The following is a 72,089-nucleotide window of genomic DNA, read 5'->3' as shown; positions in this document are numbered from 1 at the left end:
GTTCCAGTTTTCTCGTTGTTGACAGTTCATTATTTATTTCTGATTATTTTGGAGAACTATATTTTTTGCAACTGAGACAAAGACGTTCAAGTAGTGTACTGTGATAGTAAACTCAAAATGTATGAAAATCCCCTGAAGTTGCATTTTGTTGTGCCCTGTACATTACTCTTTTTGTGGCAAATGAGAACCATTCTAAATTTCCAGGCTTCCACAAGCACGGCTCCTGCTCCTCTGCAGAACCATCCGGGTGTTGTTCTTGGGGTCAGTGGCCAGGTACGGTGGCTTCTCATGTTTAGAACTATATTTGTGAGCTTGAAATCTTTTTTGCTCTCATTCTTGCTCACTGCAGGCAAACATCTTCTCCCAGTAAGGCCACTATAAGAGGTTATGTTACATAATCTTTGAAATGGTATTTTGTTCTATTTGGTCAAATTTCAGTTTTGGTTTCTTGTTCTAGTTGATGACATTTTACTATTTCATTTCTCATTTTTTGAAGAACTACATATCTGGGAACTGAGACAAACACTTTCGAAAAGTGTAATGTGATACTAATAAACTCAAAATCTTCGAAAATTTCCTGAAGCTCCTCTTTAATGTACAGTAAAAGGCAGTTAATTCTAATTTCATGGGACTCGAAGAAATGTCCGAATTGACCGAATGTCAAATTATTGAGAGAGGCAGGAAAAAACACAGCAAAGTGCCCCCATCAACAGGCCTTTATTTTTTTTTAATCGGTTATTGTTCACTGCCTTCTACGAGAACTTGCATCGCTACTACTACTTAGTGCACTTCTGCCAAATGATGCAGTGTGCGCACGCTGTCTGTAGAACCTGTACATACGTCTTCCAGACACTCAGGGCCTCAACAGCCTCCACAGCGTGACGCAGCATTTCATTACACGCGTTGTCATCTTTGGAACTCGGCTGCTCACCCGCGAAGGTTCTTCAACGATTTCATTGTTGGCTGGCAACGGCAATGTTAATGTCGATTGCGACCATTGCACAGCTGAATACTCGGTGGCAGAATCCTTTTATAGTCGTTTTTCATCGTAGTTGGCGTCTGGTTCATTTACATTGGTGGAATCAGCAAAACAGACTTAGGACAAGAACAAGGAGGCACAAACACAGCACATCGTCTGTTTTGCTGGTTCAACCATTATGCATTATGAACCAACTAGCCCCGCATTTTACTCGACTGGTTCATTTACATCAGTGGATGTCAGTTCTCTTAGTAAAGGCACTGTGTTTGAAGCAGTTTGGAGTTACTGCAGGTGGATTTTGCGCCACACATGCACTAATATATGCATTGTGCTAAGCAGAGTGGTGTTATACTTTCGACCTCCTTCCAAACAAAACAACATGTGTTCAAGCACTGCTTGCGGTACCGGATTTTTGATACTGAATTGTTCCCTGATCCACAAATTGGAGGGAAGCAGTAGTGTTAGGAAGCAGAAAGGGCAGCTCGATATTCTCCAGTCCTTATGCGCTGTGTGCAATGCATTGATCGAGGACAATTAGTACTTGTGTTTTTAGCACAAACGCTGCGACTATTTGCCGTAGCCAGACTTTACATATAATGTTCTGCTATTAAACACGTGCTGTAGAATACTCCTCACAGCTAAACCAGTGAATCGCTCGAGCTCAAATTTTGTACAGAAATAGCATTTGGTCGGCAAAATTGTTTTATTTGACATTTCTTTGGGGTACTTGCCTGAATCAATACAACGAAGTCGGATATTCGCATCGTCTGCGCCGACGACGAAACAAACCAGGCCGCTCTCAGTGATTGCATTGGTGGCACCATCTGGTTGGTCAACCGTGGAGATTAGGTAGGCGTGGTCTTGTGTGGGAGTGCAGCATGAACTGGTGGTCGAGTTGGTCAGACATGGTTCCTGTAAACCAGCGCAACGGCTCGAAGCCAAAAAAAGAAGGCACAAAACACAGCGCTGAACTAACAACAGAATAGTTTAATTCAGGGCACCAGGGCTTAAATAAGCGCTGATATCACAGAAAAACAGAAAAATACAGAGAAAACATCAAGGTCCACAGGCTGATCATTGTGAGCAAGCGAAAGCTTCTCCGATGCACGTAATCTAGGACCTTCAGAGTAACGGCGTGGGGGCGAGTTGGTGCATAATGCGAACGTGGTGTCTCTGTTTTTTGTTAGTGTTCTTGTTTGCGCCACCGTTCATTTCATTAGTGCGCATGTGGTGTCTTTCTTTCCTGTTAGTGTCCTTGTTTGCGCCGCCGTTCATTTCGTAATATAGGACACAAAGAATTCGTGCTATTTCTTCGATATAGCAACAGAAGGGGTGCTTATGCATTCGGTACCTATCCTTATTCTCTCCGATGCCTCAATTATCTCCCTGGTGAGCTTGTCTTTGCTTTTTGCAACAATTTTACTTTTCTCGAACATTGGTCGGCTTGAACAATCACGGCAATGAATACCGATATGGCGGACGGCATTTTTTACATTATTGTTATGCTCCTTAAGTCTTCCATTTACACAACGACCAGTTTGGCTAATGTACGAACGTACGATCCAGCACTTGACAAAGAAATAGAATAAACCAAGTTGTCTTGCCACTGAACATATTTCCTCTCATGCTTCTTCGTGCACAAAAGAACATCGCGACATGTTTTTTAGGCCGATTTACGCCCGCGCATAAAGGCCTCAATTTTAAAGGGGCTGAAAAAACAACATATACTCCAGCTCGTTTTCCTATTCTTTTCAGATTGTGGGATATAACATGAATGTAAAGGATTACGGATACATTTTTTCTTTGACACTGACTTGGTTGAAAGTAGCGCCAAGTTTCAATTTCTTCATCATACCCTCCGCCACCGAAGCTAACATGTGAAGAGTGTATTCTGCAGCAACAAGCCTTTCAACCTGGCATGAAAAACTACGATATTTTCATGGCATTTTCTTGCATTGCACTGACACAAACCTACCTCGAGTCTAGTTATGCAGAATGGGATGGGCGTGTTTTCATTCAGAAGAAAAGGATATGCATAGGAGCATGTATTGCGCCATCGCTCACCGATTTGTATTTAGCTATGAATGACAGGGCACTCACAGTTTGCCTTAAGGAATCAAAAATTACAAAAGTGTCCGCTTTGTATATGATTACCTTATTGTACTTGAATGTGAACCTCCAAACCTTCCTGCAGAAGTGACAAAATTTTGTTCACTTCTTGCAGACGTTCTTTCGCCGATGAAAATAACTCATGAAGTGCCTGTTAATGACCCCATTAAGTTCCTAGACTTAACCATGCTTTTAATTGTATTCATGTATGCTGGGCATTTGAACCGAGAAGCAGGAAGCCTATACTTCCATACAGCTCTGCACACCCTAAGCTAGTAAAACGAGGCATTGCCGCGTCTTGTTTCCGCAATGCCATGAGAAAATCTTGTAGGCATAAGACTACGCACAGATTTTCATGCCAGGTTGAAAGGCATGATGCTGCAGGATACCTCCTTCACATGTTAGTTTTGGTGGCGGAGTGTATGATGAAGAAATTGAAACTTGGCGCTACTTTCAACCAAGTCAGTGTCAAAGAAAAAATGTATCCGTAATCCTATGCATTCATGTTATATCCCACAATCTAAAAAGAATAGGAAAATGAGCTGGAGTATATGTTGTTTTTTCTGCTGCTTTAAAATTGAGGCCTTTATGCGCTCGTGTAAATCGGCCTAAAAGACATGTCGCGATGTTCTTTTGTGCACGAAGAAGCATGAGAGGAAATATGTTCAGTGGCAAGACAACTTGGTTTATTCCATTGTTTTGTCATGTTCTGGATCGTACGTTGGCCAAACTGGTCGTTCTTTAATTTAAAGACTTAAGGAGCATAACAATAATGTGAAAAATGCCGTCCGCTATATCGAAATTATTTGCCGTGATTATTCATGCCGTCCAATGTTCTACAAAAGTAAAATTGTAGCAAAAACCAAAGACCAGCTCACGAGGGAGATAACTGAGTCATCAGAGATTATCAGGATAGGTATGGAATGCATAAGCAACCCTTCTGTTGCAATCTCGAAAAATGAGCACGAATTTTTGATGTCCTAGATTACGTGCATCGGAAAGCTTTCGCTTGCTCACAATGATTACCCTGTGGAACTGGGTGTTTTTTCTGTATTTTCCTATTTTTCTGTGATACTAGCGCGTATTTAAGCCCTGGTGGCCTGAATAAAACTATTCTGTTGTTATTTCAGCGCTGTGTTTTGTCCCTTTATTTTTTGGCTTCGAGCCGTTGCGCTGGTTTACAGGAACCTTGTGTTGGAGGTTTGAAGACTCTTCAGCAACTGCTTTATCGATGATCACAAGAACTTTGTATGGGCATAGCTGCACTAAGTATGAAGACTTCGTATTACAGCATCCTTAAACCTCCCACAAAACACTTCCCCACTTACTTTGTTGAATCACCACAGCTGACAAACGAGATGATGCCACTGGTGCAGTCGTTGAAAAAGCGGTCTAATTTGTTTCGTCGTCGCTGCAGACGATGCAGATATCTGACGTTTTCTTGTTGATGCTGGCAAGTGCCCCAAACAAGTGTGGTATAAAACGATTCTGCCGGCCAAATTCCATTTCTGTGCGGAATTTGAGCTCTAACAATTGACCAGTTTAGTTCTGAGGTGCAGTCTAAGCGCGCGTTTAATTGCGGAACACGCTTATTTCGGATGTCATCCAAGCCTTTTGTTGGACCAGTAGTGTACGGGTGGCTGTTTTATATTTTTGAAGCACGGCGGTTTCTGCGATTTTCCAATAACCAGCAGCGGCAGCCGCTTCATGCCGGCCATATTCGCAGCAAGCAAAACTGTCACCCGGTCCTTACCTCGCTTGCCGCCGAACCGAGGGTCTCATTTAAAAGCGAGGGTCTTATCTGGCAGGGCATTGTAGAAAAGTGCCGTCTCATTGGCATTAAATACATTGCAGGGCTCATAACAGAAGGACGCCTCGGAAGCACAGTCCTCCGATCTTTCTCCACGCTTGCATCCACAGCGCTTTTTTTGCCGCAGGCACTCAAAAAGACCAAATTATGCCTCTTCTTGAAGCGGCCAGACTGCATTTCTGATGCACTCAAACCTCCGATGTTCATTACTAGGGAGTACTTTTCTGCTTGCGCATAGATAAGAGGTCCGCTTAAGGGCAGCTGTGAATTTTGCGCATTCGCAATCCATCTAAGCAGTGCTTTTTCCTGCTTTCAATATGCTGCCGTTCGGAGTCTCTTCCGCTTGTCAGAGAACTGTTGCCCATCGTAAGATTGCAGAATTCGAGCTTCATTTTTAATGTACGAGCTCAGCGTGTTCCTCTTCACGTTAAATCTTTTTCATGATGGCCTGTCTCGGAATTCCTTCCTTGGCAGCTTTCATTATTTTGACTTTCTGAGCTAATAAGCCCTTCGCCACATACTTCGGCTGCTTCGTTATGGCCTTGGTCGCCATTTCAGGAGCCGAGGAACGCAGCGTTATCGGGATTGTTGCTGAGAAGAACGCTATCCACACACCACCCCAGCACGCGCACACCTTGCTCCACGGTGCGTTCACAAAGTAAAAATAAATGTCGTGGCGCAGCGGCGCAGCCCGGCAACAAACAAAACAAAAAAACCCACCCTCTGCCTTCTTGGCTGATGTTTACACCGATGCGGTGGCGCCTTTATACTTTGATTTAACACCAGCGCCGCTTCCTCTATCCTCTTCAGCTGAGCTCCGGTGCACTCATAGCCTCCTTGTACACGTGCAAGCTCTGCCGCCTGTCTGAATTAACCGAAGGGTAGCCAAATTTGTCCAAATTAACGAGGGTTTACGCCATAGAATAGTATTTGTGGTTGACGGAACCGGATGATCTGTCCAAATGATCAGATTTCATATTTAAAACTATTTTTCTGAGCTTGAAGTGCTTTTAGTCCTCATTCTTGGTTAACTACCGGCAAACAAATTCTGCCACTCAAACCGCTATAAGAGGTTCTGTGACATTATGTTTAAAAATATATTTTCATATATTGGTTTAAATCCAGTTTGGTTTCAGTGTTATATATGTTGTCATTTCATTACTTATTTCTCATTATTTAGAAGAACTAGTGTTATGAGATAGCAAACTGAAAGTATTCGAAAATCCCCTGAAGTTGCCCTTGAATATGCCGTGTACATTACTCTTTTTAAATGAGAAGTTTTCACGCTTTGCAGGCTTCCAGTAGCATGGCTTTGGCTCCATCGCAGAATCTGGGCATTCTTCCTGGAATCAGTAGACAGTACGATGGCTCCTCTTATTTATAACTATTCTTGTGATTTGAAATTTTTTTAATTCTCATTCTTGGTAACTGCAGGCAAACCTTTGCCAATCAAACCACTTTACGAGGTTCTGTGACATAACCTTTAAAAATAACTTAGTTTGATCTTTTGGTAAAATTATAGTTTTGGTTTTCAATTTTTCACTTGTTGAACTTTCATTAATCAATTTCTCTTTATTCTGAAGAAGTCGTGGAATGCAATAGTAAACTCAAAGTTAAAAATCTTCTGAGGTTGCCCTTTTATATGCTATGTAGATTAATGTTTTGTGGAAAATGAAGTTTTCCTACTTTGCAGGCTTCCACTAGCATGGATCCTGCTCCACCGCTGGATCATACGGGTGCTCTTGTGGAAGTCAGTGGCCAGGTACTGTGGCTTCTCATGTTTAGAACTATTTTTGAAAGCTTAAGATGCATTTAGCTTCCATTATTACCAATTGGTAGTTGGAGACAAACATTCTAGAAACTGGCAAGTGTGGGCGTGAAAAGCAGTGCACACCTCTTGAAAGCGTGACATTTTCCTTCTGAATGCATGGTATATGGAGCAGAACAAAAAATTTGCGTGGACAGCAGTGACAGCTCTGAGTAGCTTTGATGCCGCCGCGGTGGCTCAGTGGTTATGGCGCTCGGCTCCTGACACAAAAGACGCGGGTTCGCTCCCAGCCGCGGCGTAGAATTTCGATGGAGGCGAAATTCAAGAGGCCTGTCTACTGTGCGATGTCAGTGCCCTTTAAAAAACCCGAGGTGGTCGAAATTTTCTGAGCCCTTCACTACGGCGTCCCTCATAGCCTGAGTTGAATTGGGATGTTAAACCACCATAAACCAAACCAAACCGTAGTAGCTTTGTTTAACAATGGCTTAGAGCAACCATGAACACAACCTCCAAGTTTCATGCTCTAATAGTGCAGCTTCTGATGCTACGTTTTAGTTGCTACATTTTAAATATACCTCAAATTTCATCTGTTCTGTGACTCCGAAATCCTGGCAACAGTAGTGTTGCCAACATGCAGTGGAGCCAGTAGGAATCCTGAAAGAAGGTGACCTCTGTTGTCAACCTAGCTTTATATAGTTGCGCACAGAGGTGACTAGGAGGCCCAATGTGCTGCTAACTCCAAAGGAGAGGGCCGAGTGTTATGTTTTGTCATTACTAGCATATGCAAGGAAAATTGATATTTTCGTAATATTGCATATAGGAACCCTTAAGAATGAGATTGTAGCAGTTTTAATGTGGCAAATATCCTTCCACAGTTTGTTACCATACAATATAAAAAAATGTCCTGTTTTACTTCATTTACTTCAGGTACATATCGGGAATGAGGTGTATTCGAGTGCGGAGCGGTGGCACTGGCTGCTTTCCCGAGATCGGGACTCCCTCTTTTGCAAGGACACTGCAAAACTTTTGTGGGGAGTCTCAAATCTTCAGGAAAGGAGTGTCACCGGGCCTGCATGCCGGCGATTTCTGAAAGCTGTTGCCATATGGAATCCTGGGCTGACCCCATAAAAGCTGGCCGCAGTGGGCAGTAAGTCTCATATGTTTAAATTTCCTGACAGAGTGTTCATCATTTTTAAATGTACATGATTTGAATTCCATTATTCTTGAGCACCTGTGTGTCTTCCAATTATATCATGAATACTACTCTTTCTTTCAATCGCATATGATGCTTATATTAATGCAAATCCAAGCGCCAAGGAATAAAAAGCTCGGCGAGGGAAGATGAATCGTTGCCTTGCAGATACGTTCAGAGACAATAAGCAGTTGTCTTTACCTGCCCCTGCAATGTAAAAATAAAGGCACTGAAAGAAAAGAGTCGTATTTCATTCACTGCAACCAGGCGTAAGCAAGCACGTTGACTGCAACCAGGCCTATGCAAGCATGCATTTATTTCTGGGATGCCGCATTTGCTCTGCTAAGGGTGTCAAGTTAATTGACGTAGCCTTCATGTCCAGAGTTGTTAGGTGGACATTTCTCTTTAATTGCTTTCCAGTGCATGAGTTCCAAAGCCGTTGTAACCCCACGACGAGGCCCTTGTATGTTATACCTGGATTACAAGGCCCTCGTATATAAGAGGGACATATATGGGATACGTGACACATATGACACATATCCAATAATGCGTATATATGAGACACGTATATATATGTGTTGAGACATACGAGGGACACATATGACATACGAGCACACATGACATACGGGCACGCATGGCTTATATGTGGACATATATCCAATAATGTCGTATATTTGAGACACATATAAAACATATATACGAGATTTTTCAATAGGGGTGCCATGCAAAGCAACCAGCCCACTACGTCCAACGAAACAGATCAGAAAAAAATGACGGTCATTCCGTACATTCCCTAGATTTTTTACAATTTAAAAAAGAATTCGAAAAAAGCAGGAGTGCAGGTTATTTTTTCAGCTCCTCATCGCATTTTCAGGCTGTGTAGAGGCGTAAAAGAGCCAGTCGAACGAAGGAAAGAATTACAAATAGGCACAAAGAACCTTATGTATCATGCGCCACGGGAGTCGTCTATTCTATTCCTCTTTCCTGCGCCAAATGAATACGTTGGAGAGACAGGTCGTTGCTTGAACACAATACTGCAGGAGCACAACCTGAACGTTAGAGATAAAAGTCAAGCAACTTGGCCATCCACTGTCGAGACTTCTGACCTTGCAAAAAGCCGCCCTCCTATTTTTTCTAGCACTAGAATCTTGGCAAAAAAAACAAAAAACAGTTGACCTGGAAAATAATTGAAGCAGCCATTATTGACAACTTTAAAGCAGGCTGCGTTAGCGTGCCTTCAGTAGCCCACTTAGAAAAGGAGATCGCATACCTCTATTGGTCAGTATAATTCTACCGAATTCGAATCCACCATAAACGTTTTCCTCCCTCATCCAAGCGCTTATCATATATCTTTTTTGGTCGGGTATTTGTTGCCTTACGCCATTATTTGTATCTGATTTTAGCGCCTCATTGAATTTCTTGGCTCTTCTCATTTCCTCATTATAGTTTTTTACCTGTGTTTTGTTAGCCTCATTTATTTTGGGTTGTGTTCATTTTTTGACCTGCATTCTTTTTATACGTTTTTAATTTTTCAACATTTTTTGCCATGTTAATTGATGGCCATGTATGCCATTTTTTCGCTTGATTTTATGCCTTCTCATTTATGTTTATGCCTCGCTTGTCCCTGGTTACCGTGTTTGCTGCGTTGGCGCTTCTCATTTCTTGACCCAGCCTTGACTAATTTGCTCATTTTCGCTCTCAGCGCAACACGAACGGGACACAAAACGAAGGACTAGCACGAACGGGCGCTGACTATCAACTCGTTTTTTATTGAACAACGAAAAGCGTATAAATACAAACAATGAACTACTTATCAATCAACAAAAGTTATCTGGAAGGCACGTGGGAGGTCAGATAGCTCAATTCCCTCTCGGATAACGTTATGGAAGCGCTGCTGATACATTATGTGCCGTTGTGGTGAATATAAAAAGCCTCCATTACATCGCGTGTTAATATATTGTTATGTGAGAACAGGATGCACGTGTTCTTCTAATTGGGAACACATTGGCACTTTTTGCACTGGAAAGACGCCTGGGCAAGGGGGTCCCCTTTAGTTCTCCTTTCTGCATGATCCTTTTCATGCCTGCATTGGCATTGCCTGCTGTGGGAGCCTGTGTGAGACAGGGGGTCATTTTTCCTGGTGTTTTCATGCTCCATCAAGCGTTTGTTAACGCACTTGCCTGTCTGGCCAATGTACATGGCACCGCAGGAGAAGGGGACCTGGTATACCACCCCTACCTCGCAAGGTATAGATGACGACACATGACGCACCTGACAAGCATCCCTCTTGCTCTTGCCGTAGTGCCTCTGATTGACCTGTTTGCACATTGCGCTAAGTTTTCTAGGTGCAGAAAAGACGACATCAACGTCGTATCTGCCCGCAACTTTTTTCAGCCCATGTGACAAGCCATGTGCATACAGGACCACAGCCGGCTTTTTCTTCTTTTTGGTTTCTTTCGGCTGAGCCCCAATTTTGAGCTGCCTAAGAAGTGTCTCACTGCAATACGAGGGACACATGCCCCACCGCTGCCCCTACAAAGGCAGCGGAGAAACTTCTTAGGCAGCTCAAAAATGGGGCTCAGCCGAAAGAAGCCAAAAAGAAGAAAAAGCCGGCTGTGGTCCCGTATGCACACTGCTTGTCACATGGGCTGAAAAAGTTGCGGGCAGATACGACATTGATGTCGTCTTTTCTGCACCTAGAAAACTTAGCGCAATGTGCAAACAGGTAAATCAGAGGCACTACGGCAAGAGCAAGAGGGATACATGTCAGGTGCGTCATGTGTCGCCATCTATGCCTTGCGAAGTAGGGGTGGTATACCAGGTCCCCTTCTCCTGCGGTGCCATGTACATTGGCCAGACTGGCAGATGCGTTAACAAACGCTTGATGGAGCATGAAAACACCAGGAAAAATGACCCGCTGTCTCACACAGGCTCCCACAGCAGGCAATGCCAATGCAGGCATGAAAAGGATCATGCAGAAAGGAGAACTAAAGGGGACCCCCTTGCCCAGGCGTCTTTCCAGTGTAAAAAGTGCCAATGTGTTCCCGATTGCAAGAACACGTGCATCCTGTTCCGACATAACAATAAATTAACACGCGAGGTAACGGAGGCTTTTTATATTCACCACAACGGCACAAAATGTATCAGCTGCCCTTCCATAACGTTATCCGAGAAGGATTTGAGCTATCTGACCTCCCACGTGCCTTCCAGATAACTTTTGTTGATTGATAAGTAGTTCACTGTTTGTATTTATACGGTTTTTGTTCTTCAATAAAAAAAACAGTTGATAGCGACTGTTTGTGCTAGTCCTTCGTCTTGTGTCCCGTTCGTGTTGCGCTGGGAGCGAAAATGAACACTTATTAACTCGCCCAAATTTCCGCCTTGCTGACTAATTTGCGATTCTCGTTTTTGTTTTTAGTCTTGTCAGGATCTAGCACTGTGTAGTAGACGCGCTAGCGTGTTAGTGCCCTCCTGTTAAATATAAGGCACGAATCAAACATGTTCAAAATAAAGTTGACAGTTCAGCGCAATAGTGCATGTGTTTTCTCTGTGTCCTTGTCTGCCAGCGCTGATTCCAAGATGCTGACTAACAGTTTTGGAATTTCTTGGTTTGCTCGCAATAAAGAGAGGAAGCATCATCCAAAATACCGAGCACGAAGGTCATGGAATCAACATTTTGAGACAGCTCTCGCGATTAATTACGCAGATATAATAACAGATTATATCCGTGACTAGATTATACATCCAGTAAATTTCTTTTCTGATTAACATAAGGGATGATGTGCTTATATACGCAGGCTGAGGAATTCGTATATATGATTTACACCTCATATATTTCGCGCGCGAGCTATCGATTATATTTCCTAAAACATTTACAGCAATGAAAGCGCAGAATGCATTCCAAGTACAACACGTGTCTTGCTTGCTGCCGTATTCTGCCTGTGTTGCCGAAATGCTGTATTAGGAGAATGTTGACACGCCGGCATTTTTTCTCAACATATGATGCTCTCAATGGCAGAGAGATTCTGTAAACCAAGTCACGGTCGCATGCTGTGAATTTTTCTGTTTGCTTCGCCTTACACCAGGCGGTCTTTAAAGCACATCTGCTTGGTGCGTTGCATACTAAGTTCACAGCCGCCCGTGCGACCACTTTGTTTAGCGCGTGGCTGATACCGTGCGCGCACATTTGGCATGACAGCTAACTTCCGTCTTCTTTCTGATGGCTCGTTGGGGTAGATTGGCAAATTTTTTTTCATTACCTTGAAGCCAAGGCTGCAGATGAGGTCATCTCGGAAACTGGTTTCAGGTAACAGTGTCAATTGGGCCTCCATGCTATCCTGCAGACGGTCAATACACAATCTGTTTAGGGAATTTTTCAGTGCGTCCGTATCCACAGAATTTTTCTAGAATGCGCAATATAACACAAGCACATATGGGCCTCTCCAATGTACAGTCATAGATCAAGAAACTGAACCTGTACCTCCAATGGCGTTACTTTGGTCACCTCAAAGTTGGCAAGAACTTCGGAGGTTTTAAAGATGTCAACAATGTCCTTGTGTTGCCCCTGGTTAGCTTGAGGATTCCTAGGAAGTTGTACATAAATCAGAATGTCGTTTTCGTATTCGTGCCAAGAAAAGCTTCTATTAGTTACGATCTTGACAAGCAGGTAAGAAGAAGGTCACTGAGAATTGGTGCAACGCAGTAACTGGTGCATACGCCTTGTCTTTAAATGTACAGACCATCAATAAATTTTATATAGGTAGAACAAAAATAGGTGGTTAAAAACTCCAGGAATCCATCCGCATTGGTTCTGGAATCGTACTGCTCATGATGGAATCAATGCCTTCTCTTACAATTTCAGACAAGGCGGTGTGTGGCAGCGTGTAATGTCCCTAAGCCCTTTATTACAATTGAGTAGGCACTTCTTCTGGACAGCTGTTCGAGGGGAATGCAGACATTTCTGACTTCTTTGACAAGAGAATGTCTTCCGCGGTCAGCAATTCTTGCAGATACCACCCTATGGGTTGCTGCCACGATCCTTGTTCAGCGATAATTACAACAAAAGGCCAGTTATCTTTTTGTGTTCCTGCCGTAAAGAATGCATAGGCCCTCACCCTTCTTCACAGTAGGCCCTAGTATGGTCAAGTTGTCGGCTTCAAAAAAGTTTTTCGCTTCGGTCTTCAAAGTTTGGCACCTGACCTTCTTTTACAGCTTGTAGAATTTCTTTGCAATGGCTTCCTTGTTTTCGCAGAAAGTAGGTGAAATTAGTATGCAACACGCCCAGCAAAGTTGCTTCAAAGACAGCCGTGTGTAAGACGAAGCACAGAGATAAATTCACACCATGCGACTGTGGATTAGTGTACAAGACCCCTCTGTCACGAGGAGCGTCATATGTTGGGGAATAAAGTCAGTGTCAACATACATCTAATGAAACATGCCGCAACACAGACAGGAAATGGCAGCAAGACACTTGTCGGACTATGGGTGCATTCCACAATTTCGGTAATGTAAAATTGTGAGGAAATATAATCGATAGCTAATGCGCGAGATATACCAGACGTATATCATACATACATAAGAATTGTTGAATTTGCGTAAGCATATTGTCAGTAATATTAACGAAAAAGAAATTGATTATCTGGAAAATAATCACAATAGAAGTGACAAAATGACGATTCCATGACTTTCCTCATCTGCATTTTGGATGATGCTTCCAGTGTTTATTTTGAGCAAAGCAATAAATTGCTCAGTTGTTAGTCAGCTTTGTATCTGTGTCTTGCCTGTGTTATCCAGCGTGTTGCCTGTGTCCTGTTACCCAGCGTGGTGTTTTGCCACAACTAAAATGCTGTCACACATTCTTAAGACATGAATTCTAGGTCTCAAAAACGACCACCAGGAGTTCCAAGCAGATGTTTGCTTTATGCACCCACTCTTTAAGCAATACATACACATCCACGTGTGCATTTCGAGATAACACAATGCTAGCTGTGACATACAGTGTTCACAACAAATAAGTCAGGTAAACTTTTACTCCACGAGTTCAAGTTCACTTCCTTTAAAGCATACATGCACCATGTAGTGAACGAAAGTACAAACTAGATAAACAGAATAAATCAATCTGCAAACATCGCTACTGTAAATTGGTGCTAATAAACGGCCCCATTCACACTTAGAACAGACCTGCATTTCATCTGCCGTTACGTATGAAACATGAAAATACCAAGAAGCTAGATGAATAAATAAAATTTTCTAGAAAATTTTTCAAAGGTATATATAGTCATACCGCTCCACTGGTCCAGTTGAGTATACTGCTCAGGAGCTGCAGTATCCATTTAGGGCGAATGCCTGCACCAAAAATTAGTTACAAAGCGATACAAGTTGCCACACAACAGCCAAAGTAAACGGCATAGTATGGAACCATCACAAGTATGCAAGGAGAAAAAATTGCATTCTAAGTACACTCCAATACAAATCGAGCTACAAAAACATCATAAAGGCTCCTTCAAACCAGCACACAATTGGAATTTAAATGTCTTTGGGTCATTCCACGCCAACTGCTCCAGGCTTAGTACTCAACCATCTAAGATTTCTGTAGAAAATAAAGCCTTATTGTATTACTATGACAAACGATAGCCCAGCTTCTTTTTGGCACAATAATTTTTTTTTTGTGTCGTGGCCGCCATATTAAGTTTCGAAGTGGTAGCCACACCTAGCCTTCAAAAAACTTTGAAAGAAAAACATTCCTACGCATGACTATGAAACTTTACTTATGTAAATAAGAAGTATTGTGCTTCCATAAGCAGTAAACTGAACTTTTTTTGTTGTAAAGAAAACATGGAAGTAGGTACAAAATATGAAAATTTGAAATCGTATATGAAATTTTGTGTTCTCACAGCAGTTATTCCGACTATTTTTTTAAGCTGTCCAGAAGGCAAAAAGGCGATAAAAAATGTTTACGAGAGCAAAAAGCATAAGGCATGTCAGGAAAAGAATTCTAAAGTTATAAAAATTAGCTTTTTGAGACATTCAGCAGTCTATTCCATAATGAGGTGATCTTAATTAAATTCTGAGACAGGAAGCTGCACATTGTAGTTTATTTGCATTTATTTCTAGTAGTTTAATGACAGCATTTTTGTTTTAAGCGAGAAAACAATTTTGCAATTTCAGTCCCGGCGTTCAACACCTGACATTTTAACGTGCCTTCTCCTCACTGCAACACATTTTGCCGCCGGCTGCAAGTATACACAAAACCAGCACTCCACTGCTCGAATACAATGGTGTGTGGGGATTCAGTGCCGCCAGAGTCGGCAATACAGAAACCCGCTGAAGGGTGAATTTACAAAAAGTGAAAATGAAGTGGCCGCATGGCAGAACGGCTATTGTTCCTCAACACAAACAGTACGGAGCCGGGAAGCGCATTTTGCGGTCTGACCAATCAGAGTTAAAAACCTCTACTACAATGAAAATTATTTCAATTTTTCAGTGGAATAGACTTTTTCACGCCGTCCTATGCGAAGAGTGCTTGTGACTGCACTGGAGGAACTGTGAGGCCATTGGCAGCAACAGAAAGTATTTACAGGCCGTACAAAGGTCCAATACTGACCCTCTATGAGCTGTTTACAAGGGTGAAGAAAACTATAAAGTGTGTTGTAGCGCTTTTTGTGCTCCAACATATGATTGAGGAAAACGAACGTGAACTCAATAGGCGGTTTACAAGTGCACTACCATTAAGAGTAATATCAAAGTTTCACCATATCGAGCCTTTATTCCTCTCTAAATGGTGCATGCTGGACTTAGATCATGCTCGAGTTGAAAATTGCAAAATGTGAATGAACATGCCAGCGGACTTTTCAAAACCAAAATATCAGGAGCATCCACCTGGAGCATCGTGCAGCGAGCAATGCTGGGAATTAACGCAGGGACAAAAACTGCTAATTAATTTCTCGCTTAAAACAAAAATTTTTCCAATTAAACTTTTAGAAATAAATCCTACTGCCATTAGAAAACAAATGAGGGACACGTCACCTCGCAACAGATGGTTGAATACGCCTCAAAAATTTTTTGCTGACATACCTCACATTTTTTGTCATCTCTGAAACATTTTTATCAGCTTCTTTGCATTTATTGTTGTGTTGGGTTTTTTGGCACATAGGCTACTGAGGCCATCATGTGCCAAGCACAAGGTATTGGATAAGTTTTTTGTTGAATATTATAGAAATGTAAAAAACTCGTCCACACATTTGGCACTTATTCAATTAATGCAGGGCTTCTGAGGAATACGTTCGATAACACAGAAATTGTTTTGCAATAATCCTGTGCTGACAACGAACTAGCAAGGATGTACAAATAAATGAGGGCATGGTTAGGCTATGTACCCTGTTTCATGAAGCTGCTTGACGAAGAAAAGAAGAGAAAGTTGCCCAAAAGAGAATCAAACATACAACATTAAAAAAGCTTGCTGAAAAACTTAAACGCACCTTTGCTTCCATAGTGCTCATGAATATTTCCTAGCGGTAACAAGCTGAAAGCTGTGGGCTCCCATGTGGATGGGAATGTTTCCCCTGCAGACATTCATTTATTAACATCATGATTACAGACCGCCAAAATTTATTAATTAGGTCACTCAGGCCAAACAATGAACTTTTAACAACTTGAAAAAGCAAGCTAAATATACCTAGCTTTAACAGCACAGGATTCCTTAATCTGGGTGCCGTTCTAAAAACAAATAAAAACCAAATTAGATGGCAGCGTCAACAAATTGTAAAGCGGCCAGTTGCACAAAACGACCGGCAGTAAGCACCTGTGCAGCAGACAAAATTATAAGTTTATCTCAGACGTCATGATTATGCAATGCATTTTACTCAGAAATACGGTGCAGTTCCAACGCACAGCTGCATAAATTACCACGGCCGAATAAACCGTAGGGAAAGAATTTTGACGAAATAGAATAAACGGCTTTAAATTTGACAGAACATACATACTTGAGCTCTTAGGTACTTAGAAACGACCAGTCCTCAGACCGCTCTTCCATAACATATTGTTTCTAAAAAGGGGAACCAGCATGCATGAAGAAGTAGGACTGCTTACCAATTGAGGCACGTGCGCGTTAGTGCTGAGCTGCTCTACGTCTCCACATCACGGCAACGCTCGTCTTTTTCACTAATGCCGACTTCAGGATAACGATTGCTACACGGCAAATACATTCTGGTGCATGAACACGCGCTCATTATAACCTCGCCCGTACTTTCTGACTTCAAATCTTGGCATTGTGAGTGAGCGCCGCCCTTTCTGCCAATCTATAAGAAAGAAACGCATTCGGCAAAGCGGCTGCTTCTGTCCTGATACGTCATATGCGGTACTTGGACAGCAGTGAACGAACCTACGCACTTTTCCAGTAAATATGCACACTAAGGGAAGATGACGAAGTTGTTTCGTATCAGAACGCTGCCTTCACGTCTCTGCAGTTTTTTGGAGATTTGTGCTATAATCAGGAAGGCGTCGCTCTCTTTTTGCCACGGCGATGAAAGTGGAGGCTGATGGGCCTCTATTGGAAGCCGGTGGGTCGGCAGCAGCCGCCCAGAGGAAGCGCCTGCACCGCCAGAGTGACTCAGCAGTCAGGGTACTGTTGTGTACTCGGTGCGGTTGTGTACTCATACCGGTTGTTGGCAAGAAGGTGAAGCGCAGACTGCGTAGACAAGGCGAATAGTCTTCATCGAGCACGTCAACGGCGTCCTCATCAAGCACGCCAACGATCATCACGGCGCGAAGTTCCTCGGCGCATACAGCCTTGTTTGTGCCGTTGAACCCAACTGACAACTTGAACCTCCTGAACAGGCAAGATATCTCTATTTATCTGGAGGGCCTCGTACCGGAAGGCATTAAAGATGTCAGAATAAACCCGTTCAAAAACGTCCTTGCCATTGATGTGGTGGAGCGAAGTGCACTAGAAAGTTTAACTCGGCAACATCAGTGTACGCCCCCTTATTCTCCAGGACAGCGGCACTACGGCTGGCGTAATCTACAACGTCAACATCCCCATCAGTAACGCAGATTTACCCATGTTGATCAAGCCGGCAACCAACGGCATTTCCATCATTCAAGTTCAGCGGTTAGGAAGACCTACATGCATCAAGCTGACCTTCAAGGGTGACTGCATACCATCGTACATGAAGGTTGGACACTTTCGTCATCCAGTTCGACATTTTGTGCCTAAGACACTTCAATGCAGGAAGTGCATGAGAATCGGTCACGTGAGCGGTGTCTGCATCAACTCCATCGTGTGCCCGCGATGCTCCGAGTCACACAGCGCTGACGTTTGCCGCGCGACTACCTTGAATTGCGCCAACTGCCACGGCCCTCATGACTCTTCCTCGAAAGACTGCCTCCGTCTAAAGACCGAGCGGGCGGTACTGAAGCAAATGGTGCGAGACCATTCTACACACAAAGAAGCCGCCGAAAAGGTGTGTCGACTTCATTCGCGCCGCCGAAGGTCGTCAATTAAGGCAGTCACATTTGAGAAGAATGCCCCAAACACAGCTGCAGCTTGTCCACCTCCACCAAAAACCGTACCAAATCAAGGGAGCCCGGCGCTTGGTGAGGCTGGACCTGCTGCCTCAGATACAACTTGGCCACCACTGCCAAAGCATTATAAGCCTACTGTGTCAGGGATGTTGGCGCACTCAGGGCAGTGTGCAGCGCCTACGACTGATCCAGCCAACAGGCACGATCAAGGCCATGGCCCCGATATGCAAGTTATTGCAATGCTAACGTCACTAATGAATGCCATGCGTGGTCTTCTTTCCAGCCTACGCACGCCAGCAGCAAATAGCGCACTTCAAGTGCTGCACGCGCTACATTCATTTCTTGCGGCTCTACAGTTGAAGACTTCATGGCTCCTTCGGACCTGTGTTTTCAAAAGTAATTCAAGCCAGCTTTCATTGTCCAAAGGAATGCTCGTGGACTCCAGTCCCGGATCTCCGATTTACGGCACTGCGTCTAAAGAATCACTTCCCCATTCTTGCGATTTGTGAACCGAAGATCTCGGCAATTTTGTGAATAACCGGTTACGAGGCATTTGCATCACCCATGCGCAACAGATCCAGCAAATTCATCGTCTACAATTGACGTGAACTTACATATGTGCAACATTCAGTTTCTCCGAACGAAGACAATCAGTATGTTTGCCTGACAGTGAAGAGCCGAGACCTGACGTTTACGCTACTGGTGGTGTACTTGGCGCCATCAAGTCGTTTCGACGCCAGAAGGTTGAATGGTTTGATGGCAGCTACACATGCTCCGTGGATCATTATGGGAGACTTCAATGCTCAACACACCATGTGGGGAGGCGTTAGGATGGACGTTAGGGGAAGACAGCTTGTGTCCTTCGCCTCTGACCATGACCTCCAGTGCCTTAATGACGGAAGCCCGACCTATATTTGAGGGGTGACTTATAGCAGTTGCTTTTACTTGACTTTCGTTTCACAGTGCCTTACCAACAGTGTCCGGGGGTTTTCGGATGTAGAAACCCATGACAACGACCATATCCCAACATTTCTGATTATTACCGGCCATCCCACATTTTCCCCAGCCACGTGTAGACAGCGCATTGATTGGACAGTTTTTAGATTACTTATGAAGGCTGTGTGCACAGAGCGCTTCTCTACCGGTCTTGAACAAACAATTAAGAAGGCTATGGAACACGCCACCTGCCCCTTTAACCCTGTCGCTATCTACATCGATTTTGACTTCTAACTGCAGCGACTGCGATCACAACGGCGCAGGGCAGAGCGCAGATACCGAAGCACAAAGTCGCGCCTAGACCTAAGAGATGCTAGACGCATACAGAAGAACATTCAGCGCAGAATTCAGGCACTGCAAACACAACGCTGGAGGACATTTTGCCAAACACTTGATCCATGAAAGCCTTTGTCACGCGTTTGGAGTGTAATTCGAGGTCTTAGCACGTCCTCTCAACAGCGCTACCCGTTCCAATCCGTCGCGCTCCACCAAAGGCGCAGTGTGGTTGAGGTAGCTGAAGATTTCTGCGCAAGAATAACAGGCCCTCCAAATCCAGGTGCAAAGCTGCACTGCAACAATGTTCCACCCTCACGGGATTTTCGGATGGATGTACTATTCTCCATGGAAGAACTTGATGCTGCGCTGGCTTGTTGAAGAAGGTCATCAACACCAAGGCCCGACGGTGTGACGTACTCCGCACTTGCCAACCTTGGCCAAAAGCTCGACGAGCTCTTTTGGACACATAAAACAAGTCATGGACTGCTAGCATAGTTCCTCGTGATTTGAAGACCAGTCGTCTGGTTCCACTTCTTAAACCGGGAAAATCACCGCTCCACCTTTTATTATACAGTTCAACAGCACTCGCCAGCTGCGTCGGCAGTCATGTAAAGGATGCTGCTCACACGCGTGGAATGGTACTTGGAGCGATATCTGATACCAGATTTATCCATTCCTTCATGTCTGGGTTCCGACAGGGCCGGTCTTCTATCGACAACGTAGTTGACCTTGTAAAGTCGGGGCAATACAGCAGAAGTTTTAAAAGATTGACCGTGGCATTGTTTTTGGATATCAAGGGCGCGTACGACAACGTAACGCATCAGGCCATTTTGGACGCAATGGAAGCAGCTGATATCGGAGACCGCACGTTCAGCTGGATACGCAGCTATTTGTCAGAGAGGTCGTTTTTTGTCCTGACTGCGGACGGACCAACGTCCTTACACCGAAATTCGCAAGGAGTCCATCAGGGTGGAGTGCTGAGCCCAGTTCTCTTCAACCTTGCTCTCATCAGCCTGGTCGACGTATTGCCACAATCTGCTCAGATCTCTATATATGCATATGATATCTGTATTTCGGCATCAGGGGTGACCCGTCCTCAATTTCGTGCAAAACTTCAAACGGCGGCATCGACATTGACATTTTATCTTCGCTTGCAGGGCCTGAACATTTCGACCGAAAAGTATTCACTTGTGGCGTTCACAAGCAAAATAATGTCACGTTGCACCATTCGCATTAATGGCGAAGCCATTCCCTATGAGAGAAGCCACAGCTTCCTTGGTATTGTCATCGACAGGACCCTCTCGTGGAGTCCACGTATCTACGACACGAGAAAGAGACTAATTTCGATTGCCCCCGTCCTCTCCTTCCTCGAGGGAAAGTCCTGGGGCGCATCAGTGCGCTCGATGCTGCAACGGTACCGTTCCCTGTTTCTGGGCTGCTTGCGGTATAGTCTTCCGATATTCAGTGCCATTAGAAACACAAATATTCAAACTCTTCAAGGTGTGCAAGCGGAAGCTCTCCGTATCTGTTTTGGACTGCCTAAATGTGCATCAACCGCAGCAACTGTTCTTGTTGCCTGGGAACATCCTGTTTCTACATACATTGCTGTTGACACCATGAGAACACATATTCGGCACCTCAAACTGGTTCCCTGTCATCACCTCGCCACACTCGCGATAATTAGGACGCGTACTGCATTCGCCAAAGTCATTGAAGCCCATCGCGCATATCTTCCATCGGAGCTCACCCCTGCATCAAGACCGTGCTCACCCTTATGGAGTCTTCATGAACCTCGGGTTCACCTCTATATTCCTGGCATTACGAAGAAAGCTAGTGTATCACTGCCCGCTCTCAAACAACTGACATTGAATCACCTGCATTCTTACCACAATCTCCGCATACATGTTTACACAGATGAATCAGTTCACTGGACTAGTTCTGCGTGGTCGGTGGTGATACCGGCCAGATCCGTCTTCATGAAAGTGAAGAGGACCTATCCAACATCTTCAACTGGTGCGGAACTCGCAGCCTTACGGGCTGCGGTTGAGTTCATCAGTCAAGAACCTCCACATGACTGGATTGTTTTCACCGACTCTAAAGCAGCCCTTCAAGCCCTGCAAGCTTCGCTACGCCGCGGGTAGCAAAAACAACTTGTTGCTGAGATCCGTCTACTGTACAACGGCACCGTATCCAAAGGTCAAGACATCATTTTTCAATGGCTTCCAGGACATTGTGGTATTAACGGTAATCACCAGGCCGGTGCGGCTGCGCGTTCTGCTCACAACGATGGATTTCCAGTGAGGATCCCAATATCACGACCTGACATTGCGTGTGGGCTTCGCCCTTTGGCGCTGGAGCTCACACTTTCAGCGTGGAACATGGGAGAGTCTTGCAACCTCCGCCTCAAGGCACTGGACCCTGGACTCCGCCTTCGCCTTCCACGTAACTTAGCACGTTGCGAAGCAATATTGCTATGCCGTTTATGGATCGGTGTTGCTTTTACCAACCACTATGATTTCCGAATGGGAATGGCCAATAGCCCTGCCTGTGAAAGCTGCGCTTGTGAGGAGACCATCGCTCATCTTCTCTGTTAGTGCCCTGCATTTGCGAGTGCAAGACATACACTGTGTTGTGCCCTGAACCGCCTTGATCCTGACCTATTAACAGAGCAAAAGGCCCTCTGACCGTGGCCACAGCAGTCGACTGCCCTCAAGGCATACAAGGCACTCTTTGCCTACTTGAGAGCGACTAGATTGAGTGACAAATTGTGACAACGTTGTGCGTGTGGGCTTTATGCCTTTTTCCCCTTCTCTCTTCCTCATTTATTCCCCTAATTCCTCTTCCCCAGTGCAGGCTAGCCAACCGGAACCCCTTTCTGGTTAACATCCCCGCCTTTCCCTCCTCCTTTTTATCTATCTATCTGTGCACACTAAAAACCCTTCGGTTGACTACGGTACATCGAAAAACGCGTTCGAAAACGAGTTCTCGACACCACGACGCCACGACAGCCATGACGAGCAGGCTGGAAAAAAAAAGTCAACAAAGGCCCGACGGTACCGGTGGCCTCCTGGCGGCAGAAATTCAGTTTCGCTTTTAGTTTTCACTTACAATGTGTACGGGAGCTGGAATACATTTCCAGCATTGGAGCAGCATACACAGCGATTGCTCACAAATGCCATTTATGGAAAATAAGAAGCGATTAAACATGCCATATTTCTTCAGATTGGACGGTTACCATGAATTGGCCCCCTTTCCAATTTTTTTTTTACTTTCACTCCAGCAGCTGCATTTCGATAGTGCCAAAATATATAACAAAAAATTGTAACCTATGTCGTCGTCGAAAGAAGAGGAGAGCATAAAATGTATGGAAGGCAAAGCTTAGCATATTCTCGGACGGCTCCCTCCAGAACAGACATCCCGAAATGCTTCCGAAGAAGTTGGGACGTTGCCTCCGGGAGGGCTTGCTTCACTAGTTTGACATATTCGGCGGCACTATTGCTGACACGAGACAGGTGTAGTGCGGTCGTACGGCAGCGTTCGTGCAAACACGCGTAACATGGATCTGTGGCATGAAATCAATGGCGGTGTTAGGTGCTCTTTCATGGATGCGTCTTGTCTGTTTGCTGTTTACCGCAAGCCGGGGCGCACATGCCTTCTCAGCCTCCCGTCTGCACGCGCGTCCTCCTGGCGCCGCAGCTTTCGAGCGGAAAGACCGCTCGGCATACCCGCTGCGCTTGTAACCCGAGCCATCTTCGAAGGTCTGCGCAGGGACGGTGGCAGGGCATTCGTGGTGAGATGGTTCAGAGGGGCGGGAGAGGGGCTGGAAGGTGCCGTGTTATATGTTGGATAGGCCTAATGACCCTAGGTCTGCATCATTGCTCTTCATAAAATTAAACGAATCAACAAAACGCAGCGGTGATAGAGAGCAGGGCATACCGAATAGAGGGCAGAATGTGGACTGCAGGGTCGGATCTAAATCATCGAAATGCTCGACTGATATTTTTGTGGTCCAGTAGACCTTCGGCTCCCCTTGGCGCCCTCACGGCCCGCACATCGTGCTTCCACTCGCAGCGCTCAAGTTCCGAATTCAGCGGGCGGACGGAAAAGTTTGCTTCAGGTTCTAGCAGTTCTATCTCATGTTCTCTGCCCGGTGCGCTGCTCACGATGTACGTGAGTTTGCCCAGAACGGGAGCTAAAAGCACTAAATGCCTAAAGCGGCAGCGTGTTATGCAATTAAAGTGAGCGTTAAATGACCCCGGATTGCCGAAAATAGTATGGACCTTTCAATAACAGCGTATCCGACAGCCCACGTTTAGCTTTTGGACATGAAACGCCGCATACCACAGCATTTAGTTTTTACGGGTTGCAAAGGCACCTCCTGGTACTCGTTCAGTCTTGGGGAGCTACATACGTCGAGGCAAAATAAAATTGTTGTTTTGTCTACTTTGCACTTTGAGTTTCTGAAGCTCTTCTGGGGATTTAATTAACTTAGTGTTTCAACAGCTGCCTTTCTTTCAGTTGAATCAGTGGTTGCTTCAAAAAATGACTCAGTTTGGTCCTGTTTCTTGTGCGTGATTTGGTGAGTAAAGCAGAATGATTTGGCGCAGACAGCACTCTGATTGAGCGTATTGTCGCAAGATGTCAACGTAATGATTTCTCTATTCACTTCGACACAGTCGTAACTGCTTTGCATTGATATGGATTCAGCACAGGAGCACGGTATTATCAAAACAACCAATGAGCCCCAACATTCACGGCATAGGTATCATTGCAACAATTTTATTTTAGCGGGCACTTCGTTGAATTGGCATTTGTGATTGATTCAATCACTCATATTTTTCTTTGGGCTGCAAGTGAACCTTTTTTTTTTTTACGCTGCATGTATGTTCTCGGCTGCGAAAGATTTAAACCATACCTCAAAGTGAAATTCTAACGAGCGCATACTATCGGCACCATCTACGCTTTTGTACCGCTTTCATAATTAGTTAAGTTTTATCGCCATGTGGAATGTTGCAGTCACGTCGATGCATTAGTAAAACGTGGATAAAATGCCCAACATGCGTGTGACGGCTTCACGTGCGCATGTGATGTTGTCCCAGGAACTACACTAGCATATTTTGATCCGTAAAGCACATGACATAGGGCTATATTTTTTTTTTCATTTATTCGTCCTCATTTAGACGGACATGCTGCCCTGAGGGGAAGCCAGCTTTACAATTTTGAAAGGAACACCCTTGCACCTCGACGGCACTACCAGGAGTATTAGGGCCACATGCACTCGCTTATGCAGACTTCTAAAATTCATGGGTGCAGGATGGGAGCATGTGTAATAGAAACTCCTAATTTGTCAAGTGTAAGGGTGTGCTCGGAATTATGCTTCCTTTAAAGGTGTGAAATTTTTTACAGCGCACAATTGGATGTGCATGCTCCATCAGCTGGTAATAACATCAAACCGCCACGACGAACTGCCACAGAAACTTGTTTCCTCAAATCACGCATCCTGCAAACTTTTACTGGCCATAGTACATGGGCGCGGCGACCACGCTGATTGCGGGCGCTCGTGAGGATGACGTGGACACGACACAGGCCTGTGTAACTCTAAGAGTTACATCTGTCAGTTTACCTTGAGTTTCAATAAAGTTAGTCGTGGCGCCCTGGCATAACAACTTAAGTGCTGACACCGACATTTAGGCTGTGCACTTGCTAACGACATTATTCTCCAACCGAAATTTTCTGCCCTAGTTTTAGTATCGCATTCGACAGATCGACTCCATTTTTCTCTTTTCGGAAGTAAGAAGCGGCACCAGATGGCATCGGATAGATTGCCTAATGAAATTACGTCAGCAAAGTGTTGTGCACTTTAATCATCTCAGCACGGTACTTATTTAAGGAAAGGCGTTTTGTCATAACAGTGCGGTAGACTTCCTTTAAGGCGAACTGTAAGGAACCAGAATTTTTTTTTTATCGCATGACGTTTGTTTAACATACATGCCCCTAAAGAAACGCATAAGTATATTAGGCGTGCCCAAATATATCTAACGTGAAATAAATGAATGAATCAGCCGCCGCGGTGGCAGAGTAGTTACGGCGCTCGGCTGCTGGCCAAAAAAGACGCGGGTTCGATCCCGGCCGCGGCGGTCGAATTTCGATGGAGGTGAAATTCTAGAGGCCCGTGTACTGTGCGATGTCAGTGCACGTTAAAGAACCCCAGGTGGTCAAAAATTCCGGAGCCCTTCACTACGGCGTCTCTCATAGCCTGAGTCGCTTTGAGACGTTAAACCTCCATAAACTAAACTAAAACTAAATATATGAATGAAATAGCCTTTCTAAGAAAGGTGATGAAGAATGATCGCTATGGTTCAATGGCATCTGTGACCAAAGAGCACCATGACAGAAGTTATTTTTTTCTACTCAAGGTGGGGTCAAAGACTCATTTCCTAAGCATTTCTTCGTAAATAAGCCGAGCACCGGACCGGGGGCAACTTGCACCCAATGTACCAAAGGGAAGGAATATTTCCGACGCGCGGTGCCGACAACTACAGCTACTGCTAGTAAGACACAGTGAGTTTGCCGGTGATGTTGGTCCGGTGGTTTCCATAAGCTGCATGCACCGCCTGAAGCGCGTCTCGATACAATGATTAGCAGGCGAAGAGATTTAGTGAGAAACGAAGAAATCTAATACAGGCTATTTGCAGATACAAGACTAAGTATACGGCCGCAACTATCCGCGGCCGGACTAGCCCACAGCCTGCACAGAGGCGAGGAACACCGCGTCCCAACAGTCGAACTGACGCGCCTGCACCAGCTCTCAACGGCAGCTACCTCCGCGCTCGTCCGGACCGAGCGCCTGCCAGCTAGGAGTAGCCAGAGACAAAGGCCGTCGGGTATGGATTCCTTCGCGGGTCCACCCCGTGATGCCCGCGCCCCTTTCAACACGTAAAATAAACTGGGCTACCTGCAGCCCATCAGTTTTAACTAATAGGAAAGCTCATAACTGATGTCATGGTTTTTCCCTCAGACAAAAACTCCTCCCTACGCGGTTTCGCAATCCTTGGCCAAGTGTACCGTTGTACCAAGTGTACCGGATGCACGCTACACGTTGGGGTTATCGGAAACTTTCAGTTTTTTACCGCGCTGGCCTAGTACACGGAACGTCGCGTAACGCGACGAGACCCAGACCTGTCTCACTTAATTGTTAATGGCCGGCACCGGCTTCCCCCGGGAGACGGAATTCTGGGAAGCTGAGGGACAGGCGCCCAAGGTCGAGGCCGGTAGAGTGCCCCGCGGTCTGGAGTGGCAAGGGAAAACGCAAAAACGAACGGGGAGACCAACTAAAGGGCCTGAGTGTTCAAACTGCTCCCCGCCTTCTAACAGCGTGCGCCAAAACAAAACAAAACGGGACACGCAGCTTAGGCCATTGCCCTCTCGCGGAATGTTAGCAACATATGTACAAAAAGATGCGACGGCGTGCCGAGCCCTACAGACGACGACTGCTTTTAGATCAAACGAGCTTTATACGCTGTCGTGCAAAAAATAAATGAAGGAAGAAAGAGGACATGGAAAGACTCGCATCTGCGCTGTTAAGCAGACTTAAGTGCAATCCTGAATTTTTTTATATAAGCTTCATTTCTTATTGTGTAAATAGTTTTTACATATTACTTCTCCCCCTATCCTCTTTTCCTGTCCCCTCACCTCTTTCATTTCATTTCTCCATTCTGCCTGCTATCCTCTATTTCCGCTGCCCCAGCTCAGGTGCTTCAGAATCGATGGCAGATGCCGGGGCTATCAAAAATCTTTTCCTTCCGTTTTACTATAATTTTTAATAAAACCACTACCACCACCACCAACACCATGTGGTTGGTTTTCATATCCAATGTAAAAGAAATGCGCTGGAGATGAACTGCTTTCCGCGCCATTCTTGTACGACAAACTTCAGCAGCGGCCACAGACCGCGGTGACCGTGCGCAACGGCACTTGCTGGGCGTCCGAGCGGGACGAAGGAAGGAGAAAGCTATAAAATATGCTTTACGCAAGGAAGCGAACTCTAAGAAGATGGCTTCGGCGGACCTTCGTGCAAAAGTGCGATGAAGCCGTTTTATAAGAGCGCACGTTCTTGGGGACAGCTCACTTGCAGGTGTGGATTTGTAAACGTTTATTGTAAGCATTGAGCCCTAGTGGGCACGATGCCTACATGGCTTGGAGCCCATAGCTCTCGGTGACCATGTGAGCCAACTCAGTGGCCCGGATGTGTCAACGGGTCTGAGCTGGCCATTATAGCCTCCAACCGCTCTGGAGAACGGACCGGTTGTAGGTCCTCCGGTGGCAGGGCCTTTTTGCAGCTGCATAGAATGTGACCGTATCCGGACATCTCACCGCATTCTTTGGAAGTCGGATTGTATTGCGTTGGATACGTAATCACTAGTCTCGACGGGCTAAAGAAGGCTCGCGTCTGGAGCCGACGCCGCGTTGCCTCCTGCCTTTTGTCGAGCTTCTTTGCAGGTGGCGGACAGATCCTCCTTTCCAGTTTAAACTGATTGGTGTAGTCGTCTCCAGTACTTACTGTTGTGCCAGCAAGGCTACGCGACAAAATTTTTGCATGCCTGTCACGAAGAGCCCTCTTCTGGCCACATCGGAGTCACTGAATCCTCGACAGAATTCAGGGACGGTGATACTGGCCTGGTCTATCGACCGCCGTGACTACTTATGTACGATTTTGCCGTGACTACCAGCGACACAAGGTTCCGTTCCACCTTTCAAGCCTACTGCTGTTCTCAAGCCCATTCCACCACCGTCCAGATCAAACCGGTACGCACTTGCTTGGACCGTTCTCTGCATCAAGCTCTGGGAACAGAGTAATCATAGTAGCTATGGACTACGTGACGCTCAACGCGGAAACGGTAGCTCTCCTCAGTGGCACGGCCATTTCGATCGCAAAATTCTTCGTTTATGCTATATTTATTCTCTGTCCGAATATAGCATAATATGACCTTCTAGAGACTTTCTTAGACTGAGGGCTAAATATGGTTTGGTGTTAGGACTGGTGAAACAGGTGAAAGGTAATACCGTGCCAAAGACTGCACAGGCGCTGATTGCGCATGATTTCGTTGACTAAACTTCCAATTTCTCTGGCAAAAGAGACTCTATATTATGTGGTATGTCTGGAAGCACAAACCGCATTTTTTTGTGTGGAAATGCATTCGTAGTCGCGTCCACGAAAGCTGTACTAAGCCAAGATAAGGCGAAGTGCCTGCCAGTAATGCAGAATGTTGCTAGCTTGTAGCTAAACATTTCAGCGCCCTTAAAAATGGTGCTAAGATTTGCTCCGGTCCTAATGTTCCTTATTAAGAATTATTGGCATTGAATCCTTGCTTAGAAAAACGGCGTCCATGCAACATTTCTATTCTGCGTGGTCATCTTATTTTTTCACTATTTTGCTACCCGCCGTGGTGGCTCAGTGGTCAGGGCGCTCGACTACTGATCCGGAGTTCCCGGGTTCGAACCCGACCGCGGCGGCTGCGTTTTTACGGAGAAAAAACGCTAAGGCGCCCATGTGATGTGCAATGTCAGTGCACGTTAAAGATCCCCAGGTGGTCGAAATTATTCCAGAGCCCTCCACTACGGCACCTCTTCTTCCTTTCTTCTTTCACTCTCTCCTTTATCCCTTCCCTTACGGCGCGGTTCAGGTGTCCAACGATATATGAGACAGATACTGCGCAATTTCCTTTCCCCCCAAAAAACCAATTATTATTATTCACTACTTTGCTAGTCCTAAAAGAATATAGACGCAAACTTTTGCGTGTATTATATTGCAGTTCTTTGTTTTGCTTCACATGACCCAAAGGTCAACTATACGTCAGTGTCATTACTCAAATGATGAAACCAAAACCGCATAAAAAGGCAGTTGTGTTAAATTATTCAGCGATCACAGGCGAATACGACGTGCTGATCCATGTACTCTAACGTCTAACGCATTATTTCAAAGAAGAAAAACGTAATTAAAATTGGGTTACTGAAGACATTTAGGCACATTCTTTAAGTTCCTTCTACTGAATTATTTTCGCGTGACCCATTTGAACGTAAGTGCTATATTTTTGGAGTATAGACCTTGCCACATGTCTATTTGTAGAGCTTCAGCTGCGACACAGAGCCTCGGCTAACGGAAATAAAAAAAAAGGAATCGTCGAGGTAGAGGCTGACCCGTAGTGTGGAAAGCAATGAATGTAAGACTGCAAGCAATGAAGCGCTTCAGATCCTTGGTAAGTGATCACTTTTTTTTTTAAATGACTGAAATGCTCCTTCCTGTTGCCATAGGAACAGCACTTTATTTCTGGTGTCACCAAATGCGGCAGAGAACATAATGCAGGGAAGTTTAAAATTTTATAAATTAGCAGTTTGTTCTTTAGCTTGTGCTTTTAAAAGAGCTGGAAAAAGCATGCTACAGCGAAAAACAGAGTTCCACCTAAACTGTGCTTTATGATTGATCCTCTTTCTGTGTGCCGCTTTGCAACACATCCATATCCTCATTTACATTAGTGAGACAACGGCGCATGACATATACCGGCATATCTCGTGCTGCTAAAGCGCCGAACGTACCACATCGAATGTGGAAGGACGGTGGGGCCATGCTTAGTGCACATGAAGAAAGGGGCCAGCCGCTAATATCTTCAGAGCAATATTTTGGTTATTTGGCGGAGAGGGTATTGTAAGGCAGGCCGCGATGGCTCCCTAAAATTCAATTGGCTATGCTAAGCATATTCCATTCACGGCAGCCCTTGTCTTCTCTCTGGCAGATTTTCGCGACAAGCTCTCCTGGCGAATTTTCCTTGTTGATGTAACCTATGATCGACCAGAAAGTTTGTCATGTGATCATACCTGTGCGGTGAATACTGATACCGTTCATGTAACAAAAGGAAAACAAGAGGAAGCTTTGCAAGTAATGAAGAGAAAGCAGCAGGCAACACTCGCTACAGTGACTATCGGCTCAAGGATGCGGTACGCGCTACAGGGTGCGCTAGAGGATGCGCTACAAGCTCAAGGATGTGGTATTAAATGTTTCCTCTGCGGTGTCATTTAGAGGACGGAAAGGGGCTATGGGGCGGAAAGGGGCTAAGGAAAGGATTATGGCACATGGTTGGTGATTTGAACGCTCACAACAGATTAATGGGACTGAAGTAGTGTTTGATTGTTTGAGAAGGAAGTCAGAGTTCATGCTAAGTGGTAACATGTCAAAAGTAGTCAAAGAATACATCCATATAGGGCAACTAGTAACCAAATATCTCCACTTTAAAACCCCTGTCACACGGAGACTTTCAAAAGCTATGGAGTAGAGAGTATTCGAGATTCTCTATCTTGATGCAATTTGAAAGATTTCGTGCTGCTGCTAGGCGACAAGATCGATCGCAGTAGAGAGATCTCATCATTTGGTTTCAACGTTTTGTGGTGTCACTGTCGCTGCCCATAATTTTGCATGCATGCAAAAAATCGGCCTATAAGTTTAATCGAAACACTAACAAATAAAGTGTTAATTCATGAGAGTAATAGTACTCACTCTTGAAATGAACTCGGCCGTCCCGAACAAGCTTTAGCAGCATTCAAGCACTCTTGAGAAAGCAGGTGTTGGTTGTTCTTTTATTGCTGTTAACAATGGTTTTACGCTTGCTACCGCGTTTGTCACCCAGACTCTCTTTATTTCAACAGAATAAGTCCTATATTTCAAAGTTACAAGTTTTTCGACTATGATACTACGCTCCTTTTATTATTCAGCACGATCCTGTGCGCGCTCCGCATCCGAGAGCGCATGCAGCTGTCGTTCGCAGGCCCGCTAATTCTCAATAGAGTTGCGTGCTGCTTCATTCACTCGGTGCTCATCGGAGCAGTATTCATCTCTGTCAGTGGTATTTAACGAATTTCCAAAGCTCTTTTCGACTTTCTTTGACTGCATGCCATAGCTAGGCGCAAAATTTAAGCTTTTTGTCTTTTATTTTATCCTAATTTCCTGCCATTAAACGCCGCTAAGTGGCGGTGGAGCTTGAGTGTCCTCTCTAATAGTTTGTGTCTGCCATGCGCATGCAAGCTGCTGTCGGATGGTCCTCATGTAACTTTCCACGTTAATTTGGCCCGCAGTCCCCTCTGCCATGCAGCTCAACATCTAGGCTATCAGCGTGGATTCCAAAATAAAACAAACATAAAGGTGTGGCTAAGAGTCAGGTATGTAGTTGAGATCAGGAAGTATATTTGTTTACCTTCAGGGCCAGAGGCACTGCGGAGGAGAGTGGATAAAATATACAAAAGCGAACAAATACAGCTAATACTTATAAAGAAAACAAGTTTCCCTAGGTATACAAGGTTAGCTAAATATTACCTAATCATACATTACAGCGAGACGTTATAAAAAAACAAGGTTCTCCTAATCGTACAGTGTTAGATAAACAGCTGGTTATTATTGATAGACACAATTTCAGCAGGAAGGTGGTTCCATCCGCGAGATGTAAGCGGAACGCATGACTGACAAAAAATTTGTGTCACAACCACCCAGACCAGTCGTGTGAATGTGATCAGTGCGATCGGAGCGATAGAGAGGATCAAGAATCAGCTCACTGTGCAATAAAGGATGGTGGAAAATTTATGAAATATCAATAAGCGAGAAATTTTACGGTGAGACCCTAAAGACATATTTGAGGGTTCGACGGAAACCCGTCTGGCGAGGGAACTTCAGCGTATCCTTTTAAACGAACACTCGCCAAAGTCATAAAGGAAAAAAAAAACACCGTAAGAGAATTGAACTACGGGTGCCTTGTTCACATTGGGATGAAAAACGAGACGGGCTGCTGCTTATCTAAGGAAAACGTTGCGTATCGTGCGGATGTATATCTCGGGTAGATTGCCCTGTGTCCAGTTAATCGCTTGGCTTGTCATTTGTATGTGAAGGGATTCCTTGAGCAGACGAGTAGATAATGATTTTTCTTTTTCAAGTATGCGCGCGGAATCCCAGTCAATCAAGTGGCCCGTGTTTTGCTGGTGTTCGGCGAGTCACTTTTTTTGTTTTTGACGTCACGCTGGTGTTTTTTGAATCGTCTCCTGAAGTCACCTGTTTCGCCTATATAGGCTGCACCGCATTCTTTGCAAGGAATTTTGTAAACTACCCCAGGGTAGCTGGTCTTTTCAAGCGGGTCCTTTACTCGTACCAAATGGTTTCTGTGCTTGCTGGATGGGACATGGGCAACTTGGATATCGTAGTCAGCCAGTATCCGGCATAACGTCTCGCTGACAACAGAGGCATATGGGATGGCTGCACGTGTTTTCTTTTTGGCTGCTCTTGCTTCGGCTTGAGGGGCCGCAGCGTGCCGTTCTTGTGATTGCAGCACTTGACGCGGGTATCCGTTCTTTGAAAGCTCCTTTCTTCAAGCCCATGCAAAAGAAGTCGTGAAGTCCACCTCATAAGAAAGGAGCTTTCAAAGAACGGATACCCGCGTCAAGTGCTGCAATCACAAGAACGACACGCTGCGGCCCCTCAAGCCGAAGCAAGAGCAGCCAAAAAGAAAACACGTGCAGCCATCCCATATGCCCCTGGTGTCAGCGAGACGTTATGCAGGATACTGGCTGACTACGATATCCAAATTGCCCATGTCCCATCCAGCAAGCTCAGAAACCATTTGGTACGAGTAAAGGACCCGCTTGAAAAGACCAGCTACCCTGGGGTAGTTTACAAAATACCTTGCAAAGAATGCGGTGCAGCCTATATAGGCGAAACAGGGGACTTCAGGAGACGATTCAAAGAACACCATCGTGACGTCAAAAACAAAAAAAGTGACTTCTTACGCTCTCGCCGAACACCAGCAAAACACGGGCCACTTGATTGACTGGGATTCCGCGCGCATACTTGAAAAAGAAAAATCATTATCTACTCGTCTGCTCAAGGAATCCCTTGGCATACAAATGACAAGCCAAGCGATTAACAGGACACAGGGCAATCTACCCGAGATATACATACGCACGATACGCAACGTTTTCCCTACATAAGCAGCAGCCCGTCTCGTTTTTCATCCCATTGTGAACAAGGCACCCGTAGTGGTGCCGAAACATCAATTCTCTTACGGTGTTTTTTTTCCTTTATGACTTTGGCGAGTGTTCGTTTAGAAGGATATGCTGAATTTCCCTCGCCAGACGGGTTTCCGTCGAACCCTCAACTATGTTGCTCTTCGCGTGAAACATGGGCCGCCTGCTGTTACCAAGATTCGACAATTCGTCAACCTCAAGACAAGGCTGACTGCGTTCCAAAGCTACCTCCAGTGCAATTACGTTGCAAATCACATGGATTTATCCCCAGTCTCTGCGGCTACCGATCCTCGTGCGTACGCCAACTGGAAGACAAACCATTGCTCAAGCTGAAAAGCGACTACTGCAGGCAAGGATTCTCGAGACAAAATGTACAATCAAACGCCTGGAGAACGACATTTATTGTGCCCAACAGTTCCTGGAAAAGCTCATTCCCGCGGACTTTTTTGATGTTCTTCTGCATGCCAACAGCGAGGGCGCCAAGAATCAAGAATTGAAACATCTGGTACAAAATGCCAAGTTCAAGCAGCTATTGGCCAGTCCGCCTGAGGGCGGGGTGACAGCGAGTATATGCAAGCTGTCTTCGCACACGCTTGATCCGCATGAACGCAGCCTACTTCTCCGAGGTCTCAACTTCAATACTGGCGCTCCTCCAAATGCTGTTAACATGACCTGCGCTGTTGAAGAGGCTATACGCAAGGTCGCCCCCAGCTTACAAAGCGAAGCACGCTCAAGGGCCATTGGAGCTCTTTCTAAGCTTGCTAAAAGCAAGACTCGGACTATCACACCCGCAGAGCAAACAGCATTGACCAGGCTGCAGAAGAACAAAGATATCGTCATCTTGCCTGCTGACAAGGGTAACGCCACTGTCGTTTTAGACCGCACCGACTATGTGCGAAAAATGGACGCCCTTCTGGAGGACACAACGACGTACGCCAAGCTGTCGCGAGGCCCTACAAAGAAAATCGAGTCCTAGCTGCAAAAACTTCTTACTGATGTTTTCAAGTTCGTCCCCCCCGACAAAGGCTATCTTTACAATCGCCTACTTTGTCACAATGGCTCGGCGCCAGCTATATACGGGGTGCCCAAGATACCCAAGAAGGAGGTACCACTTCGCCCGATTGTTGACTTCACACGGTCACCACTGAACAAGTTGTCGGGATACCTCCACCGGGTACTGGCGCCTTTGGCAGGAAACACGCCTACGCAAGTCAAAGACTCGGCACATTTCATTGACAAACTGAAGACTGCGACTTTTGGCGATGATCACATTATGGTGTCATTCGACGTGAGGTCCATGTTTTCTTGCGTGCCGGTGGACTTCGCAGTCGAGTGTTGCAGGAATGCCCTGAAGAACGACTTGTCTCTGCAAGAACGTACGCCCATGGAGACAGACGACTTGTGCCGGCTCCTAAATTTCTGCTTGTCAAACACATACGTTGTGTTCAACAAGACGATGTACAAGCAGATCTTCGGGACAGCAATGGGAGCCTCCATTTCCGTAGTCTGCTCCAACCTGGCCATAGAAACGATAGAGAGTCGTGCGCTTGCGTCATTCGACCCGCCACCTAGGTTTTTCCTGCGGTACGTCGACGACTGTTTCTGCATCATTTGACGACAGGATGCGGAAAAATTTCTACGGCACCTGAACTCATTTCAAGAGAGCGTTCAGTTCACGATGGAAGAAGAGAGCAATGGGCGCCTCCCTTTCCTCGACGTCCTCATCGAACGAACAGCAAACGGCATCACGACGAGCGTGTACAGGAAGCCTACCCACACAGGGAAGTACCTGAATTTCCATTCTGCGCACCCAATAGGGCAGAAACGCTCCGTTGCCGCGGCGCTTTACAATCGTGCCTTCAAGCTTTGTTCAAGCCCATGCAAAAGAACTCGTGAAGTACGCCGCATAAGAAAGGAGCTTTCAAAGAACGGATACCCGCGTCAAGTGCTACAATCACAAGAACGACACGCTGCGGCCCCTCAAGCCGAAGCAAAAGCAGCCAATAAGAAAAAACGTGCAGCCATCCCATATGCCCCTGGTGTCAGCGAGACGTTATGCCGGATACTGGCTGACTACGACATCCAAGTTGCCCATGTCCCATCCAGCAAGCTCAGAAACCATTTGGTACGAGCAAAGGACCCGCTTGAAAAGACCAGCTACCCTGGGGTAGTTTACAAAATACCTTGCAAAGAATGCGGTGCAGCCTATATAGGCGAAACAGGGGACTTCAGGAGACGATTCAAAGAACACCATCGTGACGTCAAAAACAAAAAAAGTGACTTCTTACGCTCTCGCCGAACACCAGCAAAACACGGGCCACTTGATTGACTGGGATTCCGCGCGCATACATTTAATGATATATGCTGGTTGTTCGGTTGTAATTAGAAAAAATGAAGCGAGTGGAATAATTTAGAACAAGTTCAAGAGAATGGTTTCGGGTCACACGAGCTGCGATAACGATGGCATAGAAGTAGAGCAACCGCCTCGTGTGCAAGAGGACCGGGGTTCGATTCGTGGTGCCGCGCAATTCTCCTCAGTGTTTTTATGAAAATTGATGTGGCTTAAGTCAGCTGTGCCTGGTTACACGAAACGGAAGATCGGTTAAATGTAGTTACACACAGTTAGGCCTGTGTTCATCCTTTTTGGAACGCACAGTGATTCTTTACTGTCGACATTGCAAAGTAAGGTACAGACAGTCCTACGTTCCGTGAACTAGTTTGCCACAGTTTCAATATGAGGAAATTCCAGGTGACATGTAGGCAGAAACTTGCAGAACGCCAAGTCTAAGCCAGTGTTCCCCGCGGTGGTTGACACGGCATGGTTAGAGGCGAGAGACAAATCTTCCATCGTAAATGGGAAACTAGGGTCGACCTTTCTTAGCCTCCGAAGAGTAGCACCCTGCAGTATCTGTGCTGGTAGTAGGGCATGAACGTAGCCACAATATCTAAGGTGTCCGCGACGGTGGTGTTAGGCGATAGTATACACCCCGTTTTTGTTGCAGGCGGCTTCCGACTGGCTGTATGTTGAGTCACCTCCGCGGTGTCTTTAGGACAAAAAAAAATAGAGGATAGGAAAGCGAGAAGAAAGAAGGACAGAGAAAGGAGACCCGCCTCGCAACAGTGATCGTCTAGCCGGCGAAGTGGCAAGCGCGACGACGATGTGCACAATAGATAAACCCGGTGGCAAGAAGACCCCCGCCGCCCTTTCAGTTCCCAGCCCTGTAGGACCAGGAGCAGCAGCCCTCTGTCCCTCTCGCGTTATCTAGGCGCCGAACGCTGCAATTTTATCTAGCTAGTCACTGGATGAACCACGTGACATAACAGGCGAGAGCGAACGGTTGGAGCGACAGCCGGCGTAGCAGTGGACGTGACTGCGAAGCGCACAGCTGTAGCAGCGTCGCGCTTCCTGTTCGAGGTCATTTTCGGAACATATTTGACCTTCAGCTCTGCATGCATTAAGTGGAGCTTCGCTCCAAGATCTCCGCGTGTCCATGGAATTGCATCACCAGGACTGGGGTGAGGCCTGATTGTGGTTAGCAGAACCGAAAACGCACTCCCTCACCAGAGCATGACTGGGCTAACCTGCCGTAGTACTTGGCCACAACTTTCTATGAAAAAACAAATTAACCCTCTTCCCACTGTCTCCAGCGGCTGCGGGGCAACTGACCAAGGCGGCGGTCAAACCTGCCACGAGAAAGCATTTCACTCAGTAGAAAACTCAGAAGTTCTGCAGGCTTTGCGGAATCAGGGTGTAGAAGTGTCTTATGCGAAAATAGTGTAAGATATCTATAACCACTGCACAGCAACCATAGTGCTTCATAAAGTCGGCAATAAAATTCCAATAAGGAAGGATGTTCGGCATGAAGATGCTCTTCCCTTTACTATTCAACGCCTCTTTACAGTACGTGTTCCGAGGCCTGGATTAGAACAGTTGGAGATAAAAGTGAATGGAGAATGTCTAAATAATTTGTGATTCGATGAAGAAGTTGCCTTGCTAAGTCGCTCCTGTGATGAGCTTGAAAGCATGATAAAGGAGTTAGATATGCAGAGGAGAAGGATGAGCCTAAAAATTAATCTGCAGATAACCAAACAGCAGTTCAACAGTCTCGGAAGAGAACAGATGTTCACAATTGGTAGCAAGGTGTTGGAAGGTCAAGGAATACGTCTGCTAACTTCAGGGAGTGGCCGCTAATCCTGATCATGACAGGGAAATACCTACAAGAATAAGAATAGGGTCGAGCGCACATAGCGTCTCCTCTCAACTCTTGACTAGCACTTTACCAATAACAATCAAGAGGAGAGTATACAACAGCTGTACTTTGCCGCTATTCACCTAAGGGGGAGGAATGTGTAGAATAACGAAAAGCTTTCAGCTTAAGTTATGTACAAAGCAGCGAGGTATAGAAAGAAAAATGTTCTTCGTTACGTTAAGAGACCGGAAGCGGGGAGAGTGCGTGAGGGAATGATCCCGATTACTGACATCCTAGTCTAAACTCAGAGGAGAAAATGGGCTCGAGCAGGGCATGTAATGCGAAGGCGAGATGAGAGCTGGTTCTCAAGAGTAACTGAGTGGATTCCATGAAAAGGCAAGCGTAGCCGGGGGCGGCAGAAAGATAGGTGGGTAGATGAGATTAAGAAGTTTGCGGGTATAGGTTGGCCACAGCTCGCAAAAGACAGGGTTAGTTGGAGAGACTTGGATGGTGCATTTGCCTTGCAGTGGGTGTACTCAGGATGATGGTGATGATGGTGCTGACGATGCGCGAGATCTCATACTCATGGCGCGTATTTAGGTTTCGGGCGTATTATCTCTTAAAAGGTATACATTTAAGGGAAGATGGGGAAGTGGAAAAATTAGGCGGACGTAACCTAGGATGCGGTTAGCAATATTGGTGATATAACTAATGTTTCTAGTCTACGACGATTTATTTGCAGTATATACTCCGAGGTACCTGCAAGCGCACACGGAATCCAAAGCAGTGTTATTTATGTAGTACTTGGTGAGACCGGAATATGTATGAGATATGTTCATGAGCTTGCATATGTTAGTATTAAGTTACATGAACCTATATTAAACCAGTATATATAGCGCTTAAGTGATTCTGTAGAATAGTTGCGCCGTTGGCGTTCTTTAGTTTATGGAAAATATCACAGTCGTCAGCAAAAAAAAAAAGACGAATATTAGAAGACACTTTGAAGGGAAGTTCATTTGTGTAGATAAAGAAAAAAATTGGCCCAAAAATATATCTATGATGTAAATCCGCATTTCATTAACGCCATCATTTTTAATTACTTTACCTTGAGGCCGCTGCGCACCTCCGCTCTACGGGGATAGTCCCAAGGCAAGCCTCGAGGTCCCCTCCCGCGCGTCTCCGCAAGCATCCAAAAAGGCTCAGAAATCACTGTCAACTTAACAGCATCGCTGCGAAGGACGAAGGCCCCTAGCTTTGTTAAGGGCACCAAGAAAGCACGCGTGGCGTGTACACAGGATAATCGTAGGCATCCGGCGCCGCTCAACCCGGCCTGGGGTTCCCACGCAAGCAGGTCTCCATGCCATATCCGCGGAAATATGCGAACCTGCCTCGAATTTTGCTAAGGGCGCTTTCGTTTCCTGGCATTCTTGACAGCAACCAGGCAAAACGGGGCTCGTTTTCGGCCTCTTTCATCCGACACTTCCGAGACGAGCCAGCAAATTAGTCGTCCTGCCAGTTAGTTACAACACAACTCATGCATCGACAAGTGAGATTCAGGTGCGGCGGCAAAAGAAGAAAGGAAAAGAACATCATGCGATAAGGGCAAGAACTTCCGTGGGAGGAGGGTGTTCGTTCTGTTTTCGTTTGTGTCCCTTTTTTTAGCCCAACGCTGGGCTCTAGGCTGCGCCCAAAATTGAGTGGCTGTAGCTGCGTTCATTGGTTATCGATGTTTAGGGCGGGCCCCGAAACAAGACCGCCCAAACTTCGTTGTGAAACATATAAACAGACAAGCAAGAGCATTCTTATTTGAACAGAGCTATAAATCAACGGGTCACAACGAAGAATGTACCTCACAAGCGCTGACCCGTAGCTAGATTTTTATTCACGTCAAATGTCTCTTAAATAGCAGGAACAGCAGCACAAACGAAAGGGTGATTTCCAGTGAATGCGGTAAACTTCTAAGATGGATCAAAAGAGGGGATAAACCAAATCAAGAAAAAAGTTCGTGGTGGTGCCTTACACACATGGTGTAGGGCATGGTTTAAAGATTGTGGCGGCGAGATGCGATGTTGACGTGTTTTTTTCAGCGCCAAGGAAACTTAGAGGTGTGCGCAGGCACGGGGAAGCGAAGGCAAAAGCAACAATCGCTAATAAAAAGAGTGGAGGTTGTCAGACTAACCATAAGAGCCCTTTCGTGCCCTGTAATGTCGGTGTTGTGCACAGGATACTATGGACTTGCGGGGTGACTTATACTGGACGTTGTGTTAACGCTCTTCTAAGTTAGCACCACAGGTCCCGAGATAATGGGTCATCTTGTAACCTTGCCCGTCACTGGAGAAAAGGTACATGCACCCCTTTGTTTTCTAACACCGTCATCTTAGGTAAACATAATGACAGCCTAACCCTTGAAATATTAGAGGCTTTTCACATCCGCTTGAGAACAGATAGTTGTATTAGTGACCCTTCTGTCACTCTAACTGATAAAGAGCTGATGTACTTATACGGACAAGATCTGTAGCTTTGCGCTCTTGCCGATTGTCACCGTTGTGGGCATGATGTGTAGCTGTTGTGTTTTATTTTGTTTCCTTTTCTTTTCCCGCTCGTTTGTGTTGTTGTTCCTGGTATTTAAGAGACCTTTGCCGAGAACATAATTGTAGTTGCGAGTCAGCGCTTGTGATGTCCATTCTTTGTTGTGTCCCGTTGTTTTATGGCGCTGTTAAAATATGAATCAGTACCAAGTCGCCCTGTTCGCAGCCTTAATGAAAGAAACAGCATTAGACACCAGTCTTGTCTAGTCAGGCTAGGGGCTCCGTGCTTGGCACCTATTTCTACAAGTACCACGGCTTTAACCACCGGTTGATAAGGAAGGTCATGTACAGTGTTTTCTTTGTGTGAGGGTATTCCTTAAACTTACCGTTCGTTTGACTTTCTGTGTTAACTCATTTACATGCATTTCCTCCTTTTCATCTCCAGCATTTATCGATCGTCTGCTCTTTCATCTCCGCCGAACAACCACGTTTGGAGAGGCCTCTCAGCTGCGAAGAAAGAAGGCAGCAACCCATGAAGAAATTACTCACGATATGCAGCACGAACACCACGAATGACAAGAAAGAAGCACAATTGCCGCCGCGGTGCATCAGTGGTTATGGTGCTCGGCTGCTGACCCGAAAGACGAGTGTTCGGGCCCGGCCGCGGCGGTCAAATTTCAGTGGAGGCGAAATTCTAGAGGGCAGCGTACTGTGCTATGTTAATCCAGTAATATAAGTTGTGGGGCTAGTTGGTTCATACTCAGACTTCTTTTATGCGCACAGAAAGACGACACAAAAAGGCAAGGTAGACAAGACGGAGCGCCTGTCTACCTTGCCTTTTTGTGTTGTCTTTCTGTGCGCATAAAAGAAGTCTGTGCTATGTTAGTGCACGTTAAACAAACATAGGTGGTCGAAATTTGCACAGCCCTTCAGTAAGGCGTCCTTCATAGCTCGAGTCGCTTTGGGACATTAAATGCGTTTAAACCAAACCAAACCAACAAAGAAGAACACAGCACAGGCACCTGTGTTGTGTGAATCTTTGTCCTTCATCCTGTTCGCGCGGCATATCATGGGCCATCGTTACAGACTCGGCACGCTTTCTACCCTTGACTAAAACATGTTCTTGTGGAGCAACAGCATGACCGCAGCGGTGGCTTAGTGATCTTAGAACCCGCCTCGCATGCGGGAGGTGTGGAGTTCAAACCCCAGTGCCACCAGGTGCCCACTGGTGATACAATAGGTTCAGGCTTTCCCCTGGCCTGTTGTTCGACTTATTTAGTGTGAAATGCTGGGGAAATGAGTATTTGACTGAACTTTGAGTAATTAAGAAAAACCTTGTGTCATGGCGCTCTTTTGCCGCAGATGCCCTTGCGCCATAAAAAATCGCAATCATCATGGTGCACCAGAGTGCAACTAGTTAGCTGAGAGTTATGGCTGCTAGCTGCAACATATTGTCAGCTATTGGTAAGGAGAAATTCAATCCGTTTCAGTCGACTAGACAATACTTAACGGTTTTAATTTGCAAAGAAAGTGCTCGTAAGAAACGTTGTCGAAAGCTTTAGAAAAATCTTAAAAACACAATCGGTACAGGTTAAATGGTCTAAAACGACGTGGAGTTTGTGCGTGATAGATATAAGGTGCGTTACACAAAAATATCATTTACGGAGGTCACGTTGAGACTAGGTGAAAATGAATCTGATTCAAGGAAGTTAAGAAAAATTGCAAGTTTTAGCAACGCGCAACAAGTGCTGGTGATGGAAATGGGTCTGTAGTTCCCAGGTTAAGTTTTATCGCCGAATTTATGTATTGGGACCATCTTCCCTATTTTCCAAGTAGTAGGAACTGAGGATCTATCCAGTGACTGCTGAAAAACTTTGGTTAAGACTACTTAACTATAAGAAAATGTGTTTTTTAGAAACTTGGCTGTTATTCTATCATAATTGAGAAAAGAGTAATTTTAATTTGGCAGGTTATCAATTAACTTAACTATGTCTTGCCCATTTAAAATGGTTTATGGTTTATGGGGGCTTGACGTTCCAAAGCGACTTAGGCTATGAGGGACGCCGGAGTGAAGGGCTTCGGAAATTTCGACCACCTGCACACTAAACACAAATCAACCCAGATGGGTGTTTTTGGCCTGTCCTCTAGCGTCCTCCCAAATCGAGGTTCGATATACACCGTTAGACTTGTGGTAGATTTCAGCACCAAAAATACGGAGGACTTACGGTTGGCGAAGGGAGCAGATTGGGTGTACATTTTTACACCAAAAAATACGAAGTACTTGCGGTTGGCAATGGGAGTATATTTGGTGCAGGTTTTTACACCAAAAAATACGATGCACTTCCGGTTTGCAAATGGGAGGTTTCAACCGCGGCGATACGCTGAGCAGTGACTGCGGTGTCGTGTTTATATAGGCGCCGATTTTGCAACGCCGGCATCTAGGAGGAGGTGATCACAGCGGTCCGTTTTTCTATATTGCATTTTTACTCTTTCTTACAGGGCTACTGGAACTGCTAACTATATAGGCGGAACGCTGCTAGTTAGTTCATCACAATAATCCGGTTCGAATGCGCTTTGTAATCATAAACAAAGCCCAATCGGACTTCAATTTTGAGATATAACAACCAGCCCCGTTCCGTCCATGCCGTTACGAAGTAGTACTGTAAGGAGCAGGGCAAGAACGCTGGATACAAAGTGCATCGGACCGCTGTCTTCACCTCCTCCTGGATGCCTGCGTTGCACGATCGTGGCGCCATGCATACACACGACTTCCCAGTCACGTAGCAGCGTACTGCCATACATCGCGGAAACAAAACGAGACCAGCGGTGGCGGCAAGCAAACGTCTTCAATCTGACTCCGCTGAGTATACGGCACTTCTGAAAAAAATACACAAACCATGGCTCCGGCGCTAGCCGAAAATATCTTCACAGGGCGGTTCGCAATGGGCAAGAAAAGCAGAGTTGGGGAGACGACAGGCAATGAAACTGAAATCAAGACCGTGATAACGGATCTACGTGCCAAATTCCTGCCACATTTTTCTCGTCAAAGTATACCATCTCTTCACTGTGGTCCAAAAACCGAATCCCTGAAGTTAAAGAACCTGAATGGTGCACTAGCCATTTGCGGGCAGCTCCACATTGGACAAATAATGTTTGCCATCTCTCTGCTTTTAAAGGTTTTTTTAAAAAAATGAATTTGTATATTGTATCCTCAAAATCCGTTCATTACTGTTACTTATATTTGCAGTCCATAATGGACCTTTTTAAAGAAAATTTTGAATTCCGTGCTCCACTCGCGCATGAAAATATTTTTCGAGCACTATTTTCATCCAGTCTATAAGTCCTCAAAGTCGATAAAAGCAGGATTCGCAGTAAGGATTAAACAAAAACATTGCATATAGCTTGTGCTCCGTGGTTTTATTTTCGAACAAAAATATAGTTCTTGGATTTTACATTCATAGTGCAAGGTAGCTGTGTAAGTTTGTTACACATTTTTTTTCGAGACAGCAGTTTTAAGCACTTTACAGAACAATATTACTAGCACGTCCTCAGAACACTGTTCGCAACTTAACTTGTGCATGCAAATTACATTCATTCCATTGGATGTTCGAAAATACCGAATTGCACAGACCACCGCTACAAATAGCACTCGATTATCACAAATGTCAGTTACTAACGTACACACATATCTGAAATATTAACTACAGCAGCATTAAAAGGCTGGTTAACATGTCAAGCTTATTCAATTGAAAAGAAATTGAAGAGCCTGCGTAAAGTAAAGGTCACAAAGACCTGTAGATTACCATATTATTTTTTTAAATGGAGGAAAATAAACAACATTTGCAACCACAATTCTTGGACAGGTATTAGAGATACGGAAACTAGAAATCAGCACCTAAACGTAATCAAAACGATACAATAGCAAATCTTGAAAAACAATGCAGAGTTGACTTGAGAAAACTTCTTCGCTACACTTCAGGCTAACTAGTGCTGTCAGATAAGATTAGCTAAAAAAATGTTATGCACCAGACAATTCCCAGTGGCTAATTCCAAGTGGCTAAATTCAAGATGCAGATTACAAACTACAGTAAAAGAAATACTAAACAGACATTCTAAAGCAGCCCACTAAATCTACAGTAAAATATCACAAGTATCCAACCTCTAATGTTTGTGTTTGTTCTTGAGAAACACATTGGATGAAGATAACCTTAGAAAACGTATACAATACATTCAGTTTAACATATAATTACATAAAAAGAACAAAAACCAAAACTTCACACTCAATATATGCAGGTCTATGCTCTAGAGAAAGTGTATGTGCCCCGAAAGATATATTTGCCACCCATTTTAAGGAGCCTGTCAGAAATAAAATGCAGCACTCATAACTCATACGGACAAAATTAGAATACAGAAACACATGCACACATGCTTTTTAATCCAGCTAACAAGTAATGACTAAAGCTGAAACACAAGGAATTAGTCAACCTTGTATTACGTGACTGTGTGCACTACAAGCAAAGCAAAAACACATGGGCTAAGGTCAAAGCGTTCAGGACACAGGCATTCTCTTTGATCGCGAGAAAGGCATTCATCACCTTCACTTTAGGACGAAGTCAAGAAAAATTCCAGTAAAGTTCCCATGGCAACTGATCAGACTAAGGACTAGTAACTTTGTGATTAAATAAGTAATTGAATTTCTGAAGACCTGTGTGTCAGCACATATTTGCTTGAAAACCTAATTGTTCACCAAATCCATTATCACCATTATTTTTTTCAAATTAAAGGGTATGTGTAAATGCTAGTAAATGTGTCATGTGGCAGAACGACAAGTACATTAAAGAACAAAAAAATACAAAATTCTGACAGTGCTCCCAGGAAGCTGTCCAAGCTAGATGCAAAAAGATAAAAACCATGACTAGCCCATACAGGGACAAGAAACCAGTGGGGTGATTTTTAGATTCAACGAAATGTTGCTGTTCCTGTTTGTTATGTCTTTCCATGCTGTCACATAATGCGAGTACAGCATTTGTCGAAGTTTAGAGCCCAAGGAATTCACTTCTGAGCCTTGTTGTGCATCGCTAGCATTCCAGATCTCTTGAAGGTACAGAAAATCTTGCCCTGACCACCGTGAATGTTGGACATCCATGGATGCTCAGAAGCCTTATTGCACGGCTTAGAAGCCAAACACTTTGGCTCTGTACTTTTTGAGAAAGGCTATACATCAGTTTTCTCACAGATTCATGCTATTGTTTTCCTTTTTCTTCGCTCCGGCCAACTGTATCATGTTAATATTGATAGGTTATAGCAGCAAAGTTTGTGTTCCACTACCAGTACTCCAAACAGTACTAAAAAAAACTAGACATGTAAAACATGTACAGGCATATCGAAGAGGCAGCCGTGAAGGAAAGACGAAGTGGTTTTTAAAAACTTATGAGCTCAAAACCATCGAAGCATGGTTTATTTTAAGCCAAATATCTAAAAGCACTCTCAAGAAAGGTCAGCAGACAGAGTGTCTTCTTTAGATTTTCCAAACAGAACCCCCAGAAGGCTGCAAACAGCAGAATCCCCACAGAAAGCACTCTCAAGAAAGGTCAGCAGACAGAGTGCCTTCTTTAGATTTTCCAAACGGAACACCCAGAAGGCTGCAAGCAGCAGAATCCCCACAGAAGCGATGAGGTTTTCACTACAGGGTGATGGCCAATGAACAGGAAAACTGCGCCTTGATAGGTGAGGAGGCATGCTGTAAGTGCTTGGTCCTGCAAAATTAAAAACGAAATATCACCGACATTTCTAACACTTGTAGAAGTGCAAAAAAAATACTGTAGCATTTCAGTATAATGCACATTATGACAACGCTATCCTAGGGATGAATTCATGAGGGGTGGTCTCCCCTCCTCAAAGTGAGAAATTTTACAAAGAAAAACCATGCTCAACCCAATTTTTTCAAGAATAAAGTCAAAGAAATGCGAGGTTCAAACAAGTCACTGATCGATTTTTAAAGATAATGGTAACCAGGCTAATGTACCTGGAGCTATCAACACTGTCTAGCTTCAAATTCAATACCCACCACTATGTGCAGGAGACCCCGGTGACAAGTTTTGTATCAAAACTCTTTCATTCATGATTCGTTAGTATGGACGAATCACTTTACGAGAATTTTGCTCGGAAACCAAAGTGCCCATATTACAGAGGTGCAACTGTACATATGATTTGTCCATTAGAGCCATGATCACATTTAGTGGGCCACCACAACTATGCAAAAGTTAAACAAAATGCTGCAATGGCCTTCCTGCCAAAGATTTGAAAACCATATTCTAGCTATAAGACAACTGAGCTCCTCAATCTCATTTAATTGCAACCATTGCAGCAACAACCTAACTGTAATCGAACTAGAGGCTAAAGAAACAATGGTGAGCCACTGCTCATAAGGGAGCGTGATACAAAGTGCGTATTCCAAAGGTACAGCTGCACACGAAATCTACCACTCTTGCTTTGTCCGTGACATTTGATACATATGGCGACTACAGGAATTTTTGCTGAGCATCGAAGAAGCAAATGTTCTCTAGGGAATCACATTTTGAGCACCTATAACAGCCCGGGATGCCACAATCAGTACTCCCCATGAATCATATTTGCGTGTGTATAATGAAGACCTAAAAATACAAAACTGGTATGGTGTTGTTCAAAGTGTATATCGCCATTATACACAGCTTGTGAAGTAGCACTCCACAATGATTGGATGCCATCGAAGACTACAACACAAAACACTCTTTTCCAACTGAAAATAAAAAATAGCTGCACCGTATCCAGACCTCATTACCATTTGTCAATAAAATGAAAAAAAACACAGTCGCAAAAGCAAATAATGATGATCGCCTCTCCATAATTTCGTGCAAGTCTAAAGAAACCACAACCGTCTCAACATTGGATTATTGGTTAGTTGAAAAGAGTGGTAGTGAACACACGTGAAAATGAGACAGTAGCAATGCAAATACCAAAATAGCAGCGTGTCAGTACGCTCTGTCTGGTTTAGTCATGAAAGTACTCTATTTTCAGAACTGAGCATAGTTGCAGCAGTTACACTGGCTCCTTATTCCTACTATTGTCTTTTTTTTAATTGCACAAGTAACTATGCCTGAATTTTAACGAAAATCCCTTGGGGGTCAGCAGCTCCTTACTGTCACTGTTTGCATCCCGCCTCTTTGCAAAATAACGAAACACCAGGGCTTTGTGCCAGCACCATTCTAAAATAAATAATCACAAAACCCAAGCTTTGCTAAGGCTCGTGACATCAATGACTAAATTTGAGTAAATTCTGTGCCTAAAAGGTAGTCATCAGATGCTCAGATAAATACTGAGCTGCTATTTTCGTACAAAAATTTCAGTTCCTGTCTATGTCCACCAATAATTTGCACAAAAATACCTACAAGTGTTGCAGGGGGCATCTTTCTTTGCGACTTAACTCTGAACTGTTTGGTACTGCTTGTAGATTAAACTGATGCAACCTTGGAGTTCTTCAGAGATTAGAACCTGTATAGAACAATGTCCAGTCAGGTTTGATACCAAACCAATCATTATGAATAAAATGTACGTCGTTCGAAGTACTGACTCCAATAATGATAGGTGAGCAAGGCAATGAAGTATGTGATGCTTTGAAATTAAAGCAGCTGATATATTTTCACAAATAGTGACAGCACGTTTATACTGCACCCATCGAAGTTATGCCGCAACGAACTGCAGAACATAAGGCAAGAACTGAAAGCCGTTGCTTTCTCGCGTTCACTCGTGTTCCAGTGATAAAGAGATTGCGCCATTGACTGAAAGCAACAAATAATCAGATTGGAATTCTAAATGTGGCGGTCGAATCTATGACGGCAGAATACAAGTATGCACTTCAGAAGCTTTGAGTACATTCATTTTCTGCGACGCACACGATAGGCAGAATTATGTTTTTTGTGAGGAACCATGGCATTTTAGAAAAAGCAACCTGATTTTTTTTATGTTAATAGCGATGCCGCATACCTCGTTCTGCGAACATGCATGAAATTAAGAGTGGCCAAAAATGCTGCACATATAAAAACTAAAATGACACAAATGCTTCGGAGGGCACTAAAATAACAATGCCGAAAACATAGAGCCGCTTCCAAGGTGTACTTCAGTGCAGACGCAAGCAGACTTGTACTACAGAGCGCTCGTGCGGTGCTTTGCAGAATGAAGGCGAACTTATAACGCAGGCAGTGGGATTGAATGACAATGCAGGTGCTCAAGCGCTGGCGCATACTCGTATAAAACAACCTATACACTGGCAGCGCGTCGTTAAGAAAACTGCGCTAATGTTTGCTCCATTCCGAAGCACAGTGCTTCAGCTCTCCACACAAGCCTGCTCACGTCTTATCGTACAACAATATTTAAGACGCAAAATCACTTACCATGACGGCGAAACGGATGTGAGACGGCAGGGATTCAAAAATATCCTTCCGGGCAGCAGTGTTGAGGTAGAAATTTCTCTCCCGCTGGCCAAGGGCGGGGCAAAGCCAGCGCTTGTCTCAATTCGCTCCCAGCGGCGCCATACCGCCATTCGCAAAGAGCGAGGGGCAAGCTCAGCCGTCGTTTACGATATCCGCTTCGGTGAACTCGGTTAAGCATCCATCTTTCCGTTCTCCGTCGCGCATAGAAAAGCAGCAGCGGCAAACGCACAGTCGCCGCTCACGATATCCGTTCCAAGAGAGGCTCCAGACAACCCGTCGCGCTCAATTCTGCGACTCAATCCGAGACGGCCCCGCTGGCGCTGCTAGGCCTAGCGCCTACGCCGCTTCAGTCACAGCGTCCGCACTCACGAGTCACGACTCTTTCGCGTCTTCTGATCCTTTGCGCCGCCTGCTGTCGATTGCATCTCGACCGAAACCAAAACTTGCTGCTTCGTTCAGGAACTAAGCGAAACATAAAAGTTCGCAGTTCCACTGGCGCGGTCTTTTGAACAGCAGCAGGAATTCGACCTCGCTCCGTCTCAGTTGCCGTACGGTGTTTTTTTCTGCACCGTTCGGAAGGTTCCGAATGACGACAACCACTCCGTTAGAGACGGCTGATGAACGATTGCGGACCTCGTTAGCACACCGTCAGTTCTAGCTGGTGTTGCTTCGGTGTTTATGATATCATGTGCACCGTTTTACCGGTGTTCTCGTGTGACGACGCGGTGTTTTAAAGCGGACGAACGCGGATAAGCCTTCTATCTCGTGTCATTCGTGTTTAGTGTGTGGGGACATTTAACGTACACTGACATCGCACAGCACACGGGCCTCCAGTTTTCGCCTCCATTGAAATTCAACCGCCACGGCCGGGAACGCACCCGCATCTTTCGGGCCTGCAGCCGAGCGCGAAACCACTGAGCCACCGCGGCGGATTGCGTCGAAAATGATTCTGCGCATCTCAGTGAAGTAGCACTGATGTGTAGGAAGCCAATGAAGGTATATAACAAAATAAATGTTTTTTATTAACGATTTGTTAGGACTGTCACACACTGTTACGCGCGAAAAGGTTTATGCGATGAATCTTCAAGAGCAATATGGTCATAGGCCGTCGGGTTAACTGCACGCCAAAATTTCCTAGCATTTGTTTTTATTACGGATGGAAAAGCGTTACAAAAAGATTTAAATTTGGGGTATTTTATTGCTTTCACGTAAGCTTCAGAGACCATTTTGCACGCGGACCAGCTGGTATCAGTCGGTGAAAATTAAGCGATGCGATAAAGATATTTGCAGTTGTGAGATAGGTGTTTGATGCGTGTATTATACCATGGTGCATTGGCGCTAGAAGTAAAGCTGAACCAGGGGATGTGTTTTTTAATAAGTTCACAAATTTTCAGTACAAAAATGTCACAGCTATAGTTTCCCTAGAGCGAGCATGAACACGATCAGTCTCAAAGTCGATAAGGCTAGCGAGTTCGTTATTTGTGTTGTCAAAGTTAGCTCGCTTATACTCTTATGTCTTTGACATTAAGGCATAAATGAAGAATGAGAGCATGTATTGATCGCTCATACCAGCAAGATGTGAAAAAGAAGATGCGTAGTCAGAATGGCTAATGAGTAGTTAGGTCAAAAGTGCTCGAACTCTTTTATGTTATTGTAGTGGGCTGTAGTACTAAGCAAGAGAGGGCCAGGTCGGGGGCTCAGTGGTTATGGCGCTCGGCTGTTGACCCGTATGACGCTGGTTCGATGCCGGCCGCGGCGCTGGCATTTCGACAGAGGAGGAAAGGCCCGTGTATTGTGCGACGTCAGTGTACGTTACTGAACCGCGGGGGGTCGAAATTTCCGGAGCTCTTCACTACGGGCTTCCTTGATTGCCTGAGTCGCTTTGGGATGTTAAACCCCCATAAGCCATACGAAACCAAACTTAATGAGAGACTTAGAATAAAGGACATATTTCGAAATAATTTTTGGCCTCGGAAGTAAAGGATCTGAGGTGAGGTGACCGTGAGTACCTTGTAATACTGATGAAATAATATCGGCCAAGAGAAATAAAGGAGTGGAGGGAAGACATGTACGAACTATATTTACTGTGTCGTGAAGGACGTTCGAGTAAGTAGCTTGGGGTGAAGGTGTACGATTACAGACGCCAACAATTATTATTTGATGCCTGAGAATATGCACAGCCCATATCATTTCCAAATCGCTGTTAATGTGGGTACACGATTATATGACTTTAGATATAGCTAGTTGGACCCCCTCCTCATGACGCAAGGTTCTATCGCAACAGCAAATTGTGAAAGCTGCTGTATTATGCAAAATTCCTGAGTCAAGAACAAAAGTGTACCACCAGCGTTCTGTCAAAGCGATGACGTGAGCGAAACATGTCTCAACCAGCGAAAAGAGTGTCACGTTTGTCAAGTGTGGTTCTTGCGCGGCCGAAATAATGATAGGCGTGATGCGAATGGAAATCAACAAAGGCCACTACCCCTCGTCCTTTCCAAGTGTGTAACAGGCTGCTGAGCCAAGTGCGTATCGGTTTGTTCGTCGCGTGACTCAAGCTCGCGTATTCTATCAGATTTCGGGCAGTACACGTAACTTTTAACGCAGTCGCGTTAAGCGTTAAGGACCTCGTGTCGCAGAAAAGCCGGTGTCGGCGTTGCTGGCGTCTTCGGCGGTGTAACCATTGTAACACAGGGATCTCTAAGTAAAAATTTTTATGGAGCAACGGAGAGTCGAAACCAGGTCTCACAGATTGCAAGCTGAGCACGTGCAGAACACACCAGGAAGGCTTTTTGGTTCCAACTGAATAAAGGTAGACCTTGTGAATGCGTTGTGGTCCTTTACTTCGTAAAATGTGCTTGTGTACTGACGCGGACATGGGTAATTATGAGTGTGAGAATTTTGAAACGGGACTCGATAACAATCACGTTCTACTCTATAAAGCATTTGAATTGACTGTCATGAGCTGGGGAAAAGCAGCGCCATCTATACTGTAGAGCTAACCGTGATGGTGTTGTGACCGTCTTCTGTTTGAGCTTGTGTTTATGGAGTTCTACGTTCCAAATCGACTGAGGTTAGGAGGGACACCGTAGTTAAGGGCCTCGGTAATTTCTGTGGCCTGCGGTTATTTAACTTTCACTGGCACCGCACAGGGGTTGTTGATTTGAATTTGGAGGGCCAGCAGATGAAACCTTTGAAAACGTGCACTGGTCCGAACGTGGAGCCCGGTGACAAAACGACGTTTTCGCCCCTGCGGGTGGCAGCGTGGGTGCAAACCTTCGCGACCTCTTCAGGCTTCAGACAGGCAGGCGGCTGTGACCGGACCTGTGTGCGTCATGTTTTGTGCTGGTGTTAACCATTGCGATGTCATGAAACCCACACCTCCCGAGCACCTGTGATATACGCGTCTGTGTGATGTTGTGGTCAATGAATTAGAACGCCAAAGTCCACGCAGATCCCGTTGCTTCCTCTGTTTCTCTTTTGCTCCTGACTTCGTCCCTACCCTCATGGCGTAGTTGAGGTTTCGACCGGTATGTGAGACACTTACTGCTCCTTTTATTTCCTCCAAAATCTCAATCAAAACGCAGACGCCCAACGACCAATTGAAGGGGCAGCGTCACAGCAGGTCGTTTGTGATCACTTCGGGCGGCGCATGGGCTTTTTTGAGAGGCCTCCTAGAAACTCCAAGCGACCTGTCCAACGGGCAACATGGCACTGAACGGACGACGGCATTACGTCGACTCCTTGGCAGAGCTGCAACACGCTGTCGCGTTTCATTCACAAATATTATGTTCAAGCGTGCTACGATTATCTTATTACGAATTACTTTTTTCTAATGCTGAATAAAAAAATCAAAACTTGGTCGACTTTTGTCAAACTGAGTTTTTTACGTGTCATGCAAGTAGAAACGCGATGAAATAAATGTTTCTCTTTTGTCTTGTAATCATGAAATTTCACGACGACACGGAAGATATTAGTCGACGAGAAAGTGGTAATTTCCTTGGTAGGAAAGGGGCCAATCACGAAACAAAGAACAGATATTCTTTCTTCCGTATCTTTACAAGTTCATAGCAGACAATGTCAGATAGCTCATAAAAAACCGAGTTATTACCAAGCAACCAATCTTAAAATTCGTCTGAACGGAACAGCAGCTGGTCATTTGTCATTAGAGCCATTAAAGTGCGTGACAGATTGTTTCAAGGTGGTTATTTCATGCTGCAATTCGCTGATGGGCTTGGCACTCTCTTGCAAGTCACCAAGCTGTTTTTGAAATTCTTTTATTTTAAATTCAAGTGCTTTCTGACTGTTAATTATGCCTTTTTACGTCGGTGGATAGTTGTTTTTGAAAGCGAAATTTATTGCCACAGGGCATCAATGATGAGTGAAGCTGTGATGAATGATCTAAATGAATGGAAAAACGTTAGTTGATTTAATGAAGTCCACTAGAGAATGATGGTACGGTCCCTGCGTCCAAGCAATGTATGAAGAAGGGTTGTTTGGTGAGAGACCTGCTACCATCAGGTGCCGGATCCTTGTAGGCTTGAGAGCTGGGCAGTCCCACAGTGAGTGATGAATGTCGGCCTCAATGTCCTCGTTTTTACATTCCGGACATCCTGGCCGAGGAAACAATTATCGGTACTGAGGTTCCGTTTGGCACATGGTACTCTGAAGCGACCACACACGAACATCTTTTGAAAGCTTAAACAACCCACTCATTTGCTCAGAAGTGTCATCCAACAAAGATTCCAAACCAAGCAAGGATTGAGATCGCCACTATGGCCAGAGCCAGGATTGGATTGCTCGTCCCCTGACCGCAGTAACAGCAGTATAATGGAAAAAATATTTGCACACATTGTTACAAAACGCGCGAGGACACGAGGGCAGAAATAATTTACAATTATCTGACCGTTCAGTAAATAGAGAAAACTTTTTACACACCTGAAAATCACTAGAGTGATGGTTAGGAGCCAAGATCAGAGGACTGCTCCCGTGCACACTGAAGCGCGGATCGGTGCGTGAGCCGCTAATAAGGATGCCACTTAGCGACTATGTCGATGAGGTCGGCTTTTTACACGAGAGCATTGAGGAGATGGCCACTCCCGGGAAGGGTGCGCCAAATTCTTCTGCAGTTTCGGAGCTAAGCAATTGTTTGCAGTCGAGGTGTCAGTTACGCTGACTTGGCATCAGCACGGCAGCAGGGCATGAGCAATTGACGGACGCGGAAGGTACGAAGGTGACTAAAAGCGCAAAGACTGCATAACAAAACGGTGATGGTTAGGATTCATGATCCGACGACTGCTCTTGCGCCCCCCTGGTATAATAAGGGTACAATATGGCTATAGCTGGCACAGGATATGGTCAGCTGAGGGAACAAGGAAAGTTTTTTGTCCTGCAGTGCATGCTACACGGTCTGCTGTTGCTGATGACGCGATTGTATGTTGAAGCTTCTCTTTTATACTGTAAAAAATATCCCGAAGGAAACACGAGAGTCCTGTCCGCCTTTCGTGTTTCCTTCGGGTTATATTTGATGTTTTGTACCCTCACCAACTCGCCAATCTTTGACTTCTTTCTCATTTTTTTAGATGTTGCTAAATTGGTCTATCCGCTCAAGGAAACTGTTCATTCCTAATTTTCCATAGAAACAGACATGTCGTAACTAGAGGCTCAGCTTAATTGCTTTACTCTATAGTTTATCTCTAATTACTGCCTTTCTCACTCAAAACTCCACACACAGTTACGGAGGACCATGGCCCTAGTTTTATTATAGCATTGCCGCATGTCATGCACTTTCACTGGGAAGCATGCAGAGAGCAGAGAAATGAGGAACTTATTATTAGAACGAAGTTTGCAGTCATTGAAATCAGACAGGCACGAGTTAAAGCTCTTTATCAGGTTGTGCTGATCACATTGAGTAATTCGTGGCGCAGTCATTTTAAATTAATGGCAACCTAGCAGAAAGTACACTGAAAGACAGCCACAGTTTACCAGGTTTCTGAAACAACTGTGAGAAAAAAATTCCCCTCTTGTTCCTTTTGTTTTATTCACTGAACATTGACAATGTTGGTGTTTACTTTCATTAGGAGGAACTCCTATTATGCCGCAGTGATGGAAAGCTTGACGTTAGTTGTCTGGCTTATGCTTGCTGTTGGCCATATTTAGGCTGAAGTAAGCGCTTGTAATAGGATTACAGCTTTCCATTAGCTTTTTTGATTAATATAGGCACCAATATTCAGTGGCACGTTTTCTTGTTTTGTAATGATGAATAAAATATCATTATACATGAATCACTACATGGTCCTCGCTTGATACTACCATAAAATTCACAATTGAATTTATTCTCTCACCTATTTTGCTTGCAACAGCTGAGCGATGTCTATTAAGTCAGAGGACTATAAAGGTTATGTGAAGCAAAGAAAATCTCTGGTATGATCGCAGGTTCCTTATTCACTCTGTTCCGGCTCTTGAGGCAGGCTGGATATTCGGTTGTGGTGGATTAAAAGAAGACAGTTAGTATATAGGAGCGTTTCTCATAGTTCACATGACCTATACGCACCTTTGATGTCACAGCGGTCGCCAAGCTGGTCAACTTGGAACAGGTGACAGAAGAAATTTGGCTGAAAATTTTCTACCGGTAGTAGATGAATACCACTTGGGGATCAATGGATAGTAAAGTCTTACTCATTGTTACTAAGTGGAAAGCACGCAACAGAAGGCTTGGTTTCTGTACTGCCTTAAAATTCGACTATTCCAGAGATCAAATTTAAAGGCGATTTTTATACACTACAATACAGAGTGAAGCAGCAAATGCCCCTGAAAGGAGGCATTTTAGCCAATTATGTGGACCGATTGCAATGCTGTTGCAGTTAAAGGGGTGATGCAGCCCATTTTCGTGCATACCCTTTCACTGCGTTTAACTCCTAACACGTCATATTTCATTTCCCCGGAGTTTCTGTTCATTCATTCCAGTAAATATTTTTAAAACGAAGTTAGTTTTTTTCAATTTCTTTTGCGAACAGCTGGCTAGTCTGGAAACCTCTAATCACTGATTTTACAAGAACATACCCGCCCCATTTCGTTTCCTGCACACTGTTAGCTGTGTTGATATGCTTGCGGTGGTGTTAATCCCGATGGATACAAGGAGGTCTTGATCCCGCATATCCTTTTAAACGAACACTCGCCAAAGTCATAAAGGAAAAAAATAACCGTAAGAGAATTGACGTTTCGGCACCACTACGGGTGCCTTGTTCACAATGGGATGAAAAACGAGACGGGCTGCTGCTTATGTAGGGAAAACGTTGCGTATCGTGCGGATGTATATCTCGGGTAGATTGCCCTGCGTCCTGTTAATCGCTTGGCTTGTCATTTGTATGTGAAGGGATTCCTTGTGCAGACGAGTAGATAATGATTTTTCTTTCTCAAGTATGCGCGTGGAATCCCAGTCAATCAAGTGGCCCGTGTTTTGCTGGTGTTCGGCGAGAGCGTTAGAAATCACTTTTTTGTTTTTGACGTCACGCTGGGGTTCTTTGAATCGTCTCCTGAAGTCCCCTGTTTCGCCTATATAGGCTGCACCGCATTCTTTGCAAGGAATTTTATAAACTACCCCAGGGTAGCTGGTCTTTTCAAGCGGGTCCTTTGCTCGTACCAAATGGTTTCTGAGCTTGCTGGATGGGACATGGGCAACTTGGATGTCGTAGTCAGCCAGTATCCGGCATAACGTCTCGCTGACACCAGGGGCATATGGGATGGCTGCACGTTTTTTCTTATTGGCTGCTTTTGCTTCGGCTTGAGGGGCCGCAGCGTGTCGTTCTTGTGATTGTAGCACTTGACGCTGGTATCCGTTCTTTGAAAGCTCCTTTCTTATGCGGCGGACTTCACGAGTTCTTTTGCATGGGCTTGAACAAAGCTTGAAGGCACGATTGTAAAGCGCCGCGGCAACGGAGCGTTTCTGCCCTATTGGGTGCGCAGAATGGAAATTCAGGTACTTCCCTGTGTGGGTAGGCTTCCTGTACACGCTCGTCGTGATGCCGTTTGCTGTTCGTTCGATGAGGACGTCGAGGAAAGGGAGGCGCCCATTGCTCTCTTCTTCCATCGTGAACTGAACGCTCTATTGAAATGAGTTCAAGTGCCGTAGAAATTTTTCCGCATCCTGTCGTCGGATGATGCAGAAACAGTCGTCGACGTACCGCAGGAAAAACCTAAGTGGCGGGTCGAACGACGCAAGGATATGCTGAAAAGGATATGCTGAATTTCCCTCGCCAGACGGGTTTCCGTCGAACCCTCAACTAGGTCTTGATCCCCTTTCGCTTAGGGTGAGCGGGACACCGCGTGCGAGCGTCCCCAACTGAGATTCGTCCCAGGACAACTCGGTCGGCATCGAATGATACGAGCAGCACACGAAACACGGGGAAGCCGCGGGAGCTAGGAGGCCTTCGCCCTGTCACAGAATGGCTGAAAAGAATCAGATGTCCTAAAACAGTGCTGCCATAATCATAATCTACCAACATCAAAGGACTTGCCATTATTGCATGTGACTGTATTTAACTTCAAGCCTCTGCTTTTCTGGCATCGATTGAATCTGTGATTGATACCGAGACGTTGCAGTGCAACACTTGCTGTTGGGCTGGTTGGTATTCCATGTTCTCTGATGAACCAGTACAACCGATAAGCAGAAGAAGGATGACGTTGACAGAAGTGCTCAACAAACGAGTTTTATTCCAGAACAAACGGGCACAACTTAGTTACACAGTTCCCAGTCTGGACCCGAGACGTAGAAAGCAACACAAGAATCATTTCGATATCAAAAACGTATCACAAGATAGCAAAACGACAAACATCCTCAGGATTCTGGTCCATGCGCCTCGAAAAACCGGTCGCGCCAACTCGTGACAGCCGGCGGCGAGGCGGCGCGTAACTGAATGGAGATGAAAAATAAAAATTAATACCTCGTCGCGCATAAAAGTTAGAGAATAGCTCTCTCACTAAGACGCTAAACTCTCCTTAAAGTTTTTTTTTACCAGAGTTTCATCAATGTAGCTTACATGCTGCGTTTACCATCTGCAATCAGCTGCGATATTGCGTGCAATCGCAATAAGCTGCGATTGCACGCACATGATGCATACTCCCTACTGGGGTGAAAGTTATGAGGGTTACAACTAGTGTAATTTTCGTAACCTACATGTTTTTTCATAAAATACGTTTGGTTTATTAAGTTTAACGTTCCAAAGCGGCTTGGGCTATGAATGATGCCGTAGTGAAGGGCTGCAGAATTTTTGACCACATGGGGTTCATTAACATGCACTGACATTGCACAGTACACGAGTGCCTTGCTTTAAATCTCCATTAAAAAGCCACCGTCGGGGCCAGGCTTTCAGAAAATTGTCTTGCATTATATAGCTAATGTTCATTATTGGTTATTCTTAAACTACAAAACTAAGTGGTTCGTACCAACAACTAGTAGTCCTTATGACAAACCTTCACCGACATGAAGTCGAGAGTTGGACGAAAACTCGTCTGGTCGGGGACGATCATAATAAAACTTAAAAGGAGGACGCCGACCAAAAGTAAAAAACAAAAAAAACAACAAAATGACGTTTCGGCTCCCGTACGGGAGCCTTGTTCATAATGAGAAGGATTAGAAAGTGCATCAGGATTAAATACGTTTGAAAAGAGGGCGCAGGGAGCGTGCGTATACAGGATTTTATTAGACGCCTAAAAGAACATTGTAATGACGTTAAAAACAAAAAAGTGAGCTCTAATGCTATCGCCGAACACTCCGTATCAACTGGACACGATATTGACTGGGATAGGGCACACGTGCTGGCAACTGAAAAGAATCTGTACCGTCGCCTTCACCTCGAATCGTTATTCATTCAAACGACTAATCGCACCCTCAATCGCAACACTGGAAATCTAACTCCTGTATACGCACGCTCCCTGCGCCCTCTTTTCAAACGTATTTAATCCTGATGCACTTTCTAATCCTTCTCATTGTGAACAAGGCTCCCGCACGGGAGCCGAAACGTCATTTTGTTGTTTTGTTTGTTTTTTACTTTTGGTCGGCGTCCTCCTTTTAAGTTTTATTACTTCACCGACATGCAACCACCTCTAATGAACTAATAATTATTTCATTACTTTCTGTTAACAAATCTCTTTTTTCAAACAGTTTTGCTCACAGACGATAGTAAAATGCCAGCATGATCTTTCTATTTTATATGATTCATTCTTGTTGAGCACTGCTGTATATTTTGCTGTTTCATTGCCATTGTACTACCTTTTTCATTATTGTGGTTTTGTCACATGGTCTGCGTATTGGCAGCTATTCAATCACTTGCTGTTTGCTTATAATTTTCGTGTATAACTGGAAATTGTCTTGCCACATTGCTAATCAGCAACTTGCTGTTACCTTGTCAAGCAGTACAAGCTTTTAGTGTTGCACTCCTACTTCTGAAAGCAGTAGTACTTGCTGAGTTGTTAGTTGGTTTATCATAAAGTTGAATGGCAGAAAGGAACAAACACAGGAACACACAGCAGTGGCGCTTTTTCTGTCTCTGTGTCTTCCTGTGTTTGTTCTGTTGCGCCATTCAGCATTATTCTGAAATCAGTATAGTGAATGAAACGCATTCACTATATAGACCTTTCCAATAAGGGCCCACTGGGTATCACCATATTTTTTCGCTAGGCTGTTGCATGCACCTGATGCTAGTCCAATGAAAGCGGATACCTCTGACCAAAAAAGCTGTTGGTACTTACTATCATATTACAGTGAGCATTTTATATCTAGTCGAAGATTAAGCAATAGTTGCGAGAAATTTTTTCCTTTTGCGCATGAAGGTAACGAAATCATGTCGATCACAGGTGGAAGCTTCATATTTGTGCACACATCATCCACACACAAATAAACACAAAAATGTGATGTAAATGTGACCCAATGGTGAGAGCTTTTAAAGACTTACAGTGTGATCCATTTCATTACATTCCCATCCCAACTCGTTAAACCAAAGTACACTTTCTGTGAACAATTTCATGTCATTAGTAATTTGCTGTTGTCAAAATTCCCCACTGTTCTAAATAAACTTGCCCCCCCCCCCCAAAAAAAAAAAACAGTTATGTTGCAAGAAAAATATCAGCCTTGTAGCAAACAGTTCCTGGTGAACCTGCAACAGCCATTGGTTCTGAGTGGAGAAGCAGGTGGAGTGTTACTGCGAGAGCAGCAGCAATGTACATGCAACAGACTTGTTTAATTATGGCACTTGTGTACCCCTGCAGTGTATGCATGGGCTCTATTATAACTAATACTGCAAGCTACTACGGTAGCCAGCCCGCACAATACAATTCACTGTTTAAAACACAATACAAAACTATCAGCAGTAAACGATTTTTCATATCATCACAAGCTGTAATATCAAAAACTTCCAGCTGTTTTGATCACTCATTATTGAGCGAGTCATTATTTTCTTTGTTGTCTAGAAATTTTGCAAGCAGTTGCACCATGCTTGCATTTGTGTCATTCGCTTCCTTCTGGAGGCGCACCATTCTCTTGCGCATTTTGTGTGCCTTGCGGTAAGCCTTTGCTGCTGCCTCGCTTCCTCCTTTATGAACGGCAACTAGCTGCCCTATAGCATATCCTTGTCGCTTGTGGCGGCTCTTTTGGGGTTCACTTCTTTTGGCGTTTGTGCCAGCACCGGCACTGCTGCTATCCCCTTCTGTGGCACTGCTGCTTACGCCAGCACTGGCTCTGCTTGTGTCGCCGCTGCTGTTGCCTGTGCTTTGCAGTACAGGTACTGCAGCACTGTCACTGCAAATGGGGGAGCTGGCCGCAAGTTGTGAGAGGTCGTCTCTACTGCTTCCTTCAGGCAGGCTGTCCTCCCATGACAAGAGCTCTTCTGAGCCGTCTTGTGCCTCATTGACAACTGGCAGCTGCACATAATGAAACATGCAAGACAACATGTTATCATCTCAGAAAAGAGGTTAAATGTGTCCTAATGTAATGCAATCATCCGCTTCCACAATATATTACAGAAACACAAACTTGTGATGGCCAAACTGGAAAGAAGGCAGCGGTTCAAATTTTTGTTTTCCTGAAGATAACTAAATAGTATATGAAGATCGAGACATGGTACATCAACATTCCCTAGACCCTACTTTCACATGAACCAATGGGTTCAGTTCAGTTTTTTCCTGATTACTGTTGCGGAGTGCAATCGTTTTCCTTTACGTTTATGTGACTCGAAATATTTTGTGAAGGAGTTGGAGGATTTTTGTACGGCTCCTAGAGTTGGTGTTGTGATGAATGTTGGATTTTATGTCCTTGAAATGATTTGTGGCTGTTGCGGCTAATGGTTTTATGGTTTTTATATTTCTGTGACCTCCTGCTTGGGCCACAGTTATGGCTCGCAGTAAGTACAAATAAATAAATGAATGAACAGCTGAACAAGACCGTATACCAAGCTGATCAAGGTCAATAACAAGCATATTGTTAAACATTTGCAAGCATGTGGGGCATAGTTGACCAAGGGTAAACCGAGCTGACGAGGTTGAGTTGAACACAAGTACATGGAAGGTGAGGTGTGAACTCTGGCACAAGACACTGCGATTTGAAGACGCAAGTGCCATTTCCGCTCCCCATTGCCACTAATGCTCATGGTTGTGGGAGTAGCTTACTCTACATACCCGCCCCCCCCCCCCCCCCTCCCCCCGAGTCTGTCCAATGGTTCCAAAGGAAGGATTGCTGGGTCAGTTGGTTCATCATTCAAGGCTTAAAAACAGCACGAAAAATGGGGTGATACAAAAAGAAGGAATAGACAGCACTGAACCTGCAATTGAGTGTATCTTATGTGAAATGGCTATAAAGACAGAAAGCATGCACAAAGAGGTTATAGACCAAAACGCAATACAATACAGATATTACTTATATACTTCGAACGAAGACAGCACAGAAAAGGACAACCACAGAAGAGGACACGAAACAACGAACGCTTCTCTTCTGTGGTTGTCATTTTTTACGCTGTCGTTCATTCCAAGTATGAATCATCAACCAGCCCACCACTTTGTTTTATTGAATTACTTTTAGATTACAGATATCACATAGAAATTTGTTATCTACTTTGCTACTTTCCTGCAGTGTCGCTGTAGAGAAACTACAGTTCACAATAACAGCTTATGATCCACAGGTTCCTGTATTACTCCACTGCATTCAAGCCCAGTTGCTAATAGAATCAATGGACGAAGATGAGTATCTACAAGAGAGAAGGATGAAGGTGAAGCTGCATATGCACACATGTGAAAGATGAATTGTCATACAGCACTAGCAATATTAAGATATCACGCAAATAAAGGCACCGAATTTCTGGTTCGCACCATAACTTCTTCTTACTAAAGACTTAAGTCGTATCCATCCGGAGTGTGTGCCTTTTGACATATAATTCCCACCTGAAAAAAAAGGACGTAACCTAAACCAACAATGCACATTGAACTCCCTGTACAACAAAGCGGTCTTTGCTTTGGCATGGCAACATTAAGTATATGGGGAGAAAACCAGCTAACTACCGATATGTAGAATTGCTAGAAAAAAACGAGGATTTATGGACGAGCAGTGGGAGTTGCTTGGCTAGTTAGTTCACGTTTCATGCCAAAGAACAGCAGCACAAGGCAAAAATGTAGACGTGGAGGCCAGTGCCCATGTTTGTGGGATTGGTTTACAGAACTGCGAGAGTCAGTTTTTTATTATCTATTGTTGGCCAGCATTTTATAATGAGTATAAGTTCCACACTGAGAAATAAGCAGCAATAGAATTCTGAAGTGATCTGAACGACAAATTACACGCAATGGTATAAATCACAAATTACCTCTAAACTTTCCTCGACTCGCTCATCATCGCTGATGGTAAGGCAGCCGAGGAAACTGGAGCTGCCAGTAGAAGATCCATGGGACACCAGGTGACCCAGATGAAGTGCCTGTCTGCCTCAGCTGCCTGGACAAATAAAAATGATGTGAGCTATTAAATGTTGTGCTAAAAACATTTGAAGGTTGCGATCACAGCATTTCTCTCAGTGGATTAAGCCTCACTGCACACGTTCTCAATGCACGAATAAAATTTCATAGATAAGTGTCTAATGCGTATGCACTGGTACTGGTGAAATTAATGCATGCAATTTACATTTGCAATGCGGCTAAACTACATCCTGCTAGTTGCAGCTTTGCAATTGAAGCCACAACTGTGCATTATGGTTGAACTATCGTCATTCAAGCATTATCTTACTTGGTTAATTTCTAGATTTATTTCTGTCATATATCTTTCCCAGGCTGCACTGTGTATACTACATCACAAATGCTGCTAGTACACAGTGAAGCCTTTGTAAAGAAATAAGAAATAAATCTAGAAATTCAATTAACTACATTGTAGCTCTAGTAGGTGGCCAAAAATAGCGACGCGTGCAGCAATGCTGTCAGCGCTGCAGCTCGCAATTTGCAAATAAAAACGACGAAAAACACGTGTGTAACGAGGAAGGCGAAGTTTGCATGCAGCGCCGTGCACGCGTGAAGATTCTAAGTGCTGCGTATGCTGCTCCTGCCTGTGGTCATTACTCTCGAGTCCTTACTACCTCAACAATGCATTCTCAAGATCGTCTTCGACACCCCAGAACTGTGCGACGACGGCGAAGAGAATCGACGCGTTGCTCCAGCGACAACACATGCTACTGTCGCACATGCGAGGCCGACTTAAGCAGTTCAGCTGCACTATGAAAACAGCGCCAAGAACCGGATGGCACGAGCATCGTTCGGTAAAGGTCGCACTTACCGTATTTCTTGTTGAGGTTTTCCATTCTCAGCTTCACTTGTTTGCTGGTGTATGGGCCTTGTCCCGGCGGCATCCCGGCGTTCAGTTCCGCTACAATCGCAGCATATATCCGAGCGTTGCGCGTGCTACCCTATCAGATCCGTATCAGATACGTATCAGGGCCGCGGTTTTTGAATCAAGCCAGATGACACAACTCTGGGAGGACGAGTCGTTGGATGTTGCTGCTGCCGCGGGCGCCGCTATCTTGTCGGTTAAGGTAGCAAACGGAGGTCAGCAAGCTCGGTTTGGGTAACTGTGGTTAGGTGGCGTAACTGCAGTTTCGTCTGCCGTGTGAGCGCGGCTAACTATAGTTATAGAGAACCGTAGTTACCTTAACTGCGGTTAAGGTCGCCCGTGTAAATGCGGTATTAGCCGCGACCCGACTGTTCTCGTTTTCTTACAACCCAGCCAAGGAAATGAGTAGGGGAGCCGCACAGTCTGTCCCACTTGAACACGCTGGGTGAGAAAAGAAAAAGAAACAGAAATGCAAAGCCGCCCCCCCCCCCTCCCTCGGGAAGCTCCCCGGTGTGAGGGGACGACACACGAAGTGGACAATGCGCGAAGCTTATCGGCGCCTTTCTCCCAAACCAGGGAGGGAAAATGTAAGGGATGGAGGATGTGCTCAACTTCATGGTGCGCGTGCTGGCGGCTTTGTGAACTAGCGGCGCATGAACCAGAATCCTGGCCATGACTGCGTGACAAGTAGGAGAAATTTGTATGCTCCGACAAAAAAGAGAGGTACTAGCCAGCAAATTCTACAAGGTTCTTTGCCATCATTCATCAAGGCAAAGAAAGCAAAGGATGCGAAAACGGACGGCCAACAAAAAATACGGCAAAACCCACGGAGATATAAATGAAAGATCATATCCTGTTTCTTCTGAAATAGTTGTTTGTTCAGTGCTTCCGTCCACTTATAGACCGTTTACAGCACGCAGTTCTTCTTTTTGAGACCAGATGGCGCCACAGGAGCGCTAGGAACACTGTGGCATTACGGGCCTCGCAATTCGCCAGCGTGTACGCCACGACGCAGCAGTGGAAATTTCGCGGGTGGCTGCTGAATGAGTTCTATCTATTAATATGTGGAAAATCACAGGAAATGAGTGCTATGGTGTGGACGGCAAGAATTGTGACGGAGAGCCAAACGAGTGAGATCAGATCGCTTGCGATCATCATGAAACCGAACTGTACTGCCCCTGTCGCGTCCGTTCGGCATGCACCGTTCCGAAGGGGCGAACGCAACAAACGCATTCGCCACCGTTAGACAGGCAATATACGAGGAAAGGCTTCGATCTTGGAAAATCTGCGAGGGCGAGTGTTCAACAAAGCCGCATGAACAAGCTGTTCGACCCCCAACACCGTCCCTTTTGCTTTCATATGCAGTGCAGTTTCGTCCGCCTGTTTAACGAGACCCCATGATCGTAAGTTAAAGTGGGCGGCCATTAGTAACAGGAGCGCCCCAGGATGAAATACGAACTGCAAAGAAAGATGACTTACGCCTTACGCTCCTACATACCGCTAATGCAGATTATGCAGTGCACAGCCGCGCGAGTGGACAACGCTTACCGTCAGTCCGTGAATTACCCATGACCATGATCGTGGTACTGTTCAAGTTCGCTCCAAGTATCGCGGTTTTACTGGACTATATTCGTAATAAAGCATATGCGTTACGGCTGGTGTGCTGGTTTGTTGTCAATTTCTCGCGGTTCATGCGAGGCAGTCACTAGAATTGACTGCAGAGGCCAGCGCTGAGGCTCAAGCTGATGACGTACCACCAACGACACCTCGAGCATTTTCATATCCGCATATCGAGCGTGAAGCGTACTACAGGTTTATAGGTGAGGCTGACATGATTGTGAACATGGTGTAGTATTTACACGTTTCCATGCGCGCGTTCTAACAATAATAACGCGAAATACTTCGAAACAATTGCACACCAGCTCGTGAAGACTGCTGTATCCATGGTACTGCTACCATGAGAGTTAACATTTCTGTGCCTATTTTTTTCACCTTTCTGTTTTAAACAAACCAGTAGACAATATTTTAGGTTTCCTCAGCAGCGCTAAAAGGTTGTAAACAAATGCGGACGATGTGCATGTGAGCGTTTTAGAGCGGTGTCAGCATGCATATACACAACACGAGAACGATCTACGAGCAATAAACCTTGTTGTTTTAGATAATATCAATAAAAACATTCAGCAAATCTTTCAGCGGATGCAAAGACAAGCGTTCAGGCAACCCATCCCTTGGCTCGAAGAGGGAGAGCTGAGCGGCTCTCCGCGACATGAAGCCCGAACACGTTTTCACTCCTCAAGAGATCAAATTAGGACTACCACATGTCCTTCGAAGCTTTGGCCAAACCATAGTGTCGTCTACCCAGTACTTTACAGCCGAAACACTGCCTGTCAGAACCGAACCATCGGGCGCAGCAGCCGTCGCGAAGAGGCGCGCGCTGAGCAAACAGGAGGCGTGTAATGGCGGCGTGATCACGGGATTAAAGAGGGCAGCCCCCATGATACGGCGCTATAAAGCCTGTATTCCTTCGTCTGCTTTCCGCTGTTTTTTCTTCTCTTTGCACTGCTTTGTCAACAATCAAAGTTAAAGGGTATACTCCTATCCTTATAAGGGTCGTCCCCACGCAAACCCTTCAAGCTTTCCTCGTAGTCTCTGTTTTTCGGACCTGGCGAACGTTTTACCAGCGTTCAAGACAAGCGCTCACAGGAGTGACGTCCTCGCCTTGTCGGCGTGCAAAAAACTAAATTCATCTCAACAGGACACCTTTGATAAAAAAGGAGATAAATCATATTGAGTTATGTCCACAGCCGTCACTTTCACTGTCTTGAACTGTCATTCTGATTAGAAAATTGCGACTTTCCCTTCAAGCATCTCGTGTCAACGCCTCCTATGAGCCAAAAATAAATTAACAAGGAGGCTGCGAATAAAGCGCGACAAAGCGGTGTTGGTTTATTGCTTAGAAAAGCAGGACCGTTGAAGTGCTCAGCTGGCACAACACAACATTTATATTAAAGAAAAGGTACAAAACAAGAGTTAATAGTCGATGATTAAGGTCTGCACGGACTGTCATCTAGACTGGACCCGACTTTGCTCGCCGCCACTTCGTTTCGGACGCGACAGCAGCCTGATATCAATTTATAATATCAGGCCCAGCCTGGCCTAGACCTCATTCGGTCGGGCCTGTGCTGGTCAGTTTGTTTTTGATTACGAAACTTCCCTCATTATAAAAAGAAAAAACAAGCAGAAAACAAAAATTTGAATCACAGGTAAAAATTTGCATGAAGCAAGAAACGGAACCGCGAGCAGCGTGTAATTACTCAACCTGCGTACAATCGAAAGCACCGGGTTACAAAAAAGAGGATTGCAATGCATTCTCTTTCAGCGGCTCGCGAAGCATCATTTTATGAGTGCAGTTTCTATAAAAACGGGCGCTCAAGCGTAACCTGTTCCCCTCGTAAACGCATTATGAGCGCATTGTTGGAGACATGATTTGAATAATTTATAGCGGATCAGGGTATCAGCCGAAAAACAGACGTTTTTGCTTCGGGGGCCGCAAAGCTATACTTACTTCGTGAGGAGACTTCATAAAACGGTGTGAAATATGGAATCGTGTCATATTAAGATAAGAAGACAGCTTCTCTACTAAGAGTGCTGGCAACTTTATGAAATCCAAACGCTCTCCAGATCCCAAAGAGAGGGATTCGAAGCACAAGGACCACTTTCGCGTGGGTTGCCCAATGGTTGTACGAAAACAAAATTCTTCAGTTAGTAACCCGCCGCGGTGGCTGTGTGGTTAGGGCGCTGAGATATTGAGCCTGAGAACCTGGGTTGGAATCCTACCGCGGCGGCAGCGCTTCGATCGAGGCGAGCCCCAACAGGCGCTCATTTGATGTGCGATGTCAGTAAATGTTAATGATCCCCTTGTGGTTGTTTTTGTTGTTGCCTCAAAAGCCATAGCATATAACCACGGTGGGGGATTGGCGAGCGTTTGGTGCAGACCGAAAATATCCAGGAGCCCTCCACTACGGCATATCATTCTTCCTTTCCTCTTTCACTCCCACCATTATCCTTTCCATACGGCGCGGTTCAGCTGTCCACCGAGATATGTGAGACAGTTACTGCGCCATTTCCGTTCCTCCAAACCATTTTTGACTCGTGTCGCTGCCTCAAAAGCGATGGTACATGCCCACGGTAGGGGATTGGCCAGCGTTTGGTAGAGATCGAAATTATCCCGGAGCGCTCCACTACGGCACATCTTCCTTTCCTCTTTCGCTCCCACCTTTATCCCTTCCATACGGCACTGTTCGGCTGCACACCGAGATTTGCGAGAAAGTTACTGAGCCATTTCCGTTCCTCCAAAACATTTTCCACATTTTAATTCAGTTAGCTTTTTTGTGCGTAATAAACGCATGCGATACCTTTCTATTCAAGTGGAAATCATCCACCGTTAAACAATGGGGCGCACCAAAGAAGTGTGCGCATGAGGCTCTATGCAGAGTTTGTAGCTGGACGGTAAAGGCCTTTTGCAAGGGGACGTTTACAAGCCTTCTCTCGTCGACTGACGAATTGCTCCTCTGTACCGGCCCGGTAAGCTAGGCTTACGCTGACGGCAGCTTTTTCGGTATTTTAGGCCACACCAGCATCTGTGATTCAATAAATAAGGGAGGGTGGGGGGTGCAGACTAGTTTATCTTCCTGAAATTAACTTTGATTTACGCCATTGTGCGCTTTTTGCAGACCACGGACGGCGTTCTCTCGACAAGTTTTTTTTAGCTTAGTAAAACAGCAGCAAAGTAAATGGCTGGTCGTTTACAATTGCTCAGCAAGATATACGTCGTAAAAACGCCAGTTTTTGCATGTTCACAGCACCGCCGCATAAATAAAAGCGCAATTGAGGTGTCTACTGACCCAGACAGCAAATTATGTGCGTGTTCAATTTTCATTGTCATTGCCAACTTACCCGACGTACTCAGGTGGTCTATGCTCCGACACTGATTTTCTGAAGCAACGTTGTCAGCGCCAATGCTCATTGCTCAAATGCCATGTTTCCAACAAAACGTGTCCACGCCAAAACGTGCAGCGCACATCTCTCCGGCACTACCATCACATAGCTCATAAGCACTAATATTAGCTTGAGGCTATTATTAGTTTATGAAGGAGTTGATGCGCAATGCACAACGCGAAGGTGTTTTGCAGTTTTTCTCGAGGCGTGGTCGGTTGCAGCCTAGCGCTCTGCCGCAGCGGCAGGCGAAGCTGCACTGTTCACGCCGCGGTGGGCTCGTGCGCCAGTCCCAGGGATATTGATTTGATTTGTACTTTAACAGCATGGCTTTTTGGGCTTGTTAGTGCATAATCATTGCGAGACCATAGTGCAGCAGGGGACCAGGACCACGAAGAGTGAGAGAGAATAAACATTTATGTATAGAAATGATACCGGAGCGGATTGCGGGTGGGGTTCTCTGTCCAAGACTCCAGTGGCTTCCGCCTACGCTTCGGCGATGGCGAGTAGCGGCCCCTGGTCGTCCAAGGTGCTGCTGGCCAGCGACACTTCCGACTGCTCCAGCGCCGTGAAGAAACGAACAACATGAACGCTAACTTCCACCCAAGGAGGTTAGCGCTCGTGTAGTTTTTTTCTTCTTTGTGTGTCCCCATCCTCTGCTGCATTACACCCACGTTATGTTATTTAATTTGTTTTATTTATTTATTTCATTTCGCACAACCTATAAACAACGCGCAAAAACATTCTAAGTTATTGCTCGGGGCTAACCCATAGCAATGGAGCTTTCGCACTCCATTTAAGTTTCCGTGTTTTCTCTTCGGAATTCTTCAGAATAGTACGCGATCTTAGTGGTCCTTAGGAAAGCGGACTTTTTCCTCGCGCTCTTCTTCCGTTTGTTGAGGAAGCCCCAACTGATGGGCTCCTGCATAATATTTACACTTAGAAGCATGTTATTCGCATGTTATGGGTGCGGTCTCTCTTGAGCAGCCAAGCCGTCCTGATTGTGAAATGCAGCACGTGCACGCCTTCACTGATGTGCGCCGTGAAGGGCGTGGCACCGGCACTGCGTCGCTGACTACCAGTTCTTGCCCGCTATTTGTCGGCTCGATAAATAAACTCAGATTAGCCAATGGAGAAAACCTTGCGCCACCATAGAAGCAGAGGATAGCGCCTAATGTGACGGCTTCCCCTTTGCATGTGTGCGTATGTTAGTCGAGCATGCATTCTTTCCGGCTGGTAGAACGCTTTGGCAAAACAAATACACCGCAAAACTCAACGCAACCCTAATGTTTCATGGCCTGCACCGACGAATAGCCGCCGCCGTCTTCATTTTAATCCTGCACCGCGCGGCTCCTTTATATGAATGATCGCTTATGTTCGGCGAATGTTCGTGTGACGTCACAGGGGCACGGAGCAGCCTACGCTTCTTCGTCGGTGCTATTTTCACGTCCCAAGGGGATTAAATATGTATGTCGCTGCCTGCGGGAGGAGTTTACCGGTCTGAATTTCGATCGCAGTTTTTTGAATATACAGCGTGTCCTGGGCACTTAAATTGTCAAAATTCAGTAATTGGCTTCTTTAATAAATACTGATGTAAAATACTGCAATATGAAGTACAGATATGTCATGGTTTCTTTAATCAATCTCCTGGTACCTGTCTGCATCTTGCAGTGTTACATTAGCAAGTAGAAGGGGATTAACCACCACGTCATGACAATCGATAAATGCCAGGAGAGCATCCTTTGAGTTGCAGTTACCGCTTCCTTGCTGACCTATATCTGAATGTAGTTCCATTTCGCTTCAGTGCAAACAGCTTATACAAACGTGAAACTCAACAATGGCTTATATTAGCGTACAAAACAGGAACTACATGCTTATACTGCACCTTTATTAGCATTTTTGTAAATGGTTAGGCCCCTAATGCACAAGAGTGGGGCTTTATTGATCCAGTTGATGTTAGGGCATCAATTGGGTCGTTAAAAAAACTCAAATAATGTTTTTCTTCCGCACATATAAAGCGTTGTTAGCGATCGGTCCTTTGTGGGGCATCATATGACCAATTTTTGACTCAATATTTTCTTTCTCAGTGCAGAGGTTCCAGCGTATGCTAATAAACCAGTAACTGTATGGGATGTTTTGTTTACTGCAATGTTTCAGTTAAACTTAGTTGCGTAAATGCTATCCCATGTGAAACACTTTCGCGTCTTTTACACCTCCGTGCCTTTGTTTGAAATGTACTTAATACAAAGTCGCCCATTTTGCAGCAGAATGTCATTATGGGTAGCATGAAATTGAAGATGAAAGAAAGACGCCCAGGCAGTCATTACCTCTGTTCTCATTTTTCGGGTCTTCTAGAACTCGCTCAGGTTTGCTACTGATCCGCAGTTGCCAGGTTCGAACCCGACCGCAGCGGCTGCGTTTTTATGGAGGCAAAACGCTAATGCGCCCGTGTGCTGTCCGATGTCAGTGCACGTTAGAGATCCACCGGTGGTCGAAATTATTCCGGAGCCCTTCACTACGGCACCTCTTTCTTCCTTTCCTCTTTCACTTCCTCCTTTATCTCTGCCCTTACGGCGCGGTTCAGATGTATAACGATATATGAGACAGATACTGCGCCATTTCTGTTCCAAAAATCACTTATTATTATTATTTTTATTATTGTCCATGCGGTGGAAAGCAATCGCTAAACAATCCTTCTATCATCCGCAACTAGCTCAAAACAGCGCTCGATGATTTGACTTTCTTCCTTTATTTTGCATTGACAAAGCAGAGCTTCTTAACTTTTATTTTTTTAAATCATAGTTTTAATAAGTCTGTTCTAGACGTAAAATTTGAAAAAAAATTGACCCCAAAATCAAAGGGTCCGAATAATGGCAGTGAGGCTTGATTGAATCTGCTTAAACTGGTAGCAATTTTTATTTGTTGTGGAAAGCACCCTTAGTCTGCATATATGGAAGTAAAGGAATATTTTTGCAGGTCAAGAAATTATTCAGAGTGTTACTGCTTTATTTTATGTTTGCAGTTGAAAAACTAGACAATAATTTTATGATCATGCAACAGTTGATCGCATAATCAGTCAATAAAATTTGCCCTGACCATGATGAGAGTTGTTCTTTGAGCACAAAAGCTAGCAGAGACCTCTTTATACGGCAGGCCAGTTTGAAGCCAGGAAAGATGCACCGCCGAAACAGGTGTTTGTCGGAACAAATCTGGATTCAATTATCTTGTTAGTCCATAGGGAACTCTTGCGTCACCTTACTATAAAAAAATGGTTGGAAAAGCTGTTCACCGAGGCATGGTCAAAGCCATAATGTTTGCCAGAATGTACAGCACTGTGGTGCCTGATATTTGGGC

General features: G+C 45.0%; 2 protein-coding genes across 2 annotated transcripts; both read left to right on the top strand.

Annotated features, from left to right (window-relative positions):
• Positions 1 to 20,862: 20,862 nt before the first annotated feature.
• LOC144128778 (uncharacterized) lies at positions 20,863 to 22,245 on the top strand. The gene is made up of 3 exons (XM_077662474.1): positions 20,863 to 21,201; positions 21,697 to 21,784; positions 22,022 to 22,245. The coding sequence occupies exons 1-3, from the start codon at positions 20,863 to 20,865 to the stop codon at positions 22,243 to 22,245; spliced, it is 651 nt and encodes a 216-aa protein (XP_077518600.1).
• A 6,109-nt stretch (positions 22,246 to 28,354) lies between these two features.
• Positions 28,355 to 34,682, top strand: LOC144128777 (uncharacterized). Its single transcript, XM_077662460.1, has 2 exons — positions 28,355 to 28,456; positions 33,978 to 34,682. The coding sequence occupies exons 1-2, from the start codon at positions 28,355 to 28,357 to the stop codon at positions 34,680 to 34,682; spliced, it is 807 nt and encodes a 268-aa protein (XP_077518586.1).
• Positions 34,683 to 72,089: the final 37,407 nt, after the last annotated feature.

The sequence above is a fragment of the Amblyomma americanum genome, chromosome 1 (genome assembly GCF_052857255.1).
Source record: "Amblyomma americanum isolate KBUSLIRL-KWMA chromosome 1, ASM5285725v1, whole genome shotgun sequence".
NCBI lineage: Eukaryota > Metazoa > Arthropoda > Arachnida > Ixodida > Ixodidae > Amblyomma > Amblyomma americanum.
Note: the sequence above shows the minus strand (reverse complement) of the source record. Positions and strands in the feature narration are given on the sequence as shown.

Coding starts and splice junctions, on each gene's coding strand:
- LOC144128778 (XM_077662474.1), top strand. CDS start 20,863: ATGTCACGTTGCACCATTCGCATTAATGGCGAAGCCATTCCCTATGAG. Junction 21,202..21,696: donor TTGGACTGCCTAAATGTGCA/TCAACCGCAGCA, acceptor CGGGCTGCGGTT/GAGTTCATCAGTCAAGAACC. Junction 21,785..22,021: donor CCTGCAAGCTTCGCTACGCC/GCGGGTAGCAAA, acceptor TCACACTTTCAG/CGTGGAACATGGGAGAGTCT.
- LOC144128777 (XM_077662460.1), top strand. CDS start 28,355: ATGTACGATTTTGCCGTGACTACCAGCGACACAAGGTTCCGTTCCACC. Junction 28,457..33,977: donor CCACCGTCCAGATCAAACCG/GTACGCACTTGC, acceptor ATTTATCCCCAG/TCTCTGCGGCTACCGATCCT.